The sequence below is a fragment of a genome, unplaced genomic scaffold, assembly GCF_019419815.1.
Source record: "Pyrus x bretschneideri cultivar Hongxiangsu unplaced genomic scaffold, Pyrus_bretschneideri_v1 Contig18, whole genome shotgun sequence".
Taxonomy (NCBI): domain Eukaryota; kingdom Viridiplantae; phylum Streptophyta; class Magnoliopsida; order Rosales; family Rosaceae; genus Pyrus; species Pyrus x bretschneideri.
Window position 1 is genome coordinate 2,600,520 of NW_025999479.1, and position 72,089 is coordinate 2,672,608.

Below are 72,089 nucleotides of genomic sequence, written 5' to 3' on the forward strand. Positions count from 1 at the left end.
GCTGCATCACTCGAAAGGTTTCTCGACATGATCGAGCCAACGCTTAGCTCCCTCAGACCCCTTATTTCTAAAGAAATCATTTAGCTTCAAGTAATATACAATCTCTAAGGGGGTCCTCCGGGGAGGATGAAGTGAGGACTGAATAGCATTAGCAATAGCTTCACCAAGTTGTCTAATATCTGGAAAATTAGACTCAGAGGAAATATGTGGCTCTCTACAAGGTGGCATGGTTCTGACATAAGAGATCAAAATGATTAGGACTAAAGCAAAAATACAGGACTGCCCAACCTAGGCTTTAATACCAAACTGACACACTTTAACCGGAGTCAAGACATGTTAGCCGTCACGTGAGAGTGACGTAGCCTAGTGCGCAACAGAAGTCATAATGATAAGAAAAATATGAATAAATAAAAACCAAAACTAAACTTATTTAACTAGAGATACTATGTAAGTGTGTGAAAGTACTCAAGTATATAATACACACATATCAGAGCATAGGTAAAACGGAAGTGCAGTCAAACTAACTAAGTACTAATTATACAAACAGGGAGAAGATCCCTGCTTATTTAGTAGAATGTCAGAACCGTCGAATAGTCCTCATGAGCTACCAAAGATAAACAACTACCTAGAACCTGGAAGGGAGCAAAATAGAAGGGTGAGTAGGCAAAAAAAACAAAATGTTTAAAAACACATTTATCTTTTCTGAACACAGTAACCCCTCTTCGTAAAACCCGTATAGTTTCCAGAAAATACTACTACGTATGCACGAAAAACCAATGCATAAGGCCAGCGAAAACTGAAGCATGCCATGTCATAATATTTCAGCACTAAAAGATGTAAGCCAGGTGTGAAACCAATATAAAGTAGTATACCAGTCGGAGTCACGTAACGTGACCTGTACGACTGGATCTATAACTCATCAACATATGTTTGCACACGAGTCGGAGTCACCTAATGTGACCTGTACAACAGGCTGGGTGTAAATAAGTACACTCAAGTGCTACAATCACGTGAAAGCTTTGCGATAAATCGTGAGTCACCTACGAGTCGGAACCACCTATTGTGGTCTATACGACAGGCTAGCACCAAAACTTAGATCCAAGGTGAGTGTGCGGTGTGGAAGGTGAACAATCAAGTGAAAGCTGTGCCCTGGCCTCGGGAGGGAGCACTAACATCGGGGTGCAGCATAAAAAGCTCTAAATGCACAAATGCATAACAATATGCAATGCAACAAGACCAATCACATGCTAACTCACCTGAAGCTTACCTGAGCCTCCGTAGCATCAAATAGTATAATTCATAATACTAATGCAACAATATAGTAATAAGCGATATAGACATGGCATACAAGGCATAAATTCATTTAAAAACGTTTTTTGGAAATTGTAAGGCATATATATATATATATATATATATATAGAAAGAAAATGCCCACTCACTGATAAGTAGTAGGATCATAGCCTCCTTGCTTCGCTTGTCCACGCTCATCCTAAGGGTACGTCTCACCTATATACGATGCAACTATTTTAACGTTAATTCAATAGCACATAAACAAAACCTAGGATTAATTCCTCATACGTTGCTCAAATGGGGTGTTTGAATATACCAATGTGATCTACTCAACAACACGAACACCCGCATATTTTGAGAAAATTTTTTGGACCTCGGACGCGCCACCACGTGCCGACCAAGGCACAGCTAGACGCGCGGCCAGTGCCTGATGGAATCCATAAATATTCCATCCAAACTGACGGAATATTTCGTGAATTTAACTGACAAAGTTAAGGGCATTACCTGACGCCGTCAGAATATTCCGTCAACTTTGACAAAATATTCGCTTTCTTCTCTGGCTACCCTTATCGTCCGCCGTCGCCGGCACTGCCGTCTAGTTCACCGGTTTCTGGAAAATTTTCAGATCTTCATAACTTTGTCATTTCTTAACCAAAATCCATGAAATTTGTATGGATTTAAATCCCTTGAGGAGTAGAACAAATTCGTACATCTTAAAAGTCTAAAATCAAACTAAAATCGACCTGAAAATACCTCGAAAGTTCCGGCCAAAACTGAAACTTCTCGAACTCAATTTTTTCGACATCAACTTCACTCCAAACTTACTCTAGGGTCTCCGTGGAGTTGCGTAGATGTTTTCTCGAGCCTTAAAGTCTTGTAACTCTGCCACGATCGCGATGACCCAAGAACCACCGAGTCGTCGTTCACGAGTGCTCGGGTTAAAACTCATCAAAACCACAAACAATTGGTACGGCTAGGTTCGTGAAGTCGCAAGAAAATTGATGGTGGGTTCTTAAAACTCAATTCGTGCGAATTTGATAATAGTTGGGTGTATGAGTGTAACAGTGCAAAAGGGAGAATGAGGGAGAAGGATCGAGAGAAAGTGAGAGAAAGAGAGAGAGAAAGAAAGAGAGAGAGAGAGAGAGAGAGAGAGAGAGAGAGAGAGAAGAGGGTGAGAGTACATATGTGTGTGTCTCTGATTGGGTTGCCGTGAGAAAGAGGGAGGGAGAGATAGGATTCTCAATTGGTCCAAGAGAGAAACCCAAAAATCTAATTGGGTTCAAGAACATTGGAACTTTTGTAATTGGTGAATATGTGATAGGTGTACTCAACCCTAAAATATTTCTACCCATTTACGTATTCAAATAATCGTAACATTTTCGTTACGAATCCAATTTGGCCATAACTCACGTCAACGCATTCGTGACGTCGAATATGATTTAATTACGACGGCGAAGAAATAATTTAAAACTACATATCTACATCCACGTCACTAAGCCAACGAGGGCAATATCATCATTTTACACACTAGGGGAGAAAATATATATATAATAATTTGGGACGGGTCATCACAAATATTCTTTGACTAAAACCTTGTTGGTTTTCAATTTTTTATCTAAGTCCCTGAAATTAATGTGATAATTTATTTCTATTTATGTTACTATATTTTTTAAATTAAAAATTAAAATTTATAGTTGTTTATGTTAATGAGATTTTAAATAAAAACCCATAATTTGTGGGATTAAAAATACTAAAATATAAATTATACTATTGTGTGTATGTGTGTGTGTGTGTGCAAACATGGGTACATTCATCAAAATTAACAAAAAAAAATTATTGTACCAAAACATGGGTACATTCTTCAAAACCACAAAAAAAAAAAAAAAAGGATATTAGGTTTAATAACATTAGTAAATTTCTTTGATAAAAACTTGACATGAATACATTTTCAAATCAAAGAAAAATAATGTACCCATATAAGTTTAAAAATGAATTAGAAAAAATTTGAATAGATTTTATATATAAAAAAAATGGTACATTTTACATATAACAAATTGGTATATTTAAGAATGGGTACATTTTAAGATTAAAAATTTGAAAAAAATTACATGAATAGGTACATATAAGATTAAAAAATTGAAAATGTTTTCTAAAATGCTAATGGGTACAAAGTTATTCTAATTTTTTATTTATTTTGGAAATGTTTTGGATTAAAAAATAGTTAGGAGTTTAATAAAGGTGTGAGTATTAAAATCCTAAATCAATTATTAATTTTTATTTTAAAAAATTATGTAACTGACATGTAAATTCATTATTGCTTTAATGCTAGGGACTTGGATCAAAATCTGAAAACTAATAACGTTTCAGTCAATAAACATTAGTAACTACGGACCGGATGCTAATTTTTCCTTATTTAAAATCACAATTGCATTTTGATTTTTTATTTACAGTACCAAGTAGAGGAAAATCGGGTGGCCTGTGTGCCATGTGGAAGGAGGAAGCTAACCTTTCACTTCGAACATATTCAAGCAACCATTTGGATTTTGAGGTGGGTGGTTTGGGTGACCCACGGCATTGGAGAGTTACTTTTTTCTATGGTCGTCCCGCGGAGAGTGATCGTCCTAAATCCTGGAGTTTACTGGAGAGGTTACATGCCAATTCGTCTTTGCCATGGTGCTGTGTCGGGGATTTTAATGAGGTTTTACGAGCAGATGAACAGGAAGGGGGTGATATTAGATGTGAGAGACAAATGGTGGGATTCAGAAACGCGTTAATGAATTGCCAGCTGCAAGGCATGGGGTTTGTGGGAAATAAGTTTACTTGGAAAACCACACGTGGAGGGGGCATTAGAGCGCGACTAGACCGCGCATTAGCTAATCAAGCGTGGCTTGATATGTTTCCACAATACCATGTTATTCATTTGAACCCTACGTTTTCTGATCACATCCCGGTTTTAATTGAATGGGCAGTCCAGAGAAGAACAAAGTCTAAGAGAAGTTTCAGATATGAAGATGGATGGGCGATGCATGAGGGGTGCATCGACGCAGTCAAGGCAGGGTGGGAGAGATCTTTTGCTGGATCCCCCATGTTCCAGGTGACAGAAAAAATAAAAGCTACAAGATGTCAGTTGCTCAGGCGGGTGAAAAGCGCGGCACGATCAATCCCGGGGGAAATTGTTGAGACGGAGGATAAATTAAACTCTTTATTTGGTCAACCATTCACTGAAACTGCCATTGCACAGAAGCAGGAGCTCTATAATCGGCTTCATTTTTTACTTTCTCAGGAGGAGGCCTATTGGCGCCAAAGGTCAAGGGAAAACTGGTTGCATTTGGGGGATCAGAATACTAGGTTTTTTCACCATAAAGCTCATAGAAGATAGAGAAAGAATGCTTTATGTGGTTTATTTGATGAAACCGGTGTTTGGCATGAGGATAAGACAGGTATGGAGAATATCATTGTGAAGTACTTCCAGAAATTGTTTGAATCCCATGGGCAAAATGAAGCGGCAATGATTCTTGAGCAGGTAGTGCCTAAAGTTACAGAAGATATGAACATGGATTTATTATTGCCGTTTACAAATGAAGAGATAAAGTTTGCACTCTTCCAAATGCACCCTACTAAGGCCCCGGGACCGGATGGAATGTCACCTGGTTTTTATCAGAAACATTGGGATATTGTGGGGCAGGATGTTTGCAATGGAGTTCGGTCTTTACTTACTTCGGGTGGTATGCTACGTAAAATCAATTTCACGCATGTCACCCTTATTCCGAAAACCAATGACCCCACGGTTATGTCCCAACTTCGACCTATTAGTCTTTGTAACGTCATCTACAAAATTGTTCCAAAGTTCTTACTAATAGGTTGAAGAATATTCTACCGGAGATTATTTCTCCTACTCAAAGTGCCTTTGTTCCCGGACGTTTAATTTCAGATAATAGTCTGGTGGCTTTTGAGATTGCCTTCCATATGCATACTAAGCGGAGTGGCTGGAATGGGGTGATGGCTTTGAAGCTCGATATCAGCAAAGCTTACGATCGTATTGAATGGAGTTTTCCGAAAGCAATGATGAGGAAGTTGGGTTTTGCCGAGGGGTGGATTTCTCTCGTAATGATGTGTGTCACCACTGTTTCGTATTCTTTTAAACTTAATGGAGAGCCTGTAGGTTATGTTCACCCACAGAGAGGTATACGGCAAGGGTACCCATTATCGCCGTTTTTATTTGTGCTTTGTGCTGAAGGTTTGTCAACATTGTTTGATGCTTGGGAGAGGCAAGGCAGAATAAAAGGGATTTCTGTTAGCAAGGGGGCGCCTAGCATCCATCATTTATTATTTGCTGATGACAGTTTCATTTTTGTCAGGAGTTCTCTACAAGAATGTTTAGAGGTTAAAAACTTGTCAAAGATTTATGAGAATGCTTCTGGGCAAGCGGTAAATTATCAGAAAAGCTGTGTGGCGTTAGTCACAATATCAATGCGTGCGATGGTCAACTGCTTGCGAACTATTTGGGGATAGCACGAGTTGAGTACCATGATCGGTACCTAGGACTACCAGTCTATGTGGGTAAGGCCAAGAAATGAACTTTTGCCTATTTGAAGGACCGATTGTGGAAGAAACTTAATGGGTGGCGAGGGCGTTTATTGAGTAATGCGGGGAAGGAAATTTTGATTAAAACTGTAGAGCAGGCAGTGCCGTTGTACACTATGCAAACGTTCTTGATCCCTAAGACTCTCTGTGATGATCTAAGTCAAATGGTAGCTGAATTTTGGTGGGGACGTGAGGGGGGCAAACGTCGAATCCATTGGATACGATGAAATAAAATGTGTAAGACTAAAAGTGAAGGGGGTTTAGGGTTTAAGGATCTTTATGCCTTTAACCTTGCATTACTTGCCAAGCAAGGTTGGCGGTTAATACAACAACCGGACTCGTTGGCTACTCGGGTTTTAAAGGCTAGGTATTTTTCGAAGATTGATTTTTTGCATGCCTCTGTGAAGTCCAATGCTTCGTTTGGTTGGAAGAGTTTGGCGAAGGCTCGTGAGGTAATTCGGCGAGGAGCTAGATGGAGGGTTGGTGTTGGTACGAATATTAAAATTTGGGGGGATAGTTGGCTACCTAGAGAGAATTTATTTTAAGGTTTTGAGCCCTATTTCTATGGGAGTGGACCACGGGACTATGGTGAATAGTTTAATGGTGGATGAGGGGTGTATTCGTTGGAATGAGGATTTAATTAATTCTCTCTGTGCCGAGGAGGCAAGGTTGATTTTTACATCCCTTTTAAGTTATTTCAAACCTCCTGATCACTTGATTTGGGTGGCGGAAAAGGATGGCCTGTTTTCAACTAAAAGTGCGTATTTGGTAGCAAGGTCGGGAGGAAATATACGTGGGGATGAAACGGCAAGTTCTGAAATGAATGGTGAGCTGAAACATATGTGGAAGACTTTGTGAGGAGCTAATGTACCAGAGAAGGTGAAAATCTGTGTATGACGGTGTTGTTTGAATGCTCTACCAACTAGAGAGAATCTCAGGAAAAGAAAGGTGACTGCAAATGCTTCATGTCCGTTTTGTGATGGTGAAAGGAGAGTGTTGAACATGCATTGTTGGAGTGCCCTAGGTCAGTGTCTATCTGGTTCTCTAGTCCTCTATGCTTGAAGATGGATAGGCGTTGTATTGGTGGTTTTCGTATGTGGCTGGTAGAGATGGCAGGATTACTTGCTCGTCAAAGTTTTGATTTAGTCTTGATTCTGATCTGGAGCATTTGGAAGGAACGCAACTCTTTTATTTGGAATGGGACGGCTCTGAATCAGATGGATATTATTTGCAAATCCTAGGCGTGGCTACAAGAGTTTCGAAAGTGGCATGTCACTCAAAAGGGCAGCAGGCAGGTTATCACGCAAAAATGGGAGAAACCTGGAGTGGGTTGGTTTAAATGTAATTTCGATGGTGCGTGGGACGAGCTAGGTGAAGTGGGAGGGGTTGGTGTGGTAGTCCATGATGATAATGGGGCTTTTGTTGTGACAACTGCTTTGAGTTTCAGAGGGGTAAGCTCGGCGATTCTGGCAGAGATTTTGGCTGCGCGGGCAGCTACTGCTTTTGCTCAGAGCCTGGGAGTATTGCAGGTGGAGATGCGAGGAGACGCACTGGTGGTTATCAAGGCATTGCAGAAGGACACAGCAGCACATGGGAATGGTCAGTTTGGCAATATTTTGCAGGATGCAAGGCATATGTTAGAGTCCTTTACGACTTGGAAGGCTACATTTGGGCACCGAGAGACAAATAAAGTTGCACATCGGCTCACGAGACTAGGTTTATCGCTAAACACTCAAGTTTTATGGTTTGAAGAACCTCCGGATGTAGTTTTTGATTTGCTTTCAGAGGATAGTATTGTTACTTAATTTAGTGGTGCGAGACGCTCTTTTTCCCTTAAACCGGGTTGAAAGCCTCAGTAAGATTTTTATCGAGGCTCATTGTATGCACCCTCTCAAAAAAAAAAAAAATAATAATAATAATAATACTAGGAGTGATAACTTTATATTTGTTTTACCTTACACCTTGCAAATTATTATGTATTGTACTCTTTCGTCGTAGGGTCCTTTCTGGGTTGATTAAAAGAATCCATGCAATAAATAAACTTGGTGGCTAAACTAGTTAGAATAATGGCTAATTGTATTACTTTGTGAAAGTTTTTTGGACTTGTGCATGGCTTCAATTTTTAAAGTAAAAGGAGGACTACGGTGATACAGGAGATCAACTTGCGAATGTAAGGATGGAGATTATGACTAATCAAATAAGGATCTATGCGGCTATTGCACATTCACATAAGGAATAGTTGATATGTCTCTGAAAAGATTTGTTGGATCCAGTTTTCTAGAAATGTACCACTATCGTGAAGCTTTATTATTAGTTTCGATATGCGAGATTAGTGGGAGTGTTCAAAGAACATGTAGCAAACATGGGTGTGCATGATAGTTTTGATTATGTAAGAATGTGGGACATGCTACTGCATGAATTATAACTATGTATTAGTATTGCTGCGAGTTTGTGTTTTGTTGTTTCATACAAGCTTATATTCAATTGACACTATGGTTATTGATTCAGACTTATTTAAAGCACTTAATGTGGCCAATGATTGTTCCAAAGAACATACTAGATAAGTTTGTTTTGTCCAGGAAGCTAGAAATCAACTCGATGTCCAGTGTTTAAGGATGAAAAGCTCTAAAGATAAGTCTGACTAAAGTGCACTGGACATATGAGTGTGGAAGGAAAATGTGTGATAATTGTAGTGATTACTGAAGTATGGATTGTACATAAATGGTGCGATTTTGAATATCGTGATTTCAGGGTGCATGCAGTATTGATACATGCATTGTATTCTGGAGTTCGATTTTCAAATGGTTACTGGTAGATGTGTGTAGGATATGGATTGCGTGAAACTCACGGTAATCACTTAGGAATGATTTATTATGAGCATGTTGTTTCAAACCACAACTAGTTAACGTCCAAGTGGGAGAATGTAAGAATCATAAATGGACTCAACTAGTAGTGATAAAAGTGTCTCAACATGTTTGAAATTATAAATCAGTTAGGGTTTTGTATACGTGTAAAACCATGTCCTATAATTGAGGAGTTACATCCATTGTGCTTTGCATTTTGAAGCCTGTATTAGAACTACTTCCTCCACTATTGGAACTGAAAGCAATAGCTCTATAACCAACCTCCACGGTAGATGGAAGGTGGGTAACCTTGCTTTATTTAAAAATGGATTCCCTGCTCACAAAGAAACTATTCTTCGTTTGGGACTATCACCATAAGACTATACATTCTCCAAGTGAGTAGAAGAGTCTCTTTGCATCGTGTTCATGGCCTCTTTAGGTAAGGTTTCACCAATCTTGATGCGTTGTATTATAGGGTTTACTGTTAGATTTTAGGGTTAATTCCAACAATTGTTTGATATGTCACTTATACACTAATTTTATTTTGTCACTTTAAAGAACACAGATATCACCTTGATTCAAAATCATGATTGGTTAACTCACTCTAATATTATAAGTTTGTCGTCCAATAATCACATGACTCATTTTTAGAAATAACTTGTATGATATTGTTCGATGGAAAACTTGACGTTTTAGAATGACATTCCAAGGTGAGAAGATGAATTATTGACGTGTTTACGTAAGGAAAATAGAAGGGAATGGGAATTGCACTACTTTCAAGGGATTCCGATGTTTACCAACACTGGGGGAATGAAGGGGTGGGTGGGACCCATCTAAAATGGGGAATCAGGTTACTGATTTCTAGGCCTAGCAATTATTAACACAACCCGATAATCCAACACGACACGACACGAAATTAACAGGTGTTCGGGTCGACACGATAATGAATCGGGTTGTTATTGGGTAACCCGATAAGCACCTGTTAAGATAAGGGGTTGGTTTGGGTATACACGTGGGTAACACGATACACGATAAGCAAAATATTAATTTTATAATTTTATAACCCTAAAAAAAATATTATAATAATTATATATATTAGTTTAACAATTTTATACCCCTAAAAACTACGATAATTATATATATATTAAATTAAATATTAAAAATTGGTGACCACTGGATTGGCTTAAATATACATATCATTCAATTGCTTAAGTGTTATATGTACAAAATAAATAAATTTAAATCTACTTAATAAATATATATATATATATATATAGACACCATTGAACTTGATGAGATACGAATTCTACGAAACTAATTTGAACAATCCAATCGTCAAACTTGTTTGTATATGCATCAAGATCGCATCGGCAAAAAATTGTAAAAAACAAACATTCAGATATCAAGTAACTGGACAAAACTTTTCAACGGTCATCAACGAAAAATCACGATTTAACGGTTATTTTAACTCCGATTTTGATGATTTTTTACAACTACACTCCTTGACCTTATATAAATACAATGAATGAACTCGATCTTCAATTTAAAATATTTACACTAGTGGATAACACAAAATTTTATGTTATACTTAATGAAAGTATGAATAAACTCTTAAGTATTAGTGAATCTATTTTTTTGGTGGGATACGCATTCTACGAAACTAGTTTCAATAATCCAACCGCCAAACTTGTTTGTATATACTTCAAGATCGCATACGCCAAAAATTGCAAAAAACAAACATTCAGATATCAAGTAACGGGATAAAACTTTTCGACGGTTATCAACGAAAAATCATGATTTAACGGTTATTTTAACTCCGATTTTGATGATTTTTAATAGCTACACTCCTTGACCCTAAATGAATACAATGAATGAACTTGATCTTCAATTTAAAATATTTACACTACTGGATATCACAAAATCTTATGTTATACTTAATGAAAGTATAAATAAACTCTTAAGTGTTAGTGAATCTATTGTTTTGTTGGGATATGTATTCTACGAAACTAGTTTCAACGATCCAACCGTCAAACATGTTTGTATATGTTTCGAGATCGCATATGCCAAAAATTGCAACAAATAAACATTCAGAGATCAAGTAAAAATTGCAACAAATAAACATTCAGAGATCAAGTAACGGGACAAAACTTTTCGACGGTTATCAACGAAAAATCACGATTTAACGGTTATTTTAACTTCGATTTTGATGATTTTTTATAGCTACACTCCTTGACTCTATATGAATACAATGAATGAACTCAATCTTCAATTTAAAATATTTACACTAGTGGATAATACAAAATCTTAGGTTATACTTAAATGAAAGTATGAATAAACGCTTTAGTGTTAGTGAATTTATTGTTTTGATGGGATACGCATTCTATGAAACTAGTTTCAATGATCCAACCGTCAAACATGTTTATATATGCTTTGAGATCGTATATGCAAAAAATTACAAAAAATAAACATTCAGAGATTAAGTAACAGGACAAAACTTTTCGACAGTTATCAATGAAAAATCACGATTTAACAATTATTTTAACTTCGATTTTGATGATTTTTTACAGTTACACTCCTTGACCCTATATAAATATAATGAATGAACTCGATCTTTAATTTAAAATATTTACACTAGTAGATATCACAAAATCTTACGTTATACTTAATCAAAGTATGAATAAACTCTCAAGTGTTAGTGAATTTATCATTTTGATAGGATACGCATTCTACGAAACTAATTTCAATAATCCAATCATTTTCGACGGTTTTCAACAAAAAATCACGATTTAACGGTTATTGTAACTCCGATTTTGATGATTTTTTACAGCTACACTCCTCGACCTTATGCGAATACAATGAATGAACTTGATCTTCAATTTAAAATATTTACACTAGTGGATACCACAAAATCTTATGTTATACTTAATGAAAGTATAAACAAACTCTTAAGTGTTAGTGAATCTATTGTTTTGATGAGATACACATTCTATAGACTTCGAGATCGCATATGCCAAAAATTCCAAAAAACAAGCATTCAGAGATCAAGTAACGAGACAAAACTTTTCAACGGTTATCAACAAAAAATCACGATTTAACGGTTATTTTAACTCTGATTTTGATTTTTTTACACTCCTTGACCCTATATGAATACAATGAATGAATTCGATCTTCAATTTAAAATACTTACACTAGTGGATACCACAAAATCTTATGTCATGATGATTGATGAAAATTGAGGATTTTGTAAAAGGAATAACATGCAAGCTTTGAGTTCTATTGGCAAGGTTTAAACTTTTGAGAAAGACTTTACAACCTTGAAAACAAAATCTCTTTCATTTCGCATATCCTTGCACATTTAATATTTTGTAATAGACTAGTAGTGTATGAATGTTTGTTTATTAGACTCTTATTTTCAAGTGTAGATATAGTACTTAAACGACAAATGTGTTTTAATGTTTTGAAGTAATATTTATGCGGCAATGTGTGATATCTGCAAATTTAAGAATAAAAATACATTTTTCTTAATGGATCATAGCGGGTCATAGCAGGTCGGGTCACTTTATCCAGGGTAAAGTGACCCGACCTGTTAAGGATATGTTAAGATAACGGGTGTGACACGACACGACCTGTTAAAATAACAGGTGGGTAAAGTGATCCGACCTGTCAAGATAGATAACAGGTGTGACACGACACGACACGTTAAGATAACAGGTGTTACACGAACACAACAAACACGACCCATTTACCAGGCCTACTGATTTCCCTAGAATTGAACTACCGAACAATAGGTGGTATTCGGACTCCCTCAGAAAGCATCCATCCGGAATCAACTTTTTCTGCCCAATAAACCCTTAACTCCTTCTTCCTTCAACCTCTGTCTTTGCTCTCTCTGTCAAAGGAAGATTTAGCAGGTTTCGTGGCCTGCGAGATTATGGTTTCATGACCAAAATCATAAGGGAAGAAGATGAGGATTTTGGAATTTCAATTTTGATCATTCGTTGGCTGCAGAGGAGACTCAATTGTGAGTGGAAAGGGGAGCGGCTGGTGGTGAGTGGAAAGGGGAGGCGGCCGCAGATGAAGAGATAGGGATTTGTAGGAGAGGGAGAGAGAGCAAAGGGAGGCGACTGGTGGTGACTGGAAAGGTACCTTTTCGCTGCCGCACCAGATCGTCGCGCCTCTGAGGAGACTCGACTGTGAAATTTGTTGGAAGGGACTGCTGCAAAACAAAGCGATGGAAGGAGACGGAGTGAGTTGTGAGACAAGCTGCGACCGAGTGGCTAGGTTTTTATATCTATTTTTATTTTAATTAATTGATTTTTCGGAGGTTCATTGAATTATCAATCCTATCCAAAATATATTGCTGCGTGACTAACCCTGGTTGTTATTATTATTTTTGTTTTTTATTTTAAACTTTTAATTTTTGATTGTCACTTTTTTTGGGTAATGGGGCAGGACAGAGGGTCTCAATAAAAAATGAAAAAAAGGATAAAAGTTTTACCGAAGAAAAAATATACTTTCTACTATAAAAAAAATAAAAATGTTTAACTAAAAATAATTAGCATATAAATTAGATTAGTTACAATAGGGGTATTTTAATAATTACGTTAATTTTTATTGTGATTCAAGTGAATTAGTAAACATTTTATATAAGTCGATGTCATTTCTACTCCGATTTCAAACAGTTTTAGTAAAGAATTCCAACAAAAATTTGATTTTGATTTCCCCACATTCTAATTTTTCCTCAACTCAATTCTCTTCAATCTGATTACAGATTAATAAACGAACCATATATATAATATCATATCGATTTTTTTTTTTCAATTTTCAAAATTTAAAAGGGAGGAGAGGGAGATGCCCCACTTATCAGTGGCGTTGGGCGACACTTAGCTGAAGTTTTCAAACTTAGGAGGGCGGGTCCGGGTCAGGCTGAAGCGACTCCCGCCTCAACAAATTTTGAGTTTTAGTTTTACTCTTCTTTAATTTAAAAACCGGCCCACACTTGTCCATTTCCAGATCCTCACTCAGATTTCTTCCATCTCAATCACCAAACATTTCCCAGATTACAGAAAGGTCAGTAATTTGTTTAATTACGTTTTCTAATTTCAATTTTGTTCTAGTGTTTAATCTCCAGTTGGGATTTCCTAATTTTATACGAATATGCAGCTTTTTCTTTTTCTTTCAAATTTATGGTGTTTCCGCTTTGTAATTGACTAATTTGCTTTTCGGATTTTCCATTTTTTTTTTTTAACCTTTGGATCAGAAGTTGGAGAATCCATTGTTTTTGGCGAGCCGCCGGAGAATTGGGGTTTTTAGGGTTTCAAGATTTTGAGGTTGAATGCTTAATTGGCTTGATTAGATTTCGATTTTGTTTATCCTTTTGCAATTCAATTGCATTATGAGTAGTGATAATTCAACCAATGGGTCTTGCAAATCCCGACGGGTTCTCGGTGATTTGACCAACCGGCCCATAAAAAGGGGGTTTTTGATGATTTCAGCTGGTTCGGGTGCTAAATCTCGAGATGAGTTCGGTAAAGATGTTGATTTGGAAAATAGGGGTTCGAAATTTGCAAAGCAATTGTCTTTAGGGGTTGAGGATTTAGTAGGAGAGAAAAGCAAGACCAAAACTGGAGCAAATTGTAACCCTGAAGCTTTGTCTTCGCCAAAGGGCACACAGGAATCAGTGTTTTCGCCTACTTATAGTGAAATTGATGATTCGTCGAATGACGACAGCGATTCTGTTACCTTGACTACGTCAAATGATATGGGGGAAAAGTCCAGTGACAGTGGAGCTAATGTGCGCAGTGCTCTAGAAGCCGGTGATGCATTGATGGATAATTGCTCGTCCATTGCTTCAATTTCAAAATGCTCAGGAATGTGTAAGAATGACTGTTGTGGTGATGGGGGGAAATGTCAATATGATAAACCCGGACACATTTCAGAAGTTAATCAAAGCGTTCCTCTATATGAAGGATTAGTCGCTGTTGTTTGCGGTAATAATGAAAAGGATATTGGAGTTGGTAAAGTGGCAACAACCAAATATGGTTCTAATGAGTGGTCGAGGTTGCCTAGGTCGCAAAGTTGCTCGAAATCCCACGAATTAAAAAAGTTGGAAAGATGCACGACTCTTAAAGGTGGTGGCAGTGCTGATTTGAATGTAGGTGAATACTTGCTCAAAGATTGCTCTTGTTCGTTTTGCTTGAAAGGTATGACAATTTACAACTCCTTTTTATGTTAGTTTTTATACCTGCTTGCTTGTGAGCTGGAAGTTCAAATGTTGACTGACATAAGTTTGGTTCTTTTGCAATCTGACAATCAGCTGCTCACGTCTTGTCGGATCTCCAATACCAGGATATCAAGGGTCGAATTGCTGGTGAGTTTGTGCAGAATGTGTAGGAAATGTTGCTATGGTGAAACATCTTAACTTGTTTTTTGACGTTGCTTTTTCTTTCCTTTCCGGAATACTTTTACTATTCATTAATTCGATTTTTGCCTTTCATTTGATGGTAAGTGTAGGTAGAGTAGACATTGTTTTTTTCATTTACTTTGAAATAGTTTATTGTTCGTTAATTTTACATTTTATCTTTAGCATTGAAGAGGAGTAAAAAAGAAGCGAGCATATTGGTTGAGAAATGTGTCAGGGGAAAGGAGATTAATACTAAGGGCCGACTACATCCAAACAAAGCGTCAAAAAGTGAATATGATCTCTCGAGTCAGTGGAGATCACTCTTTCTTAACATGGAGGATGTGCTTGTTCATGAAAGCAACCATCTTGTGAGTATAACGTTGTTTACTATGGCCTGGCTTGCACTTTCTTTGGGAAGAAACTTTCTTATCGTGTTTATTTTACCTATCTTGGAGAAATCTTTCACATTTGCCTCTATTTCAGTTTTATGTTAATGATCCATAGCCTTTTGATCAATGAACCTTAATTAATGAAACTTTAGTCTGTAACATGAAGTCCCACATCCTATTGCTGGCCATAAGGCAGTGGAGGAAAACCTAGATTCAACTAATTAACTTGTGGTATAGCAGTGTTAGTAGTCAGCCTAATTTTGTAAAATCTTTGCATTACAGATTAGATTTCTTTTGTTAACTAGTGACTTTTCCTTTTGGGGGTCTTAATGTGATTTATTGTCTCGTTTCTGTTTGGCAGGAAGACAGTTATGTCACACTAAAAAATTTGAGGGACAACTGCAAGACGGAACTTGAAATTACCAGTGGAATGCCCTCCGAGAAACAATAGTCTGTTTCCACTTTCCGGTGCTTGTGTTATTGTAAGATTGTTTGTCACTTTAGTTTGTCTACTTGTGCATGTGTACCCATGTATTCATGTAATGTTGTTTGAAGACTGTTTTCTTCCCCAATTTCAAAACCCAGGGAGCCTGTTTTCTTCGTCTTACCATATTTCTTAATAAGCTGTAAACGTTCATCAAATTCATGTAATATTCATTTGGCATCTGTCTACACTCAACCGTATTTGGCACAGAATTTTCATTTGAACAAGCCTTGGGGATGGATTGGAGGAATTTACAGGCGGTGAGTTTTCTTATTCGCTGGCTTTCATTTTTATTGATTGAAGTAACTCTTTCTTACTTGTGCTTATAAATGAGTCATTAGTTTATTTATGTTAAAAAAAAACCTGAAAGAATTCGAGCTATTCGAATATCTGTTACTGTTGACAACGTCAAATGGAATGGATGCTGCTATCGATTAGCAGCATTGCCTTGTCTGCTGCAATGAAATAAATGATGCTGCTAAGAAAAGCTGTGATAGTAGAAAGTTGTAGCCCTTCCAATGAAACTACGCCAATGCAGAATGCGGGTATAAAATCATAGAAACTCTTGTACCTCCTTCAAGTGAAGACGGAAACTACTGCAATGTCAACACTATCAATCATGGAGAACAAGCAGAACATATCACTTGCCTAATTCCCTGATCAAAAAATTCAACTTGCAATTGAAAAGAAAAGCAGCATTGAATCGCACAATATCGACGGCTAAAAATGATAAGAGGTTCTGGTTGAGGTTTGCTTGCTTGAATATTATGATAACGTTGACATGGCTTTGACGCCGAAATGTGAGGTATGTTTAGAATTGCGTTGTCTGAGAGACTTTGGGTGAAGCTTCAACTCCTCTACAACTACAACCCTGGCCAATGAATTGATATTTGGGTTGGCCGAACTTGACTTCATGCTGCTTACCATTTCAGGTTTTTCCCTTGAGCCCTACACAAATGCAGGTGTGACATTCGTAATTAAGGAACGCGATTCCTTCATAACCCGATTCCAGCTCATTTTAATTCTTCTGTACTTCGATTTCAAGTATTTTTTATTTTTTAATTTTGAGTACATTGATATATTTTACACTAATGACCTAATTTGGTATTGAATTCATTATTTATGAGTTTCGAACTTAAGACTTCTTATTTATAAATGAAGAAGAATATTATCAGACCGTTGTATTAAATAGTGATTTCAAGTATTTAAACATGCATATTTAAGATTTACATGTCCCACTCGAAAAGGTGTTGGGTTCTATTTCATCAAAATTGGGTCCTCTTCTAGGTGTTGAGAAAAAAGCCACAGGATCAAGTGTTTAGGTTGTGATAAAGTAAAAGTTGACAATCGTAATGTCAACTATCGTATGGTTAACTGTATTTTCTTTTGTATTTGGTGGCCTAATAATAGAAATTGGTTGAGATGAATGTTATCTATCATGCAACATGGAGATTTAAGCGTCGGGTCTACGGCCAACTGGTAACCATGCCGATATAGTGTCAGTTTAACACTTGCTAAAATTTAATCACATACACAGTTTAGTAAGTGTTTTTATTATAATAGCCCTCAGTGTTATTAATAGGGAAGCCATTTATTTATAAATAATAATATATTATGTTAAATTTTGAAAAAATTACACTTAAGAGTATACTTTCAATACTTAATTATATATTGAGACTACATTTTTTGAACATTTCAAGGAAAGACATTTTTTAAATGCGTGTAAGATGACATCATGTCCTGTTTTTCTATTAGAAATGGACTTATGTATTTGCCCTTCCTTTTTCTGTTAAACGTGATCGGCGGTGATTGACGGAATTTACTCTCTTCTATTTGAATCATTCAATTTTTATTTTGGTTTCTTTACTATTTTTCTTTCTCTCTAAAGTTTTTCTGTTCTGATTCATCTCTCGTCATCTCCCTCAATTATCTCTCACCATAATTTATATTCGAATCATTCAAGTTTTCTTCGAAGGTAAGCATATCTCTGAATTTTATTTGTTCTGATTTAGTTTTTTTGAAGTGTTGTGTTTTTGAATTTATTTTGGTTTAGATTTTGAAATAAGTTTTTGATTTTTGATTTTTTTATTGGTCGCATTGATTTTTATTTTATGTTATCGTTTTTGTTTTTTTACAGTCACATTTTTTTAGTTTTGAAGATTTTGATTCAGTTTTTATTTGATATAGTGTTTGGTGAAGGTAAATTTTCGTTGTACTGCTTTTGTTTTCATTGAAGTTCCTTTTGTTTTTTGGAATGTAGTATGAGTTAGTTTAGTATTTAGCGAAGGTTATTAATATTAATGTAGCATTAACTTATAGAATCGTGCAGAATCAGTTGTCATAAGTTTTGGGGGAGGGGAGATCCCCCCATAAACATTTAATATTTTTAAACGCAATATTTATACAACATCAGCTCATAGAATCTTATAGAATTAGTTGGCATAAGTTTTAGGGGTTGGGGAGGGGGAACCCCCCTCATAACTCCCCCCTCATAAATATTTAATAATTTTCAACGTAATACTTGTGTAGCATCAATTTTATATAATCACAAAGAATCGCTTTATGCAGTAGTTGTGCCACATCAGCTTATAGAATCTTGCATAATCAGTTGGCATAAGTTTTGGGGGTTTTGGGGGGGGGGGGGGGGGAGGGGGGTTGGGGAGGGGGAACCCTCCCATAAATATTTAATAATTTTCAATGTAATACTTGTGCAACATCAATTTTATATAATCACAAAGAATTGCTTGACATTGGTTTATTGAAAGGACAATTGATTAGCAACTAGTTAATGGATTATTTAATCATTTTTGGCATTTTTTGTAGCATGTGTTACAGATATTTGTGCAGTATCAATTTTTATACAATTTTTTTTTTTGTCATTTGTGCATCATCAATTTTTGCAGAATATTCTAAGAGTTTCATCATTTTTGAAAGGTTTTGTGTAGCATCAGTTTTTATTGATTATTATATTTATATTTTAAAATGCATATATATATATATCTAATTATTTCTGTGCAATATCAGTTTAACTTTTTTCTTTTTTTCTTTTTTTTGTGTGTGTAGATTATGTTCGTTGTTAAAGTGTTGAAGTGTGTATATGAAAATTATGCAGTAGTTGTGCTGCTTTATCTACATACTAGTTATGAGGATTTCTATGGGCAATTAACTTTTAGGTTTCCAAGTTTGTCATCAGGAGGTTTTTTGTTGAAATACTCATTATACGGAGGTAAACCAAACTGTTTATTAGAGTGCAATGAAGATATTTAGATCCTTCTATTAGTGAATAAATTGATTTCAAATTCAGTTGTTGATGTTTATGTTCATGCTAAGAAGGAGATGTCTATTGTCTTTACTAGTACTGTCTTCTTGTTGCCTAAGTGAATCTAATAGTATTGGAGATGAGAACTAATATTTGGTAAGTATGGCTGTTGTGGACCTCACCATTATGCAATAAATGAGTGACATAATTATATTTCTTATGAGGGTCAAAGTTATAAAGATGGTGCAGTTGAGTTTCGTAAAAAAACTTATACAATACTCTATTGAGGTTGGTTTTGATTTCAAGATCATTAGAATGATTGGAAGCGTTTTACTGATATTTACTCAAAGAAATCGTCGGAGGGTGTCAATGGTGTTTATGCTATTGTGTAAGAGCCTAGTGGTTGTTTTATCATTAAAAAATTAAATAATATTCATACTTGCACTGGACGTGTTCGTCAAAAAGAGAATAAAAGATTTGGCCCTTCTGTTTTGTCCTCTTTGTTGGCTGCTAAGGTTTGTTCAAATCTATCTATTAAGGCAAAGGATGTTATGAGAGAAATGAAGGTGAGTTATGGTCTTAATGTTAAATACCATGCAGCTTGGTGTGACAAAGAGATTGCATATAATGAGGTTAATGGTGATGAGACTCTCTCTTTTTGATATTTGCTTTGGTACCTTGATGAGTTTGTGCGTGCCAATGATGAATTCTTTTGTGTACTAGAACTTGATAATGATAGTAATCGGTTTGAAAGGTTATTCATATCTTTTGGAGCTTGTGTTAAAAGATTCTGATGGTGTAGACCAATGTTGTTCATTGATGATACATTTTTGAAGGGAAGATATACCGGTACTCTTCTTGGTTGTTGTGCTAAAATTGCAAATAATAGTAAGTTTTTTTTTAATTGTTATAAATTACAGATTTGTGATATCATTTTGAATTTCAATATTTATATATTTTGGAGAATCATGCTATTCTTTTTGTGTAGATTTATTTATTAAAGTGCAACATCTGTTTATTAATGTGGAGTGGATTGGGAAGTAGTATATGTTTTATGAATCAAGTTATGGGTAAGGGTTGGCCCCCCTCCCACCAATATACATCTAACAATTTGAACTTTTGATTAACATCCGTGCAGCATTAGTTTTTACAAATTGATTAATGACTCAATTTATTCTTTCTATGCACCATTTGATATAATTATTAATATTTTTTTTTTCTATCCAAAGATTTTTCTTGTGTATTATGGTATTGTTGACATAGAAAATGAAGACAATTGGACATGTTTTGTTGAATATTTGGCTCGGATATTAAATTATCAAAGAAGGAAGATCACGTTTATTACTGACCAACATTATGGTCTTTTGAATGCTATTCGAAAGTACTTCTTTACTGCTTCTCATGGTTTCTGCATTATACATTTGAGGCAAAATTTAGAGAGGTGATGTGCTGATAATAAGTTTTTGAATGATAAGTTGTGTGAGTATTTCAAAAATTGTGCATTTGCATGTAGTGTTGAAGATTTTGATAGGAATATTGAGAAAATGAGAAGTAAACATTTTCAATTCATTTTTAGATGATCTTCCAAAAGAGCATTATTCTATTATACATTTTCGGGAAAATCGGTGGGGTGAAATAAGTAATGCAACTGCAGAATCATTTAACGCAATGATTTTTAAAGAGCGTCGCATGCCTATTCTTGATTTGATTGAATCGATTAGGGGGAGGCTGATGGTCATGATGTCCGACGGGAGGCGTGTTTCAGAAAAGTGGTTTTCTTTGTTATGTCCGAAAAAAGAAGACGATCTTAAAGGTTTTGTTTAAGAAGGTAGTCATTGGATTGTTAGTAGCTCATTTGATGATGTGTTTGAGGTTCGGGGGGATAAGAACTCTTTTGTTGTTATGTTAGATCAACACCAGTGTTCATGTGTTCAATGGAAGCATATAGGATTTCCTAGTGCTTATACTTTGCAAGTTATTCTGCATGATCATCGTGATATTAAGGATTTTGTGAATGATTACTGGAAAGTTTCTTCATATAAACTAAGCTATCGGTTTCCTATTATTTCAGTTTTTGGCTTGAACAAGTCCACTTTTGATCTACTAAATGCTCTTGTTAAGCCCCCTCTTACAAGGAGACAAGGTGGTCGACCACGTATTTATCGTTACAAGTCTAAAAATGAGACAAGAGTTGTAAGATGTAGTCATTGTCATTAGACTTCTCACCACAACAAGCAGACATGTCAACCTTTATTTTTATTTTTTGAGTTTTGGATTTTTTGCATTCGAGAGTTTGTTATCATATCAATTTTTTGTTATTTTTCGTGTAGAATAAGTTTTTGATTTTATGCAAAATCATGTTATGCATTTTGTATGCAGCATCAGTTTTTGTACTTTGCAATTTTTGGTCCCCCAATTTATGAAGAATCAATTTTTAGCAATTGAGTTCATGCTTTTTTTATAACTAACAAGTTGGGATAAGTTTGCTATTCCCAATTTTGCAAATTTTCTATCATGGAGAAAATGAATAAACAGATTGAAAAAGCTATGTAACATTTGAAATGGAAAAAGAAATGTAACATTCGAAAAACATATGTAATTTTTTCTTTTGCAAAAGTGAGTTATAACAATACATTAAAGTTCATAACAATTAAAATGTTAGAAGACCAATTTTATATATATATATTATTTTTTTTCGGTTCAAGAAGATTTTTGTTTGTCATTTACTTCAGCTGCTTATTTTTTCTCCTTAAACTTCATGCTCTAGCTCAATCTATGATGTATTAATTGAGATGCAATATCACAGCGTAGACAGTTGACTTCCCGCTTGGTTAAGGATTTTTTCATTTTTTTTCGCCTTTTGCTATTGTTCAGATGTAGTACAGCACAAAAACACCACAATCATCTCTGTAAAATAAGTTTGCATTACAAGAATTGATTCTTGGATTGAAGTACTTTGAGGCTCTTTTTGCACTGCCACTTCTTACACTATAGAGAGCCAAGATTATGTATACACTAGCTAGATGTAGGGTTATTTTCTACCAATAAATGCATGGAGCTACAAACGTCTGAAACTTTCAACTTGGGTTCAAACTCTTACTAATGCATATTTTAAAGCCACTAATTTCTGATTTGGCGTACCGTTTTTATTAAGGGCTGGTTTAGCATTGTTGAAATTATTTTAAAAGTAGTTTTTTAAAAAAGTTAGGGCTAAAATTGTGTTTGGTAAATGAAAAAAGAAGAAGTGATTTTTGTCAAAATCATGGGTAAAAAACAACAGAAAGCAGAAGCAGCTCTACCCCTGCTTCTAAAAATAGCAGTTTTTTTTCACAACACAACAACCTCAAGCTACCCCTAAATTGTGTTTGGTAAATAGCAGAAAGAGGCCAAAAAAACGTTGCCTCATGTAGTATTAGGACTGTAAAAAAAAAAAGATTAATTAATTTATCATCAATGGAAGGTGAAATGCCCCTACATTTGCATGGTGAATGGTGAATTGAAGTAGAGGGGCAGGTTGGAAATTCCAACTTGGAATGGCTCATTGCTTTGCGTGATGAAGCCAAATTGGCCTTTGGGCAACTCCAAGAATCCAAATTCCACTCCACACACCTATCCATCTCTCTCTTGCTTTCCTTGTAATATATCATCATATGCATGAACCCTGCGCCGCAATTGGTGATATGTTGTCCCTCTCGAACTGTCGTCACTCCTTACATAATTATTGATTGCGCCCTCCAACCAATCCAATTCGATATGGTCCAATCTAGTCCAATCTAATCCAAACCCAATCAACCATAAAGCCAAATGCAAACAACTGAGCTATATCACTAATCTCATTTCTCCGCACCAACTTAAAAGCTTATCCACATGTTATTAATTATGAATAATCCTAATTAAAATATACATACATACATACATATACATATATATATATATATATATATATATGGTATATAAACCCTAAGGTGGGGCTGATGGGAACATGTCATCACCTTGAATATATCATGTTGGAAGTTATTTGAATGAAAAAAAATTCTAAAGTTTAAAAGAGAAATCTCTCAGAGCGCTAGTAGAGTTTGGTTAATAAGACGGTATAATAAATTGTACACCAAACAATCAACTGATTTTCTGAAAGTTTTGCGAGTTTGGGTTAATCGTCTTATGTGTAATTGACCTAAAATAAATATGCGAAACGGAGTAAGGATATCAAGAATTGGACTTTACTACTGCAAATTCAGCAGCAACAGTTGTTTACATCCAATCCTGGCTGAACACGTGTCCAAGTTTTGATTTTTTAATCAAAACTTAGACACGTATTCAATTGGAATTAGATGTAAGCAGCAGTTGCTGCTGAATTCTTCAGCAGCGATGTTAAATCCGGATATCAAAATCCTTTATATAAATGTCTATCAATCGTTCGTTCTAATGGTGTAGAACACCAAATGTGAAAGTAGCCCAGCACCAACACTGCTCAATCCCATGGAGGTGGCAGTGAAACGGCAAGTCGTACAGATTCAATAACAAAGCGCAGAAAAATCCAAATATTGCCTGATGGAAGTTTACATAACAGTCAACTTAATGTAACAAATACGAAGCAAACACGTGTAGATCCATTAAACATAACGGATGTAAACGTGTTATGATATGATCGGACTCTCATGTCGAACAAAGGCATCTTTGAAGTTGACGAGGCAGAAATGATTAATTAAGGAAGATAAATGTAGTTAGAGAGAGAAAACCAGAGGCTTTAGAGAGAGAAACTCGTTGGCTTTGAGGCTTATATAAGACAGAGAGCAGCTCGCCAACGAAATACAAGAGAGCCAAACACCAGAGAGAGAGAGAGAGAGAGCAAACCCAGAAGGGTATTTCTGAAAGCAGGTAATTCAGATTAGAGATCCAGGATTTTCTCGCTGTTTTTAGCTTATAAAGTTCTAAGCTTTTTTCTTGCTTTTTTTTGGTCCTCGCTGTTTATTTAAGCCTTTATTTCTTTAAACAACCTTGTATATTTTTTTCTGGGGTTTTTTTTTTCCTTGTTGATTTGTAGAATTAATCTGCCTGGTCTGTGATTTTGGTAAGAAACAGGTTGGGTTTTTCAGAATTTTTTATCTTTTGTGACTAAATCTAAATGGCAACATCCATAGATCTTTACAGCAGCAGCACAATGACATCAGATTTATCAGATCCCTTGAGGGAAGATCAGCTCATGAAAGCACTTATGCCTTTTATGAAAAGTGCTTCTTCAACATCTCCTTCCACTTCTTACACTTACCCTCCTCAGAACAACCAAAACTTCAACTTGTACCCTGACTTCTGCTCAGCGCCTATGATTTCACAGGCAGGTGCTATAGGGCTTAACCAACTTACCCCATCTCAAATTCTTCAAATCCAATCCCAAATGATCCTCCAACAACACCAGCAAAAACAACAGATTTCTGCCTTTGCTTCCTCACCTGCTCACACCCTTAAGCTGCTTCATCCAAAAGCAGTTCCAATGAAGCAAGCTGGCACTCCCTCCAAACCCACAAAGCTCTACAGAGGAGTGAGGCAGAGGCATTGGGGCAAATGGGTTGCTGAGATTAGACTTCCCAGGAACCGAACCCGGCTTTGGCTTGGTACATTTGACACCGCCGAAGAAGCTGCTTTGGCTTATGATAAAGCTGCTTTTAAGCTTAGGGGAGACTTTGCTCGCCTCAATTTCCCCCATCTCAGGCACCAGGGAGCCCTTGTCTGCGGCGACTTTGGCCACTACAAGCCCCTGCATTCCTCTGTCGATGCGAAGCTCCAGGCAATATGCCAGAGCTTGGCTGCTAATTCGAAGAAACAGGGGAATACAGGGGAGCCCTGTCCTGTGGCAGAGAGAAAGCCAGTGGTATCAGCTCCTTTAGAGGCTAAGATGGATGATTCAGTCAAAAGTGAATTGAAAAGCGAATGGGAGGCCTTTCCTTCGTCGTCATATTCGCCTTCTCCGTCTGATGAGTCATCTTCACCGGAATCCGACATTACCTTCTTAGATTTCTCGGATTCTCAGTGGGACGAGGCTGAGAATTTTGGATTGGAGAAGTACCCTTCAGTGGAGATTGATTGGTCTGCTATCTAAAGGCGTGGTGATGCTGTAATATTTGTGTTTAGTTTGAGTTTTAGCGTTATAGGTCAAGTTGGGTGCGCAGCTTCTGCAATGAATTTTTGATATTGGCAGAGGATTTGCTCACTCATAGTAATTATTCCTTAGGATTATGAGTCTGTAGTATGTCATGATTTCTCTATTTCGGTCTGCTGGTAATATTTTTTCCTTGCACGACCCAGGAGATTTCTGGTTATGTGTGTAATTAATCAGTTTCTTGGAAGCTATATTTAGTTGTACTTTTTCTATGTTGTGTGTATGTAACATGGTGATCATGTGGAAGTATTTTCAAAATAACTAAAAATACTTTCAAAATAAGTTTTGGAAGCACTTACTGTTTTTTGTTAATATTTTGAATCTATTTCTAATAGAAGCCCTTCTATTGAAAATATTTTTAAGCAAAAGTGCAATTTTAAGAAGCGGTTCTAAATAAGTACTGAAATGCTCTTTATCTGAAACGTAGGTTTTCTTTCTCTTGTTAACGGGTGCAGCCTCGATACTCGAAAGGATATGTTTCTTCAAATTTCACCTATTTATTTCACGTTGGTGTTGTCCTTTTTTCGCTTTTTAACAATACAATCATGCATACAATATTTGTTTTTTAAAATGGAATAGTGAATGAGGAGAAAAGAGAAAAAATTACGGATGATGCTGAGCAAAAATTATGGAACTATGAGAGTGCAACGAGGAGAAAAAGACCAAGGAAATCATTTTTCCGTTTACGACTTTCCATTGTTAGATGTACTCCGTTGGGCAAATTGACACCGCAAACGATAGCCGCCCAAAAAAGCGTTGAAAACTTCATGGTGATCATGCTAGAGAGAATTTTTAGTGTATTCAGTTGGGCATCATTTCCCGTTCGTATAAAAAAGGGTTGAGGGTGTTTTGTGAGATCTCGATTGTTATAAACCACTATTTTTAAGATATGTTGAAGAAAGAATTGCCAACTTAGAAGTAAGGGATGAATTTTTCGAGAAGAAAACTTATTCATTCCAATTCTCCACGAAATGGTTTGAAGGGAGAAGTTTTTTCATGTCTAATCCCCTTCTAATCCTCTCATAGTAAAAAATTATTCTCCTGTACGTTCAATCCTTTATACCAAATGAGACCTAACTGTAGCCACTCAACTTATACTTTTGTAACTCAAAATATTTGTCAAGCTTATTTTCGTAAAGCGATGCCCTACGAAATCAAACTAAACTAGAAATTATAAAGATGAATTTGTATGATAATTCAATTCAGGTTTTTATGAAGATGGCTGTGGCAGCTTCAGCAAATTTAGAACACAAAAGGAGGAGGGTATAAAGGGAGCATCTTGGATCACCCCTCCACTTTAGGGGAATCTTATAATCCTCTTATTTGCATTAGCCTTGAATGAGATCGACAAGTGGGAATGGCCATACCATGGCTTGCTGCTGCTACTGCTCAGCCCACTTTACTGCCTTATACATTATCTTCTTATCGTTTCATGCCTCAGATAAGATTTGAGGCCACCATATCCCAAGGATTAAAGATTAAAAAGAAGAGGGTGAGAAATGTGTATGCCTTAGCTTAATATTCTCTTCTCTCTCTCAGCATGCAAATGCAAAGTTCACACAGCCAAACGTATGGATAAGGAAAGAGACTTCTTAAAAGCCTTGAGAGAGTAACTTACATAACGCGAATATACAATTATTAAGAAGTTCCGTGACAATGATACAAAGTTTTATGGTAAAATTTTTATACATATCCTTGAATAATTGACATAGAGAGACACGGAGATAAATAAATCTATGTCATTTATCTCCGTGTCCCTTCTCAAGCCATGAAAATCCTTCCTTTCTTCAAATATTGACCTTAAATTTTGTCCAAAGCATCCAAAACTAAGCTAAAAAGATGTGTGAATGGGAATGAAACTTGCATGTTAAAGCAATAGAAGATATTAAAGGGATTCATTCGAGGGTGGAAAAAGGTGATGGCTCACGTTGGTTATTCCACTTTACAGGTTCTAATGATGTGGCATTTTTGAGGTTCCTTCAACTGTAACGTAAGCTATGATTCTAATTGTCCTTAATCTAGAATATGTAGAGATACCTTTTGAAGTTTCTAAGGTCTATGTTTAGAGAGAGAGACTTTTAACATTCATGCCAATTGCCAAATGGAAGGCCGTCGTTTTCAATTGCGCAAACAAGAAGGAAGCTAATCATATATCTGTCCAAAAGGAAAATAATAGAGTGGTAGCAAAAGAAAGGTGACCGAAAAAAGATAAAAGGGTTATGCGATCATAGGTTTTTTCTTTAAAGATTATTACTCTTATTGTGAATTTATTTGATGTCTTAGAAACGTCTTTGATGCATGCTTGAAATTTATATAATGAATGTCGTTTCTTACAAATATGTATAACATCTTTTTCTACCATCTCTCTACTTCTTTTAGATACAAGAACCAACTACCCTAATCCACACTGTGATGACTTACAATGGAGGTTGGATGGATAATAAGACAACTCCGTCTAGTTCTATTTTTTTTATTTTTATTTTGCGTGACAACTTCGAAATGAAGTTCGAAGTTGGAGAATCGATGATAGCGGGGTTGCATATCTTGTTATACAAGTCATTATCTTTCAATAGTAGCTTTTGATGTTTTACAGTAGATCTTGGCATAATATTCATGATGTTGTAGATTGATGAGTCTATTTTATATTTTATATTTATTCTATTTTTAATATTCTTTGATAATTATTGTGGTGAAATCTTGATGCTTTGATTTATATTTTCAATGTAGGACATGCGACTTCCTCTTGTGGAAAAAAAAAGTGATCAAATGGACGAATTTTGGAGTGATTTCAATTGAAGGATGTTTGTGTGTCTTTTAGATAGTTCATATCAAAGATTCAGATTCTTCTACCGAGTGGATAATTTATATCGACGAAATAAAGGAGCAGCATGTAGTGCTGCTGAAATGACGTTTTGGGCTTAACTGGGTTTCTTAGTGTCCTAAGTGGTGTCTTTTGGGTTCAAGGCCTTCTGGAAATATGTTCAAGACATCTCAAACTTTAAAAAGAGTCATTTTGGGCCTGATTTGGAGCCTTGATGGTCCAGAAACGTGGGGAATTACCAGCTGGGCAGATTTCCTTTGTTGAATTGGATCTTGATTTTTACTTATCATTTCGTTATTTTGTTTCCTAGTTTTTTAAAGACCTTTTCAAGGAAGGCTTTTATTATGTAGTAGTATAAATAAGGCTAATTAGCCATTAGGGTTCTTGAACACTACTTTGGAGAACTCGGCTTAGAGAGCTTTTGATGGTTCAAGTTTATTTACAAGGTGTTTTCTGTCCATGTTCTTAATAATATTTTTCTCTATGATTCTGCATAACTAATCCATTTTTGTTAGGGCAAGGCCACGAGCCTTAGCAATAATACGTAGTTTCTTTTCAATTTACTTATGATATTATGCACGTAGGTTTTGAATTATTAATCACCGTGTTTAAACTATTTAAGTGTTTTAATACTTAGCTACCATTAGGATATTTAGAAAAGTAATTTGATGCAATTTTGGTTAGAGGGTTGTCCCTGAAATTGACGAAGGCTTCTTGTGATTAATAATTGTAACACTTGGGATGAATACCATGTTTTAAGGGTTCATGGTTTTGCAAAAGGTTTTTATAAAGCTTAATGAGTCTTGCATGTTTAGATTTGATCTGAATACTACAGACAGGTTGCATGTTTGATATACGTTCTATATTGGGGGTCCAAGTAGAGCATACTTTAGTAAAACATAACCTTCAAAATATGCATGTATAAGTTATAAGTAATTGTAATAACTATGTTGGATTGTTAAGGTAACAGCGTGTTGACCCTAAAAATTACAAAAACCTACGTGGCGTGCAGGCTGAGTAATTAATAAGCTAACTACGTCCTTCGGTTGAATACGGGGCGTGCCAACTCGTTGGCCGAGCTCGGCTGAGGAGTAAAATTTGCTGATGTTGCATTGAGCGCGTTGCTGACTTCTTTTATCTTGCGACTACGGCCGAGGAAGGAACAAATCTCGGCCTTCAGATTCTCGAGCCTGAAGACAAGTCTGCTAGTTCTGCGAAGTTCACAAATCGTTGGCACCCGATTCGGTCACAGTGATTATATTCGTAAGAGTATAAGCACATCGAATCGATACCAGACTATACGGACAAAAGTATTCAAAGGTGATGTATGTCTTGATGGTGAATGTGGTTTAGCCGTCAGAATGCCGAACTCTGAAACTCACTTATGAGTATCCAATCATAAAACCACTCGGCGTCCAGTATGCCGAATGTCGTAACTGGTAACACCTTACTTCGCTGAGAAGGCTAATAAGATGACCTCTGCCAAAAAGGATTCGAAAACCCTTCTTGACCGAGACTTGGATAGGTAACCAAGCGACCTCGACACAGTACTGTTTCTCCAAACTAAAGGTGCTTCTTGGTCGGCTGATTTTACGGCAACAGTGTTGTTTATCCAAACTGAAAGTGTTTGCTGGTTGTCTTCACAGTGCTGTTTATTCAAACTGAAGATGTGTTGACGAGAAAAAGAAAATAAAAAATCTTAAGATGTTTGAGAGTTTTTGCGCAGGGCAATTGTGTGTTGAATTGAAGGTCCTCAATTGTTGCATGACGTCTTGTATTTATAGCACCAACTTTTTCTTGAGATTGAATTAAACTCTTATCTGGACCGGGATTCTTCGTTTTGTTCCAACTTTGCTTCGAACAACCCTACTCCCACTAGGACTTTGAACTCACCCCTTTTTAGGGCTTTATTCATTGTTGGTCGAGAATCCTAATTACACTAGGACTTCCTCGACCTCTTTTCTCATCTGAACTACTCCTTCTTGTGATAGGACTCGACCATCCTTGCTGAATGGCCCGGAATCACCAGACAGCCCATAGTACTTTTGACACGGTTTTGGGCCGAGCACAAACAAACACTTGGCCAAACAATATTATTTTGGGCCCAAACATTGCCCCTTTGCTTTTGAGGTCGTCGACTGCCAACTTTTGGTCGGATCTCAACCTTGAAGAAGCGAAAGCATCTTTTGCCTTTAGACTTAACTGTTCTCGATAACCACTACCATGCGCATTTATGGAATATGATTGCACGATCCTTGTTACTCCCGACGTACTGCCACGTGTCGATTCTCCGATAAACCTAATAACTCTCAATCATGGCCCTCGAAAATGTGTGCCCGTCGAAACGTCTCTTCCTCATTAATGCATTAAAACCACCGCCGCACGCAATCGTGCGTCCCAAATCCCTAAAAACCTCGATCTTATCTTTGAAGATTCCCAAGATATCCAAAATGATTGGCCATTTCCCGGTTGATTTTCCCTCAAATTCAAAAATCTAGCGCTTCCGAATACTAAATGTTTGATCTTCCTTCTGAAATGATTATAAATACCCAAATTTCTTTCATTTGCATCCTACGCCTTCAGAAACTTTGAAACTTCATTTCGCCATTCTTGCTTGCTTAAACCACAAAACCTCAAGCTCATCTCTCACAAACCCCCTTTTTAACCTACGCGAACCTTTGAATCCTTACCAATGGCCTCCTGCATCTCAAAGTTTTCCGACGAGTGCAACAAATGCAAAGATTTCATCGACCGGAGCGCTATCAAAACGCTACGCTTCGAAAACAACCTAGCCACCACTCATCAAATTCTGGGGCCACTATTCAAAGATGCAGTGCCATCGTGCATCACCAACCTCCTCAAGGAACAGTGCCTAACACCCTTGCTGCAAGGGTTTGACTGGTCGAAATGGTGCTTGGCATGGCCCCAAGGAGCTTGGCTCTCGACCACTGCAGCCTGGGTAGCCTGGGTCGACCGAATGGGAACATTCTTCGGCAAAGAATGGGAAGCTCTCGGCATTTATGACGCTATCAAGCTCTCGACCATGGAGATCACCATGGATAAAGAGCTGCTCATGGCGGCCCTGAGTTTGTGGTGTTTGGCCACCAACACCATGATCCTTCCTTTCGGACCTCTCAGCTCCACCGTCCTTAATATTTCAGCTATCCTTGGGACTTCCCCATCTGGTTTTCCAATAGATGCTGCCCTTTTCGGGTGCCCGTCGAACCTCGACCTAAAAGCGCTGTTCGACGAACGAGCCGTCGAGACACTCTGCCGAGGAGATTGAGAGCCTTCGAAAGAAGAAGTTCAGAAGCTACACAAGAACTTCTTCAACTACAACACCCTCATCCTCTACTTCGCTGGCCGAGGCGAGGAGAGTCTTAGGAAGGGAGAACATGAAGCCTTCCTATTCTACTGGTATAACAAATTCATCTGTTGTACCCGGTCGAACAAGTGTTTGGTTGAGAGCATGCCGGTGGCTCAAGCCCTGGCTAGCGGTCACTCCTTGGCGCTCATTCCGGCCATCCTCGCCAATTTCTTCCATTGTTTGGCCGAAACAACCATCAACAAAATCGACCTGCACCAGAATGGACCCCTCTAGGTATTCCAAATCTGGTTGTAGGTTTATTTCTCCACTCTTCGGCCTGAAGTCCCTATTTGTCCTTAACTGGCCTCTCGACCGACGCCTCATCACCAGGCTAACGAAGTCCTTAAACACTTCTTCGGCCTGGACGTCATTTCTGACGACGAGTTCTTAGTATGTCGGCGTTAGGAATACCCCGCCTTGATCAAGCTTCCGAAGACGGCATGGGATGAGACCAAAGATGCCGATCTTCGTCAACACTAGGGTTCATTCGTATTAATACGCGACCTTCCCCTCGGTTGCAACGCTCGCCGAGCCATTTGGGAGGTTTATCATCCCCATTTTGTTGTTCGGCAGCTCGGCTACCTCTAGGGTTGCCCAGTACCCCTACTTGCTTTTCGCTCCCTTCTCAATCGAGGACGCCTTTCTGGTTCATCTGAGAGAGAGTGTAAAACGACAGAACAAGAGTTTCAGGACAAGTGTAAAAAATTTCGGCTCCAATCGACCGTTCCTGAATCTCTGGGTACTGACACATTTGGTGACTGGTGGGAAAAGTACACCCGCGACTTCTTTGGCGTCTTGGTCGAAGACGTGGTCACCAAAATCTTCGGCGACTGACCCAAACACGCTTCTGCAGCCCAATCCAAAGAAACGACCCAAGGTATATTGTCGGTTCTCCCTTTGTACTTCAACTACTTGCGCAATATTATTGACTCGACTTTGCTCTCTCAGGTGGTTGTGTATTGAAATGAGCGGATGTGGTCACCGTGGCGGTGGCCAAGAAAAATTTGGTCCCCTTCTCGAAGAAAACCACAACTACCGGTCATACTTCACCTACCAAGCGGCCTCATCCGGACGCTGAGACAGGAGATGACACTCCTCGACTTTCGAAACGTGTCAAGAAATTGGCGAAAAAGGGGAACGGAAGATTCACGTCATCTACAGCCAGTCCATGGAAACGACCGCTCCTATCGTCTCTCCTCCCGTCCCGGTTGTCCAGGCCTCGGTGGACCAACTGCCATTGCCCTCTGATCACTCAGCCTTACCGACAACTGGGGTTATGACCGAACAGACTGCTGCTCCAACTGTGGCTTCGGAGCCTGTTATTACGCTTGTCTTGGAGGAGACGGTCGCACCCGTCGAGGCCTCCCCCATCCAACGACCGACGGTCATTCTGGAAGAGGTATGATTCCATTGCTAATGACCTTCGTTTATCTGATTTTCCAGTCGTAACAACTTTTTACTTCAGGACGATGAGAGCGACGAGAGTGACGAGATCCCGCTGGAGCGTCGCCCTCGACCAGCCAACCTTTCTCCTGTCAATCCTCCCTCTGTGGTCGAGGCAGCTGTCCAACCGGATCCTCCTATGGCCGATTGTGGGAAGAGACCCCTGGTCGAGCCTAAGGCGACGACCGAAACGCCTCTCCATCCACAAGATGAAGACCTCAACATTCCTCCACAAGAAGTTACCTCAGCCTTTGTAAGGCTCACTCTTCTTTCTTTATTAATTTTATCATGACGCATCTGAACTCAGAAAAATATTAAATGTCAGGTGCCTGAACGTTCATTGCACCGACAATTTTATGTGCCGAAGGGTGTTGTCTATATTTCCTGGCCACCTCAGTGGCTATCAAATGTAGATAACCTCCATCGGCCGCGTGAATTGAGAAGCGGTCTTAGGCACTGGGCTCAGCCATTAAGTTCTCTAGGTTCGAGCAATGAACCAGAAGGCATAGCCGAAGTTTCCTCCCGGCAGGTCTAGAAACACATTCCATTTGTTATGCATTCCATATAACTTTCCTTCTGCTGACATTTTCCTTTCCTGTGCAGCCTTCATGGCAGGTCGAGCTCGACGCCTTGATTACGACTACTTCGAGGGCGGCTGGCTCTTTAGCGCCCGTAACAAAAACTTCCGCGTCAACGGCCGAACCAAATGACCTCATCAAGCTGCAGGAATTGCTATCTGTTTCGGCGTCACAAATCCTTGAGTGCCAAGGCCTCAACGCCGTAAGGACATATCTAAACGATTTTGCGGTTGATGGCCAGTTAAGCAACGAAGCCATTACTTGAGCTTCTTCTGCTCTTGAACGAATTCGAGAGTATTTTGGTATTTTCGAGAGAGTTCTTCGGGCCGAAGATGACTTGAAAGCCGTGATGGTCGTTTAAGAAGCTTTGCGTCCACGGGTCGATATGCTGAAGTTGAAAAAAGATGCGTTGGCCGACCTTGATCGTCAAATTGCAGAACTTCAAAAATGTAGGTCAACAGTTGCTTCCGAGCTAACAAGAGATTTCGAGTCGGGCGGCAAATCCTGCATGATCGAATATGAGGCATGTCGAGCAATTGAAGATGGATAAGAGGAATCGGCAGGCTGAGGTTATGATAGGTGAAGTGAGGTGGTTAGAATTGAAGGCTGTTCTCGAAACTCTCATTCCCTCCTCACCTTAAGGGTATCTAGCTATAAATAAGTCGATCATATGTACTTGTATACTCGTTTTTATGAGCTTGTTAATGAAACAGACTATTCTTGTATTTCCCATGTGACCGGATAATACTTCTTTAAGAACTTCCCATTGATTGGTAATTTATGAATTATCCCGGTCCGGTCTCTAAGATGATATGCCCCCTTACCGAGAACCTTGTGGACGATGAATGGTTGTTCCCAATTTGGCAACCATTTGCCGAACCTGGGGTCTTTAATTCCTACAGGCAACACCGTTTGCCAAACCAATTCTCCTTCGTCGAACTTTTTTTTTCTGACGCGTTAATTATAAGCTCGCTCGGCAATTTTCTTCTGTGTTATTAATAAATTATCCGTGTTGATCCAATTTTCTTCTAAGTCTTCGACACTAAACAAACTTGACTATATTCGACACTAAACAAACTACTCTGCTCGATCACTCGTAATGAGTTTATACTTAGCTTGACTGGTAACATAACGTCGTGTCCGTAATTAACGCGTAAGGAGTTGTTTCGGTGGCGGACCGGGGTGAAGTTCGGTATGCCCATAATGCTTCGTTTAACTTTAAATGCCACATCCCAGGCCTCTTTCTTACCATTTTTTCAAGAATGCCGATTAATACCTTATTGCTTGCTTCGGCCTGCCCATTCGCTTGTGGGTAATACGGCGTAGACTGCTCAAGTCGGATATTCAGATTTTTCGTGTATTCCCTAAACTTGTTGGTCGTGAAGATTATGCCATTGTCGGTTATGATCGTTTCTGGCACGCCGAATCTAGTCACAATATTTTCCTCTACAAAACTGCAAACTTCTTTGGTTGTTAATTCGGCGTATGATTTTGCCTCGACCCACTTAGTGAAGTAATTGGTTGCTACTATTATCCACGTGTGTTTGCTGCTCCCGACGATGGTGTGATTTTGTAGATTATGTCCATTGCCCATCCCCTGAACGGCCATGGTTTAGTAACTGAGTGGAGTAATTCGGTCGGGGATCTCTGCACTGGTCCATGAATCTAGCACGGTATACATCCCTGTGCGTATTCGATGCAATCCTTTAATATACTTGGCCAGAAGTAATCGTGTCATCAGAGCAGCCAGTGCATTTTGCGTCCTGATTGGTGAGCTCCACAAATTCTTTCATGTATTTCGACCATTGCTTGGACAGCCTCCTGTGGGTCGAGGCACAGTAATAGTAACCCATCCTCACCCTTTTGGTATAATTCGTTTTGGTATGATACGTAATTTGTGGCGTGGACCCTCGTTCTCCGGTCGTGTTTCCCGTTAGGCTTATTGAGATATTGTAGAATCGTCTTTCTCCAATCATCTGGTAGTGTCTCGATGACACATACTTCTACGGGGTCTCTCCGCTCTAGTAACGATGGTAACAACATCACCCTCGTGCATATCACGTGATTGAGCTGGAGAATTTGCTGATTGACCAAGGCTGGGTATGATCGCAGAACTGTGGGTATTACCTGGCCTAGCTTGCCCCTCGTGAGTTGTGCTCCGGAGGCGATTTAGGCGAGTTCGTCGGCGTCAATGTTTTGAATATGCGAAATGTACTAAAATGTAATCCGTTCAAACGACTCGGCCAAATAGGTGGTGACCATGTGATAAGGTGCCAAAGTACAACTCATGCAACGAAAAACACCGTTGAGTTGGTTAATCACCAGTTCAGAATCACCAAAGACAAGAACCTGGGTTGCTCTTAAATCGTGTAGAACGTGGAGGCCAATGATAAGAGCTTCATACTCGGCTTGATTATTCGTACAGCCGAAATTTAACTTGAGAGAAAAATACCAGCGATAGTGGTCGAGCGATTAAATGGCAATACCAACACCAGCCGAGGTCGAGGTACTGGAACCATCAAAATGCATCGTCCAGTGGCTGCCGCCTGTTGTGATTAAGCCGATGTCGACGTCGCTGCCTCCAAAGCCATAATGAGAAGGGTGTTGGGCCAAAAAATCAGCGAGAGCTTGGCCTTTGACGGCCTTTTGGGGTACGTACTGCAAACTGAATTCTGATAAAGCCATTGTCCATTTCCCAATTCGGCCTTTGACGATAGGCTGAGTGAGCATGTAACGAATAACATTTGTTTGGGCAATGACCTGCGTGACTGATGGAAGCATGTAGTGCCGAAGTTTTGATGCGGCAAAGAACAGAGCTAAACAAAGTTTTTCGATGGGTGAATAATTGAGCTTCGGCGAATTCAGATTACGGCTAATATAAAAGATAGCTTGTTCAAGCCCAGCATCGTTATCTTGCGCGAGGAGACAACTGATGGATTCAGCGGCTGCCGAAATGTATAGTTTGAGAGGTTTACCGTGACAAGGTGGAACTAGTACTGGTGGCGTGGAAAGAGACACCTTGATTTGCGTAAAAGCCGTTTGGTGTTCTTCGCGCCACTCAAACTTGTCGGAATCCTTAAGTTGGAGGAGCGTAGAGAATGCTTTCATTTTGCCTGCCGAATTAGCGATGAAACGGCGGAGAAAATTTATCTTCCTGAGCAATGATTGGAGTTGCTTCTTGGTTGTCGGGGGTGGAGCACTAATGATTGCGCGAGCTTTATTTTTGTCTACTTCAATGCTGCGATGGTGCACCAAAAACCCTAAAAAATTACCGGCCTATACTCCGAAGGTGCATTTGGCCGGGTTCATTTTGAGATTATGTTGGCGCATGTGGAGGAATGCTTGTTGAAGATCATCCAGGTGTGTTCGGCGGCTTTTCGATTTCACTACCACATCATCGATGTAAACTTCTATGACTGTACCGATCAAGTCATGGAATATCGTATTCATGGCTTGCTGGTATGTGGTGCCGGCGTTCTTGAGGTCGAATGGCATGACAACCTATTTGTAGGTACTGAGTGCCCCCGGGCAACGGAAGGCGGTCTTGTGGACGTCAGCCTCAGCGATAAAGATCTGGTTGTAACTGGCATGGCCATTCATGAAAGACAGCATTTCATGATTGGCTGCGACATTAATTAGTAAATCCGAGATTGGCATTGTGTATTCATCCTTGAGAGTGGCCAGATTTAAGTTACGGAAGTCGATGCAAATGTGGAGGGCTCCACTTTTCTTTAACATCGGGACGATATTGGACAACCATTCGACGTACCGGGTGGTTCGAATAAACCCGGCTTTCAGAAGCTGAACTAATTCATCCTTTATGCCGAGTTGTACTTTGGTCGAGAACCGGCGTGGGGGTTGTTGGAAAGGCTTACACCCTTCTTTGATGCGTAACTCATGTTCGATGAGGTTTCGATCAAGGCCTAGCATCTCATGATAACTCCATGCGAAACAATCTTTAAACTTATGAAGCAATTTACAAAGCTCGATCTTTATAGAAGGTGGTAATAACGCACTGATAAATAATGGTCGAGGCTCATCGGTTGTGCCAACATTGATTTCTTCCAATGGGTCCTTAACCTGGGGCCGATTGTCTTCGAGTTCGGTTGGTGCGGCCTGAACTTTGTCGAAAGATAGAACGAGGCCGGTATCCGCTTTGGCCAAAAATTCGATTAAGTTGATGCCTGAATGTGGTTGCTTGGCAATGGCGTACCAATGGGCCAGCAGACGTTCCATGGTCGATGAAACCGCGACCCGACACCTTTCTTATTTGGTGGCGTTAATCATCGGTATTGATAATTAGATCTACCAAGCCGAGTTTCGCCGAATCCTGTTGTACAGTCTTGGTGCCTACTTCGATAGCTTTCTGAACCGAAATTCTGGTCGGTCATCCATCCTTGTTAAAACCCTGGAGGGTGATGTAGCCGACGTGATCGTAATAATAGCGAGCATGAATCATGTTGGTCTCAAATGGCTGATTATCGGCTGGGTGCACTACGACCGATTTGCCGTCCCAAAAGATGAGAACTTGGTATAGTGATGAAGGAATGCAACTGGTTTGGTGGATCCAATTGCGGCCGAGCAATGCCTTATAGTCAGTTTTTGAGTCAATTATAAAAAATGCGGTCATGTGATGACGACCGGCAACGCTGACTTCTAACGGGAGCACTCCTTTGGTTTGAAACTTGTCGCCGATGAAGCTGTTCATCGTTATCCCTGATGGGATAAGCTCGTCATTAGAACGATGTAATGCCTTCATGATGGAGATCGGCATAATGTTGACTATGGCTCCACAATCGACAAACACCTTAGAAATGGGATATCCTTCAATATGAGTCGTGACGTATAACAGCTTTAGATGTTGGAGATTAACAGAGGGGGAACGGGGAAATAATTCGGCCAGGCCTACCTTAAGGTTGTCGCCTTTACTGACTTCCCCATTGTCGTCAGTAGCGACGAAATCCACTTGTGTTGCTTCTTTGGCAACGACGTCCCCGTCTAAGAAATTTGACTGATGGGTGCTTGGTTGGAACTCAGCCGGTAGGACATGGACCATACTGATCTCCATATGTTCGAGGATTGAGGGACCAATCGGGTCTTGGTCGTCGTCTTCCAGAGTAGTAGACGTAGTATCAATCGTTGGAACGTCTTCAATTGGACTATTTAGTGCTTCAGTATGAACTTGCTCCTGAGGCATATAGACTGAATCTATCCTATTCTGGTTATCTTCCTCGAGCGCGTTTACTGCCAAAGACTTATTTCGTTCTTATAGTACTTTACGGGCTTGTTCTTTGTAGGTGATGTGGGCATTCCTTGTGTCCAGGTATGCGTCTAAACGCGCCACATGATTTTCCTCATTGGCCGTAAGGCCGAAAAGAGATACGGCCGAGAAAACTTCGAAATGATATCGCAAATGCTGAAGGTCTTCGAGTGAAAAGGGTAATTCGGCGATGTCGATATCTGTGTATGGGTCGACCGCAAAGCCGAGGACCTGAGCCTCACGTATATGCTAGAACCTAGCTTTCATTGCTGGATTGGAAGTTTTTTGGGTAATTTGCTCGGTATCAGGGTAAGTTAGTGCTAGGTCGAGGGCTTCCTGACATGCCTTGGGTAGTCTGTATAAGTCATTGGCGGAATATTTCTTATGAAATTCCCGTATGTACTCCAAGGATTCACTGAAGAATGAAAGGTGTAGATTGCACCGTACTTTGACTAACGGTTCCGGCGGTGGTAGCAAAGAAAATTTCCTTTCGGCCTCTTGTCTAAAATGCTCGAGATGAGCTCTCATCTCCCCAGGCCGAAGAAGGAGCTTGATGCGTTTCTCGGATTCTTCAATGGTGGTTTCAAAGTCGTGAGCAGCTGCCTTTTTTCCCTCAAGTAATTCGGTCATGATAGTTGGTCGGCCGATTGTCACCACTTCCTACTGCCTCTTTTGGCTGCCACCGGGTAGCCGAGTTGGTCTGTGCTTCTTGTTGTCGAGCCATACAATCTATCCGTTGACGACGACGATTTTGAGACTTAGATAACGCTGTATATAGGCCAGTTGGAGAATTGTAACTGTACCAACGTTGGTTTCGTGGCCTGGGCGGTTTGAAGGTTTTTCGATCGACTGACGAACCCGAACTGCTGGAGTTGCATGAGAAATAATCCTCATTATAGAATGGTGCGTCAAAGTCAAGACGCCGTCTGGCTGAGGCCGGGTCTTTTGCTTGTACCTGTGGGCCGAGTCTCTCAAACACTTGGCGTCGTGGATTGGCACTGAGTTCCTTTGGCAGCTTTGTAGCGATCGTGGATGGTGGGCCTGAAGTTGGTGTCGAATATGCTCTCTTTTTAGGTTCAACTCATGTTTTACAGTGGTTGCACAAAACCATTGATTCATGAGTTTCTTCGGAACTAGAACCTGACATGGGTTCATCCATGGGCGGCCTGAGGGCTCCGTAGGTAGTGCATTTGAAAATAAATCAATCTTCAGTCTTGGTTGACCATTCTGCTTATGGACATGTTGCACCGGAACGTATTCGCCCTTCCTTTTTCCTTTGTTTTTAGGGAGATGAGCATCCACCATACCAATTGTTGTTGAGGGGAAGGTATTGACGTCGACCGCCATCTGTTTCTCCGGGAATTTTAGCTTATCCTTCTTGATCCAATTTTGAATCGTGTCTCGGAACACAACATAATTATTGGTAACATGCTTGTTTGAATTATGGTACTTGCAATATGTTTTTCCCTTCAGTTCTTCGGCGTTAGGGATGTTGTGTTCTGGCCGAAGTTTGATGATCTTTGCTTCCAACAACTGGTCAAAAATTGCATCAGCTTTGGTGATATCGAAAGTGTAAACTTTCGATGTTTTACTTATCTCCTCGGCGACCGAGCAGGTCTTGGCATCTTTGGGACTTACTTGAGCTAACACCTTGCAAATGTATGGTTTATCTATCACTATTTCAGCCGCGTCCACATTGGCATACTGGGGGTCATCGCTTTCGGCCAATGCGTAGCTAACCATGAGATTCTTATATAATGTTCCCCGGGATGGGGACTTCGATAATTTTTCCTCTCGGAGCAAATAATCATACTGCTCAACGTGTTGAGCAAGCTCGTACATATCTCGAATATTTGCCCCCAGAAACTTCTTTTTATATTCCACGTCTAGGCCATTTAGGGCAATTCTGACGAATTCAACTTCAGGAAGAGATACTCGGCACCAATTCCTGGCTGACTTAAACCTTGTTAAGTATTCCATTGGGGATTCGTTGGACGCCTGAGCCATCCTAGCCAAAGATGAAACGGACATTTCCATCCCTGGTCAATAGAATTGTTCATGGAATTTCTCGACCAATTCCTCCCAACTCTAGACGGAGTTTGGTGGGAGATTAATGTATGATAGGAGCATATTTAGGCAACTTAGTTGGCTTGTTCTTATGCATTTACGTTGTTATTTCTTAGTTCTTTAAGTCTTTTAAGTTATTTTCGTATGTTTTCAGGTTCTAAGGGCTAAAGGAGCAAAGAAGTGCATTTTGGAGCCTTTTGGAGCACTTTTGGGCTAAGGATGGATAGCTTATGCTTGGAGCCAAAGTGTTGGACGAAATTGAAGGCCTTGCATGCACTTTAGGACATAAAACAAAGGGCCTAGCGCATTCTAACACCATTGCCGTAGCCTTCCCCCTCCATTCTCACCAATTCCAGCCATCTTCCCACCATTCCCCACTCCATTCCAACATTATTCCATCTCAGCCACATTCTCTCCCTTTGAGCCGTACCCACCAATCCCATTCACTCTTCATGATTGCAGCCACATGCTTTCCCATTCTATCATTTCAGCCACATGCACTCTTCATCATTAAGCCACATTCACTCTCATTTCTCTCCCATTAATCCTTTCAGCCGCAACTCCCATCAACATTCTCCCATAAAACAATCAGCCACACTTCCACATGCATTCCCTCTTTAATCATTCACTCCCTAGCTGTCATTCCATTCATTCCCTCTTTAATCATTCAGCCACACTCTCTCCCATTCATCCTTTAAGCTGTCACACTTCACTCCCATCATCATTGAGCCATATATTCTCCCATAAACCATCAGCCACATGCTCTCCCTTTGTGCCGTGCATTCCCCTTCCATTTCCAGCTTTCCCCCTTCATCATTGCAGCACATTCTCTTCCATATTCCCTCTTTAAACATTAAATCCCTAGCTGTCACTCACATGCTCTCCCATTCATTCACTCCCATTATAAAAGCCACATTAATCACCCAAGCCACATGAAGCCATCAACCCGTGCATAACATTCCATTTTCCAGCATTTCCCCCATCCTGGCAGCAGCACTCCAACCATTCCTCACTCCATTCCACACATCCACATACCTTTCCACCACCTTCCAACCATCAAACACTCATCCACACCCAACCTACACCCCTTGCCGTGCCTCTACACCCCCCAAAACCCATTCTACATCATCAAAACAGCCCAGAAACCATCACTATCCAATCTGCCGCAAGCAAGGGAAAGGAGACAGTTTCACACAATTGTTTGGCTCTTCATTCTGAGTGTTGAACAATTTTAGGTGTATTCTATCTTATATTTCAATGTCTAATTCATGTAATCTTTGTTTTGCCTTGAGAATGATTGGCTAAATTCGTTTTGGCTAAGGGTGTATTCGAAACCATGATTATATATGTGAAATAAGTTGATTACTTCCAGTTATCGTTGCATAAGTCGTGAATACAATTTGCTTAACCGTTTGATTTAGAACTTATTCTTGTATGTTGATTGAGAGTGCACGCTTAATTTGCATGCTTGAATTTGGTGCTAGGATATAAGTTTGTTTCACCTAATCGTTATGAATTTATATTCACAAGTAGTGAAGGTCGCTAGTCACGATCATGTTAAGTAGATTCCTGGCAAGAGTTTCATGCTTTTCATAGTTAAAAATGCCTTGTCGATGCTTATGATTTCCAAAGAACGTAATGATTCTAACTTGTATCTTTATCATGCTGTTCATATAGAGAACTTGTTAGGAATAATTTGTTTGCGATGCATTTTCATCCAATTCAATAATTCTAGGGAAATTTGAAGGTTAATTTAAGCGGACCTAATTAACTTGGAGTGTCGAGGTTCATAACTTATTGAATTGATAACTGGAAATTGATTTACGTTGCATATATTTCATGTGTGGAGAAGAACCCCTTAGCTATTCCATCATCCATTGGTCTATCACAATTTGTCTTACAATCTGTTTTCTTTACAATCTGTCCATTCAATTTAATTTCGTCCAAACACAATCTCCCCATATTTTTTTAAGTCTTAGTCATTACAATCTATCTTATTTTGTGTTTTTAAGTATTTGGAGTCTTGTGGACTTGTTTTGAGTTTTTGTTAAGTGAGTTAAGTGTTTTAAAGGTTAGTTTTATTTATTTGAGTCAGTTTAAAGTGTTTAGCACCCCTAGTTAATCCCCGGTTAGAACGTTCCCTACTTACATCATTACTACAATTGTCACAAATAGGGTTTAATTTGTGTGTCACATTCGTAATGCATCAAATTTTGGCGCCGTTGCCGGGGATTAGCAAAGTTGCTAATCCTTTGTCTTGAGTCTTGTTTAAATTGTTTGGTTTTTGTTTTGTTTTAATTTTTGCACCGTGTGTATGTGTTTTGTTTTTGTGCCGTGTGTGGCAACTTATTTTCTTACTTGTGCCGAGTCTATTAAGTTGGTTACTTATCTTGTTTGCTCTTGTGTGTAGGTACTAGTTGATGACCCGTAGCTCACAACCTGTTCGTGAGCATATCTCTGACTTTGACGGTGATTTCGAGAGGACTTTGAGAAGGAACAAGAAATTGCAAGAGTCTAATCCTCCTAGTCCCGAACCTGAAGTAGAAAAGCAAGAAGTTGAGGTTGAAGAGGAGGCCACGGCAAGGTTTGAAGAGGAAGTACCAACCATGGCAGCGGACAATCAAACCATCAAGGAGCTTTCTGCCTCGGGTTTGGCCAATGCAGCCCCTCTTTGCATCCAATACCCTAGGGCAGCCCCTGAGAAGACCGATGAGTTTGAGTTGAAGTCCAGTTTGCTACATCATATACCCAAGTTCCATGGGTTATCAATGGAGGACCCCAATAAGCATTTAAAGGAGTTCGAAGTAGTATGCTCAAGTATGACACCGGTGAATGTGGACAGCAACATATTGAAGATGAAGGCTTTTCCTTTTTCTTTGTTGGAGAAGGCCAAGGATTGGTTGTATGAGTTGGCTCCCGGAACTGTCACATCATGGGAGAGTATGAAGCGAGCCTTCTTGGAGAAGTTCTTTCCAACATCACGAGTCATTCTTCTTCGCAAGAAGATTAGTGGAATTCAACAAAGCCAAGGTGCATCTTTTCCAACTTATTATGAATGTTTTAAAACTCTTGTTGCTTCATGTCCACAGCACCAAATGAAGGAGGAGCTACTTCTTCAATATTTTTACGAAGGTCTTTTACCACTTGAACGGCAAATGTTGGATGCATCCGCGGGAGGAGCTCTAGTGGACAAGACACCCAGGGATGCCAAAACTCTCATTGCTAATCGAGCACTCAATGCACAACAATATGAAGGTGTTGGGCAGAGAGACACCCTACGGCCACATCATGTAAATGAGGTAAGTTCTATTTCTGAGTTACAATCCCAAATGGCTAACCTTACGTCTATGTTGTCGCAGTTTGTTGAAGGCCCCAAAGCGCAAAGAGCTACAATCTGTGGTGTATGCTCCATTCAAGGACACCAATCTGATTAATGCCCTCAATTAATTGAGAATGGAGCGTGGGAATCTGCCAATGCCGTGGGTTATGGGAATCAAAACCAACCAAGGGGTGATCCTTTCTCCAATACTTACAATCAAGGATGGCGTGACCACCCAAATTTCAGATGGAGAGATGCACAACAACCTGCCCAACAAAGTGGATTCCGACAACCCCCGGGTTTCTTTCCAAGGCCAATGGCACCACAACCACCTCCTCAAGCACAATCATCCCAAACCAACTCAGGTACGTCTATGAATGATGATAAAACATATCAATTATTAACCACAATGGCACAGGGAATGCAGAACCAAGCAAAGGAGGTTAATGAGCTAAAGAAGCAAATGGGACAAATGGCCGAATTTTTGGGACAATTTCGTGAAAATGGTAAGTTACCAAGCACTACGGTGGTCAATCCAAAGGGTGGTTTCGAATCTGCAAAAGCTATCACCCTAAGAAGTGGAAAAGAAGTGGGAAGCAAAGCACATGAATCTGCCCAAAACAAGGAAGATGAGAAGATACAAATTGAAGAAGATGAGCAATCCTACCCCACGGCAAGTGTAGCACCACCCAAGCCGCAACCATCTAAGCCTTCCCATCCGTCCATCTCAGGTAATGTTGTCCCAAATGTTGTGATTTCGAACACTAATCTGCCCAATGTTCCTTTCCCTCGCAGATTTGCACAATCGAAGAAGGAAGAAAGCGAAAAGGACATTTTGGATACCTTTCGAAAAGTCCAAGTAAACATTCCTTTACTTGATGCCATTAAGCAAGTGCCCAGGTATGCAAAGTTTTTAAAAGAGTTATGCACAACTAGGAAAAGAATTTCAAACAAAGAAGTTGTGAAAGTAAGTGAAAATGTATCCGCAGTTTTGCAACGAAAGTTACCTCCAAAGTGTAAGGATCCAGGGAGCTTTACTATTCCATGCATAATTGGAAACACTAGATTTGAACAATGCATGTTAGATTTAGGTGCTTCTATTAATGTCATGCCATATTCCATTTATGCATCTATGAACCTTGGTGAGTTAAAACAAGATGGCGTTATAATTCAATTGGCCGATCGTTCTAACGCTTATCCCAAGGGAGTCCTTGAGGATGTTTTAGTGCAGGTCAATCATCTTATTTTTCCTGCAGATTTTTATGTCTTAGAAATGGAGGATTCGAGCCATGCTCCATCATTGCCAATCTTGCTAGGCCGTCCATTCATGAAAACAGCGAGAACAAAGATAGACGTGTTTACGGGAACATTAACCATGGAGTTTGATGGGGACATTATTAATTTTAATCTTTCTGAAACCATTAAATATCCAATTGAGGACCATTCTTGTTTTGCTATTGACATTGTGGATTCGTTGGCACAGGTGCATTTGGATCAAATGAACGAAGATGCACTCGAGGTAGCCTTAGTGCACGGCATAGGAGCAAGAAATGAGGGTGGGGGAATTCTTGCAACCCACGGCATGCAATCTAACCATATTGCCGTGCCCGCTTGTGGTGAAGTGATTGAAATGGTTGCTGCCCTCGAGTCATTGCCCTCACACTCTGGTAAGTCTCCACTCTCAATTTTGGATTCGGTTTTGACTAACAAGTTACTTCCATCAATTGTGCAGCCACCTACACTTGAGTTAAAAATTTTACCTAGTCACTTGAAGTATGTTTTCTTGGGAGAAGATCAAACACTACCCGTCATCATATCAAGCTCACTCACGGCCCAAGAAGAAGACAAGTTGATAAGGGTGTTAAAGGAGCACAAATCTGCCATTGGATTGACCTTGGTGGATATCAAAGGCATTAGTCCCACCACGTGCATGCATCGCATCCTTTTGGAGGAGGGAGCCAAGCCATCTCGTGAAGCTCAACGTCGCCTTAATCCACCCATGTTGGAAGTAGTGAAAAAGGAGGTTATAAAATTGCTTGATTGTGGTGTTATATATCCTATTTCTAATAGTCGTTGGGTGTCACCCGTGCAGGTTGTTCCAAAGAAGTCCGGAGTCACGGTGGTGAAGAATGAAGAACAAGAGCTTATACCCACTCGTGTTGTGACCGGTTGGCGTGTTTGTATTGATTACAGGAAGTTAAATGCCATGACAAGGAAGGATCACTTTCCATTGCCATTCCTTGACCAAATGCTAGAAAGGTTAGTTGGTTATAAATTTTATTGCTTTCTTGATGGATATTTCGGATATAACCAAATTGTGATAGCTCCGGAGGACCAAGAGAAGACAACCTTCACGTGCCCCTTCGGCACCTTTACATATAGGCGCATGCCCTTTGGTTTGTGTAATGCCCCTGCGACATTTCAACGATGCATGGTGAGTATATTTTCTGATTATGTGGAGAAAATTATTGAGATATTTATGGATGACTTTAGCGTGTTTGGTAATTCATTCGATCATTGCTTGAATAATCTGACCTTAATTTTGAGACGTTGTGTTGAAACGAATCTTGTGCTTAATTGGGAAAAATGTCACTTCATGGTTAAGCAAGGTATTGTTCTAGGACATATTATTTCTGAAAAAGGCATTGAAGTGGATAAATCTAAGGTAAACCTTGTCCGTCACTTACCCTCTCCAACTTCGGTTAGAGAGGTTCGTTCGTTTCTTGGTCACGCAGGTTTTTATAGGCGTTTCATAAAGGATTTCTCCAAGATTACGCAACCACTATGCCGATTGCTTCAAAAAGAGGTGGTTTTCGAGTTTGATGATGCATGCTCCACGGCATTCAAGCACTTAAAAGAGGCTCTCACTTCGGCTCCCATTATCACACCTCCAGATTGGAGCCTTCCATTCGAGTTGATGTGCGATGCTTCGGACTATGCAATTGGTGCTGTTTTGGGGCAGCGAAAGAACAAACAACCTCATGTTATTTATTATGCATCTAGGACACTAAATGATGCTCAATTAAATTACTCAACCACTGAAAAAGAATTACTTGCTGTGGTATTTGCATTAGATAAGTTCCGATCCTACTTACTTGGTACTAAAGTTATTATTTTTACTGATCATGCAGCTCTCAAGTATTTGCTCACGAAAAAAGAGGCCAAGCCTAGACTAATTCGATGGATGTTGCTTCTACAAGAGTTTGACATTGAGATTCGGGATAAGAAGGGCGTGGAGAATGTGGTGGCTGACCACCTAAGTCGAATGGTGCATGAGGAAGCATCGCCAATTTCTGAAACCTTCCCCGATGAGCAATTAATGTCTATCCAGGTAAGTGAGCCTTGGTATGCAGATTTGGTGAACTTTTTAGTGTCTAAACATACCCCTAGCACACTTAATAGGAATCAACGTGATAAGCTTAAAAAGGATGCTAGGTTTTATGTTTGGGATGACCCATACCTTTGGAAATTTTGTCCCGATCAGATTGTAAGACGTTGTGTGAATGAATCTGAGTTTCAATCTATTTTAACATTCTGTCATTCATATGCATGTGGGGGACATGTTGGCACCCAACGCACTGCCCTGAAAGTCTTAGAATGTGGGTTTTATTGGCCAACCATTTTTAGGGATGCTAGGACATTTTGCCTTACATGTGATCATTGTCAACGAATGGGTAATATAAGTGTTAAGGATCAAATGCCACAAAACCCTATACTTTCTGTTGAAATATTTGATGTGTGGGGAATTGATTTTATGGGTCCTTTTCCTTCATCACATGGTTTTCTGTATATCTTGTTGGCGGTGGATTATGTTTCCAAATGGGTGGAAGCAAAAGCCACCCGGACTAACGATTCCAAAGTGGTTGCAGATTTTGTGAAGTCTAACATTTTTGCTAGGTTTGGAATGCCTCGAGTCCTTATAAGTGATGGAGGTTCACATTTTTGTAATCGCACGATCAAGGCACTGCTCAAGAAGTACAACGTTACACATAGGGTTTCGACACCCTATCATCCTCGAGGTGTCGAATCGGAAGATAAAACAGATTCTTGAGAAGACGGTTGGGCCAACAAGAAAAGATTGGAGCTTGAGGTTAGAGGATGCATTGTGGGCGTATAGGACCGCCTACAAAACACCCATAGGAATGTCCCCCTTTCGGCTTGTTTATGGCAAACCATGTCACTTACCTGTGGAGTTGGAGCACAAGGCTCATTGGGCCGTGAGGAAGTTCAACATGGATGTAGATGAGGCGGGAATTCATCGTAAGCTTCAATTGAATGAACTTGAGAAAATACGGAATGAAGCTTACGAGAATGCCCGCATTTACAAGGAAAAGACAAAGGCCTTTCATGATAAGATGATTCGCACCAAGTCATTCTCTGTTGGACAGAAAGTGTTGTTGTTTAATTCTCGTCTTCGTCTATTTCTGGGTAAGTTACGTTCACGTTGGATTGGACCCTTTGTTATTACTAATGTTTTTCCTCATGGTGCAGTCCAAGTTCGTAGTTTCAAAAAAGGTCAAGAGTTCAAGGTGAATGGGCATCGATTGAAGCCTTACTACGAGAGCTTTGTGGAACATAATGTGGAGGAGACAACCCACTATGCCGTGGGTTCCCATGAAGGTTGAATTATGTGGCATCGTCCGGTTGCAAGACGTAAAAGAAAGCGCTACTTGGGAGGCAACCCAATACACTGAATAAAATAAAGCATGTCCATTGATCTCCAAGAAATTACAAGTGGACACAAAAAAAAAAAAAAAAAAAAAAAAAAAAAAAAAAAGAAAGATGGAGCTTTCACAAAGGTTGTTCACGTGAAGCCCCACAACTTGGTAAAACTCCAGGAGCGGGAGCCATCGAAGATAGATCATTCGAGGCCTCAATACTTGGTGGAATGCTAGATGACGAAGGAAAAAGGTGACTCTGGAAGAAAGCCGCAAGCCTTTGACGGTCACTTTGAATTCGACCTTCAGATTCTTGCAGCTGATCAAGCTTCCTCTCCATGCTTGTCGAATAATTATTTGCAAGCACGTGCAAACCTCTATTCTCGCGCTTAAGCTGTTTGATCTCTTGCTTAAGATTTTCCACCTCTGCCATCAATGATTCAACTTGACGGGATCGAGCAAGTAGGCGTTGGCCCATGTTGGACACAGAGCCCGCACACTGAACACTGAGAGCTAGGGACTCTTGAACGGCCAACTCATCGGACCGTCCTGAAAGCAGCCTACTATCTTTAGGAGTGAGGAGGTTCCTAGCTACTATCGTAGCTGTTGTTGCATCCGTCATCACGGAGTCTTCACCCGTAAGAGGGCCATTAGAGATAAGAAAGACGGGCACCATACATTACCCTGACGCGGTGCACCTGTATCACTGCCGAGACTCAAATCTAAGAAAATGTTAGATGGGTTAGCCATTTTCAAAGATGTTAAAAGAGAAGGGTTGGATGGAGTAAAATCTCAAAGGGCCGGAGACGATTTTCACGAATGGGCAATCTTCAAAGTGTGCATGTTAGAGGTGATCGATACCTCTATAAAAGGAGAGGTGACACAACCACCGATTCAAAAAAATTGAAGAAACACCACTCTTCAAATCTTAAAAGCCGGATTTTCCTGCGTAAAGTTCATCAACACTCTTCAGACACAATCTCGGCTTTTTAGATAACGCGTGCAACTTTGTCAAAAGATCTCTGACAAAGTTGAAAACGCGTGGAGGTCATTATCCCAACTACCACACTTTTGCTGACAAGCGTGGGTGACAAAGCCGCATCCGCACTACTACTTGCCATTAAAATTCCTATATACGTCAACATTCATGGCAAGGCATACATCCAAAAACGCATGACTTTTCTTCTCGGCCGAGAATGTAACTGCAACCAAACCTCTCAACATGCTCAGTTTTCTTCTTCCCTTGAGAACACCTATTCAACCATTGATGTACCCCCAAAGAAGATACCAGATGCCTGGAGTACAGATGAGGCAGGAGGAAACGGTAGATCGAAGCATGTGGAGACAAGCGCAACAAATATATGTGCTGATTCATTCGCTGCTTCTTCAAAAGCAAAAGTATCTCATATCATCAAGGGCGAAAGCAAAGGTATCTCATATCATGCTCTTTCCCTGTCTTTTCCTTTGTCCTTGTTCTTACTCGCATGGTAAAGAGAAAGAGAGCAATCAGCCGGCACTTGGAGTCAGTCTTCCAATCTGGAACCGACTACCTGGAATCTATTCCCTGGTTGCTTACCTAGCGTTGCTCTCGAGTAGTCATCTTCAACGGTTGATACACTTCCAGAGAAGGGACCACATCTGCTTGGAGAACAGCTAAGACGAGTGACAATGAAACATCAATCTTGTGGATCGTCAGCAAACGCAACAACTGCATATGCTGAGTTATCCTCTAACTCTCTTCAATACGAATTGGAAAGATTGAACAAAGAAACAGGTCATCACCTCCACCTCGTGCTTGCCTGCCATGTGTCTGAATTTTGAAACCGCCAATGCAATTACCAAGGAGAAGATGGAATTTACACTCCATAACCAGATTTGCGTCCCTAAACTCTTCTCTTTGTTATTTACATTCTGCCATGTTTAGTATGTTTAGTTGCTGTTTATGTGTTTACTTTTGTTTGGTGTGATTTTAGGCTTAAAACATTGAGGACAATGTTTGATTGAAGTGTGGGGGGGTAACTAAGTATGTTGATGCAAATTCGTGGGATTTTATCACCCATAACTTCCAATGTTGTTCCTTGCTGTTTTTAAGTGTTTTTAAGCTATTTTAGAAATCCGAAAATCCGAAAATACCATAAAAATTTGAAAATTTGTTTTGAAAAACCCAAAAAGAGTTGTTTTTGTGTGTTTGTTTGTGTCGTAGGTCACCTTCCAACACAATGATGAGAATTTGGTTTTTAATTGCATGATGGTTAAAGAAAGTTACAAACATGGATGGACGTTTGATATACTCTTTGGTTTATGCTTGTTTGTAGTTATAGTTTACGAATTCACATGTAATCACAAAGAAAAAATTAGTTTTTGTAACATGCTTGAAGGAATGAACTCAAACTAACGCTACATCCCGGTGAGACTCGAGCCTAAACGTTATTTGGAGAGTTAAAATCTGTGCATTAATGTTTTCTAAAGTCGTTGCATGATCTCATTATTCATTGCTTGGTTACTACTTAGAAGGCGTTTCATCACTTAGTTCCAAATGCTAGAACTCATGCCCATTTCATTTAAAGCATGTTATTGATTTGCATAACACATATTCAAGATGAAGTTGTGTAGTGACCACCATCAAAGCCAAAATGCCATGTGCCCTTAACTCATTTTGTGTTTAAGTTTAACCCCATTGAGCCGTGTTAGCCCATGTTCTTTGTTAACCCACATTATCCTCACCTAGCCTAGAATAGGACCATCCTTACCCTTGTTCTTAAAGCATAGTAAGCAATGAATTCCTTTTGATTAAGGTGTTGCAGAAAATAAGTGTGGGGGAAAGAGTATTTATGTGAGTTGATGTGCCATAGGCACGGCTAAAAAAAAAAAAAAAAAAAAAAAGAAAGAGAGAAAGAAAAGAAAAATGAAAAAAGAGTTGAAAAGTATTGTTTGTTGAAGTAAGGGCCCAAAACAATGAATTAGGCCCTAAGAGTTGTTGAATCTCCCCCTTATGTCTAAAAGTTGATTTCTGCATGCCAAGTGAATTCTAAGTCTTAATTTCATTACTTTGCTTGCTATTGTTTAAATAACTTTTGTTTATCCCTACCTTTCCTCGTGAGCCAATACCCCAAGCCCCGTTACAACCCTTGACTTCTATCTTGAGTGTTGTGCATTTCAATTGTGGAGTTTGAATTTGGTATGAGCATATGGTGTCACTGGTTTTCGCATCTAAGTAGTAGCATTCCATTCATGAGATCATATCTAAACACGTTTAATTACTCCAGAAATTGCGTTCCTTGTTATAACATATGTGAGTACTAGTCTTTCATGTTTACATCAATCTTCTCACATATAACTATTGTAGGGTGTGTAGTCAGAAAATCTGAGTGAAAATAGAGTGCATAACTAGTGAGGAATTGAGGGAATTCTCTAAGGCATGTTACTACATTCAAAATGTGTTTTAATTGATTAAATGCGAACTAGTGAATGGTGACTATGATTAAGTATGTGCTTGAGGGGAAGGAAGACTAAAAGCTATGTGAGTAATGATCTTTGACATGTCATGTTTCATTGGAAATCCCTGAGGCAAACGTTGGAAGGTTTAGGTTATGTTTTGTTTGTTTTGTTTCGTCTTGTTTACTTTAGTTGTTTTGTTTTGCTCGAGGACTAGCAAAAGTTAAGTGTGGGGGAATTTGATAGGAGCATATTTAGGCAACTTAGTTGGCTTGTTCTTGTGCATTTACGTTGTTATTTCTTAGTTCTTTAAGTCTTTTAAGTTATTTTCGTATGTTTTCAGGTTCTAAGGGCTAAAGGAGCAAAGAAGTGCATTTTGGAGCCTTTTGGAGCACTTTTGGGCTAAGGATGGATAGCTTATGCTTGGAGCCAAAGTGTTGGACGAAATTAAAGGCCTTGTATGCACTTTAGGACATAAAACAAAGGGCCTAGCCCATTCTAACACCATTGCCGTAGCCTTCCCCCTCCATTCTCACCAATTCCAGCCATCTTCCCACCATTCCCCACTCCATTCCAACATTATTCCATCTCAGCCACATTCTCTCCCTTTGAGCCGTACCCACCAATCCCATTTACTCTTCATGATTGCAGCCACATGCTTTCCCATTCTATCATTTCAGCCACATGCACTCTTCATCATTAAGCCACATTCACTCTCATTTCTCTCCCATTAATCCTTTCAGCCGCAACTCCCATCAACATTCTCCCATAAAACAATCAGCCACACTTCCACATGCATTCCCTCTTTAATCATTCACTCCCTAGCTGTCATTCCATTCATTCCCTCTTTAATCATTCAGCCACACTCTCTCCCATTCATCCTTTAAGCTGTCACACTTCACTCCCATCATCATTGAGCCATATATTCTCCCATAAACCATCAGCCACATGCTCTCCCTTTGTGCCGTGCATTCCCCTTCCATTTCCAGCTTTCTCCCTTCATCATTGCAGCACATTCTCTTCCATATTCCCTCTTTAAACATTAAATCCCTAGCTGTCACTCACATGCTCTCCCATTCATTCACTCCCATTATAAAAGCCACATTAATCACCCAAGCCACATGAAGCCATCAACCCGTGCATAACATTCCATTTTCCAGCATTTCCCCCATCCTGGCAGCAGCACTCCAACCATTCCTCACTCCATTCCACACATCCACATACCTTTCCACCACCTTCCAACCATCAAACACTCATCCACACCCAACCTACACCCCTTGCCGTGCCTCTACACCCCCCAAAACCCATTCTACATCATCAAAACAGCCCAGAAACCATCACTATCCAATCTGCCGCAAGCAAGGGAAAGGAGACAGTTTCACACAATTGTTTGGCTCTTCATTCTGAGTTGTTGAACAATTTTAGGTGTATTCTATCTTATATTTCAATGTCTAATTCATGTAATCTTTGTTTTGCCTTGAGAATGATTGGCTAAATTCGTTTTGGCTAAGGGTGTATTCGAAACCATGATTATATATGTGAAATAAGTTGATTACTTCCAGTTATCGTTGCATAAGTCGTGAATACAATTTGCTTAACCGTTTGATTTAGAACTTATTCTTGTATGTTGATTGAGAGTGCACGCTTAATTTGCATGCTTGAATTTGGTGCTAGGATATAAGTTTGTTTCACCTAATCGTTATGAATTTATATTCACAAGTAGTGAAGGTCGCTAGTCACGATCATGTTAAGTAGATTCCTGGCAAGAGTTTCATGCTTTTCATAGTTAAAAATGCCTTGTCGATGCTTATGATTTCCAAAGAACGTAATGATTCTAACTTGTATCTTTATCATGCTGTTCATATAGAGAACTTGTTAGGAATAATTTGTTTGCGATGCATTTTCATCCAATTCAATAATTCTAGGGAAATTTGAAGGTTAATTTAAGCGGACCTAATTAACTTGGAGTGTCGAGGTTCATAACTTATTGAATTGATAACTGGAAATTGATTTACGTTGCATATATTTCATGTGTGGAGAAGAACCCCTTAGCTATTCCATCATCCATTGGTCTATCACAATTTGTCTTACAATCTGTTTTCTTTACAATCTGTCCATTTAATTTAATTTCGTCCAAACACAATCCCCCCATATTTTGTTAAGTCTTAGTCATTACAATCTATCTTATTTTGTGTTTTTAAGTATTTGGAGTCTTGTGGACTTGTTTTGAGTTTTTGTTAAGTGAGTTAAGTGTTTTAAAGGTTAGTTTTATTTATTTGAGTCAGTTTAATGTGTTTAGCACCCCTAGTTAATCCCCGGTTAGAACGATCCCTACTTACATCATTACTACAATTGTCACAAATAGGGTTTAATTTGTGTGTCACATTCGTAACGCATCAATGTACCAAGCGAAAGCTGACCCTGTTAGTGAAAAGTTTAATAGTCGTAGTGTATGGAAGTCACTATTGACGTCTCCACATTGCATCGTGAACCGAGCCACATGTTCTAACGAGGATAAGGACGATTCTCCGGCGAACAAACTGAAATTGGGGATCTTGAAGCCTTTAGGGTATTCGAACTTTTCTACATAAGCTGGGTACGGGTGGATGAACTTTGGGAACTTCGGCCCTTTTTTTAGGGCCAAGTTGATCATTCTTTGGACCTCGATCATATTGACGGATGCTGCTTCTTCTCCCTGGTTCAGTCTGTCAGATCTATTGTCTGATCCACCTTTCTTCTATAAGTTAATTGGTTATAGCCGAGCGAATCCTTTCTCGACTTGTAATGGAACATTTGTAAAAAAAGGTTACCGAGGTTGGCCGACATGGTCATCTCTGAAGGCTTTACTGACCAACAGTTCAAGCATCCTGGTCTGTGTATCACTATTGCTACATATTGCCTCTAGTAAATCATTCATTTTCTGGCCAATCGATTGCTTGACTTGTTGATATTGTTCATCGAGTTGTCTTTGAAGAAACGACCTAGTTGGAGGATCAGAACCCTCCTCTCCATCTTCATTACAATTTTCCACTATTCCTTCAGGTATCGTTTGGTATGCAGACGGGACGGGACGGAACGGAATGGGACGGGACGGGACGGGACAGGACGGAACGGAACGGAGCGGGAGCAAAGATGCCCTCGGATGGAAACAAGGAGGAAGAAGATGGAGATGGAGAGGTTATAATTTTGTGTTCCACGGATGTGGAACGAGTCGTTCCAGGGGGTGAGGTGGAACGAAAATTCACCCAAAACTCGTCCCATGGAACAGCTCGTTCCACCCGTTTTAGGCGCACCAAACATGGGACGGAACGCCTTGTCCCACTCTGTTCCGTCCCGTCCCACGTACCAAACGGTACCTCAACGAAAATGCCTGCCGTTTGGTTGGGAACTTCTAGGTTACGAGGCTATCCACCGAGACAGATTTCATTATCTCGGCGTGTCGCACTTGTAGCCTCGGGCAACGCAACAATGATCGTATTTTTCGCCTGAGGTAAATCCTGCCCAAGGCCTTGCACTGGTAAGTCAGTTTTTTACTTTCCCATGATTGTTTTCTTCTTTACGTACTGTGTCTCAATGGTCATGAACTCCAAAGGTCTAGCACAATGTCTCACTGGGTGTGCCAAAATGTTGACCTTAAAAATTACAAAAACCTACGTGGTGCGCAGGCCAAGTAATTAATAAGCTAACTACGTCATTCGGTTGAATACGGGGCGTGCTAACTCGTCGGCCGAGCTCGGCCATGGAGTAAAATTTGCTGATGTTACGTTGAGCGCGTTGCTGACTTCTTTATCTTGCGACTGCGGCCGAGGAAGGAACAAATCTCGGCCTTCAGATTCTCGAGCTTGAAGACAAGGCTGCTAGTTCTACGAAGTTCACAAATCGTTGGCGCCTGATTCGGTCACAGTGATTATATTCGTAAGAGTATAAGCACGTCGAATCGACACCAAACTATACGGACACAAGTATTCAAAGGTGATGTATGTCTTGATGGTGAATACGGTTCGGCCGTCAGAATGCCGAACTCTGAAACTCACTTGTGCGTATCCAATCATAAAACCACTCGGCGTCCAGTACGCTGAATGTTGTAACTGATAACACCTTACTTCGCCGAGAAGGCTAATAAGATGACCTTTGCCAAAAAGGATTCGAAAACCCTTCTCGACTGAGACTTGGATAGGTAACCAGTCGACCTCGACGCAGTACTGTTTATCCAACCTGAAGGTGTTCGCCGGTTGCCTTCATAGTGCTGTTTATCCAAACTAAAGATGTGTCGGCGAGAAAAAGAAAATAAAAAAAATCTCAAGATGTCTAAGAGGTTTTGCGCAGGCCAATTGTGTGTTGAATCGAAGGTCCTCAATTGTTGCATGACGTCTTGTATTTATAGCACCAACTTCTTCTTGAGATTGAATTAAACTCTTATTTGGACTGGGATTCCTTGTTTTGTTCCAACTTTGCTTCGAACAACCCTACTCCCACTAGAACTTTGAACTCACCCCTTTTTAGGGCTTTATTCATTGTTGGTCGAGAATCCTAATTACACTAAGACTTCCTCGACCCCTTTTCTCATCTGAACTACTCCTTCTTGTGATAAGACTCGACCATCCCTGCTAAATGGCCCGGAATCACCAGACAACCCATAGTACTTTTGACACGGCTTTGGGCCGAGCACAAACAAACACTCGGCCCAACAATATTATTTTGGGCCCAAACACAGCGGAACTCTAGTGCTTTTACAATTTAAGTTTGAATAAATCATTTTCTTTTATTTACTTTCTTTTGCCAATTTACTTTATGCTTTTATTTAAATTCGTTTTTATTATTTAAATTCACAAAATCAACTTTTTTCTAAGTTTTGTTTCAAATTTTAATTAATTAAGATTTAATTCTTACACAAATTAATTAAGATTTGGTTATTCCATTCTACAGGTTCAAATGATGTGGCATTTATGAGGTGCCTTAAATTGTAACGTAAGCTACGATTCCAATTGTCCTTAATCTAGAATACGTAGAGATACCTCATGAAGTTTCTAAGGTGTATGTTAAGAGAGAGACTTTTAACATCCATGCCAATTGCCAAATGGAAGGCCATCATTTTCAATTGCGCAAACACGATTGGAAGCTAATCATATATGTGGATGCAAATTTTCGCCTTCTTCTTCTTTGACGAAAATGCTCCTTCAAAATAATAACACCTAAGATCAAGGGCAAAAGCCTCATGTGCCTACGATGAATTGGGGGGGGGGGGGGGGGGAGGGAGGAGGGGGCTTTGGCCGAAGAATCTCCGATGTCGAAGTTAAAATTTGAGAGAGAAAGTGTTTAGGGAATTTTAGGGAGAGAATGAACTTGCATTTTGATGTGAAGATTGGGCTATATATAGGGGTGTGGCCGGCCTTATTTGGAGAAATAGGGACCAGCCAATTGGGGGGGAGGGGTGGGGGGAGGGAGGAGGGGGCTTTGGCCGAAGAATCTCCGATGTCGAAGTTAAAATTTGAGAGAGAAAGTGTTTAGGGAATTTTAGGGAGAGAATGAACTTGCATTTTGATGTGAAGATTGGGCTATATATAGGGGTGTGGCCGGCCCTATTTGGAGAAATAGGGACCAGTCACTTAGGGTGGTATTTTGAATATAATTGCAAGATATTATGTCAAATAATATCTTGCAATTAATTTGATAATTAATCCCAATTTTAAAAAAAACAATTGGGATTTATGAGGAGTGATGAGAGGGTTTTGAATAAATATCATTTTGATCACCTTCTTGATTGAACAATTATTGTCTGTTGCATACGCGTGGGAATCCCAATGTGCCTCAAGGGTAATTTTATCTTTTTCACCCAAAAGTCCACGTGTCGCCTCCATAATTTTCTTGATCATTTTTGGCTCCACAAATGCCCCCACACCTTTTAGGCTGCTCACAGGAAAGGGCAGTAGGTGTAGAGATGTTCTCTTGTTTTAGGAAACATAATTGGAAATTAGATCCTTCTAGGAAAGGGAAATAAATTACTTTTAAAGTCTATTTAAGTCTACCTTAAGTAGATGATTAAATTAACTTCAGAGAGCAATTCATTCTACCATACAAGAGAGAGAAAGCTAGAGGATATTTGCTCTCCCTCTCTTAGCAATCTTTTACACTTGCTCGTGCAAAGGACTGTCCTTTGTTGCTTTCTTCATCTTCACATCGCACCAAGGTAAGAAAAAGTTAATTTTCCTTGTCTTTTTAATTTTTGAGAGCCTTGGGGCTTGAAATTTGGCTCAACGGGGGCCAAAAAGGTGTGGAAAACGATTGGGGAAGCACGACATGGCTACAGTTGTGGGGCTACTTGGTGCGCCGGCAGTTCGACACAGGTCGAGGTCTGGGTGTTGCAGCGTGAGACCATGGAAGACATGGGGTGCCTGCCCCCTTCCTACTAATTTAGGTCGTGGGGCCTAGCATGGTTGTTGGGCTTTTGAGGTCTTGGGCCATGGTGCTCGCTACATTTTTCCTTTTTTTTTTTCTCCATAGCCGTTTAACAAACTTTCCTCGTGTCTTTGAAGAATTTCTTCGAGCATGCCTTCTTCAAGCCACAAGGGTGATGATGGTGTACTGTCGTTGTATCGTTAAGGTGGGTCTTTGAGTAAGGTGGGTCACTTCTGTTGGAAATGTGCCCTAAAACCAATCATATGATGATACTTTATGGACATTTCACATGTTAAACTAATCTAGTTTAATATTAAGGGCAAACATTATTGTTTGAGCCGTCTCATATAAATGTTATATGCTTAAACGATAAGTCCAAGGAATATGTGATTGGGAGAATACGATCTAAAGAAGTTAGATTCATGAGACCATTCTTTCGTAGACACATCCTAAACGTTCCTGATCATAGGATTGCCAATTGGGCATTGACAATCCGTTAAGATCAGTACGTGCTGTGTCTTTTCTCAGGGAGAGTGACTAGTCTCGAGTCATTGGTGTGAGTGACACCAAGACAAGCATGTAGGTGCTCAATAGAGAATGAGTTCACTGAACACGATCAACGAGGAGTTCTCATATTCATGTCACATGAGAACTCATGGTTGGGATAATGCAAAGTAGTCCTTTGACCTGAGGCATCACAGTTGTCTTGTGGTTAGGTACTTGATCTTTGATTATGTCAAAGTCACTCTATCAGGGTGTCCACGGCATCGTCGGAGTTAAGCCACTTAGCCATGGAGGCAAGTGAATGCGCAACAAGGGATCTCTAACCTTCAAACTGTTTGAGGGAGAATACTCTATGATATGATTTAGAATCTCTGGCCAGAGTATGAATGAGATGTTGGAATGCGTTCCAGATCACATTCAAGGTAATCATATAAGTACAAGATTCACATTGGATAGTAGACATGAATAAACTATCAAACCAAACAATGTGGTCAAGAGTATTGTATTAGAGAAAGACCGTATTTCATTTGTAATCCTAAAACTGAATAGGTTCTCCACCTCTTCTGATTAGCTTGGGTAACCATGACATGCTGCTAGGCGTTAACCATGGTTTGTGGAAGCCCTAAACGTGTATAATCACTAACGGGAGAATTGAAAGTAAGTTTCAATTCACAATCGATTAGAAAGAGTTTTTAATCGCCCACTGCCTCGCTAAAAGGAACCTAATGGATCGTTCACCGAGTAAGGTAGAGTTTGAAGAAACAACGGAGATGAGTAAGAATAATTAAATGGTTTAATTATTTATCTAAGGCTAGGATTAATTAATATGTTAATTAATCAAACGAATAAGTTCGTTAAAGACCTCGGGTTAGTTTTGGGCCGCAAGGCCCAATGGGATTTGAATGTCAAGCCCATTAACTCAAGTTGTATGACAACTTGAATAAACAAAGGGCTTGAAAGCCCAATGAAACCTATAGGCCGGCCATGTTAGAAGAATAGGGCTTTTGGTCCATTAGGTCACTTATTTGAAGGGACTATATAAAGGACTTTATAGCCTAAAATTGACATATGGTAATTTTTGGGGAAAGGATGAGAACACAAGCTCTCATTTCTCTCTAAAATTTCGGCCACCTTGGAGGGATCATCTAGCAATCAAACTCCTCCAAGGTCACTCATTTCTTCTTCATTATGCCTTGGTGATGAATCATTAGAGGTTCTCAATTTTGGGAACTTGGAGAAACCTTTTCATCCATCCAAATCCATGGATCTAAGATGCAAGGAATGAAGGCCCTCTCTTTGGGTGATTAGCCTTTGCTTATGCAAAGAGGAATCTACAAAGGTATTGATTTCTCAACTCACTTTGTTTTGAGTTGAGTCTTGGTTCACCTATCTACTAGGCTTTGAAGTTCATGGGTTAAGTTTTGTTTTTGAGTGCATATAAACATGATTCCGCCTTTTAATTGTTAATTGCATGTTGTTGATGTTGCTCAAATGAACTTGTTTTTCACAAATCTTCCTTCAAGTGGTATCAAGAGCCTAAGTCTAGTAGTTGGTGAATCCTTTTGGGTTTTGTAGTTCATAGTTTGTGATTTGAATGTTGTAATTGTTACAAGCTTTATTCTTGCTTCTTTGAATGTAAATTTTGTTAGAAAATTTGCCATCTCAAATGTTGTAGATGTAGTTCATATGAGCATGAATTTTGGAGCTAAAATTTGGTGCCATGTTTTTGGGGAAATTCGGCCAAATCCAAAGGGTGGATTTTTGGGTTCTTGTCTGACTTGTTAAAAGTGTTTTAAAGTGACTTTTGGAACCCCTATGTACCCTAGTATGGTTGTATGTTATTTCCCTTAAGTTTGAGTGGTTTTGGTATGTTTTTGGGTGAAGAATGTTCATGGAGCTCTTATGGGTTTTCATGGATGTTCTTCATTGTTCTTGATATGTTCTTGCCAAGAACAAAAGGTTTGGTGTTTTGATTCAAAGATTTGATTTATTTCATAAAGTTTTTGTTTTGAAATATTTCTTATGTTTAAATATATTAGATATTTATTTTGAAAAATTAAAGAAATTTTAGTGGGTAGGTGTGTAATGATTTATTTCATTTCACACACCCCACTTACAAAAACTTTGAAATTTTTTTTAATACTTTGCTTCAATGGCCGGCCACCCTACTCAATTAGGGTCCTTGTGGGGCTTTTATGCAATTACATAAAGTTTTGATACTTTTGTGTATTTGTACTTTGATCCAAAAGTTTACGTTTTTACGTAAAGGTCCAAAATCACTAAAAGGACAAATTGTTTTGCTCCTTTAATAAAGTTTTAGCTTTTGTGGAAATTTTTGGGTTCTAGTTGTAATTACATGAAGTAGTGGACTTTTGTGTTTTTACAAAGTGACCCCAAAAGTTTAAGTTTTGCAAAATGGCCCAAAAGTTGAGGTCATAGCACTTTGGCCCAAATTAGGTAGAGAACAAAATTGTTTTGTCTCTTTAAATGAGAATTGGATTTTCATTTCATTTAGCTCCATTTAAATCAATTCTATGGATACAAAAACCAAATGAAAATGTTGCATTCAAGTTTAATTAGTTAAAGTGTTAATTAATTAAAGAAAGGGTGATTATGAACCTTAGCCTACGATAATTGAGCTATGTGAATGGCCGTTTCAAATTTGTTTGAACCATGGGAATGAGTAGATTAAATTTTGGTTGTAATTTGATATGATCAATTGTTGTAAAAGAGCATAAGCTCTTATTTACTTTAAAGTAATTTGATTTGATCAATTGTTGTAAAAGAGCATAAGCTCTTATTTACTTTGAAGTACTCCTTTCTTGTTTTATTCGATAAGCATGAAATTGGAGTAGTTGGGTCCAACGCCCAATAAGACAACACGCCTTAATGTGATTAAACGCGTAACTAAAATCAATCACCATCCCTAGACCGAGATTCAACACTAGGCTCGTGTTGAATCGAATCAAAGGTTCATAGTCATCCTAAGGCCCTAAGGCAACTATATAGTCCATCAATGAATGCAAACCTTATGTTAGTAGTATCATATACTCTTGCTTTAAAAACCGTTTTAAAGCTTAGTGGGAGTATTATATACAACTAAATCAATCAAATGGACCAATAGTTGTAATAGGACCAAAATGTTTTAATTGGATTAAAATGTATGTTTATATGTGATGAGACCTAAAACCCTCAACAAACCATTATTAAGTTGATAAGCGAGAGATGCTTTGAATATCTCTTCGTAGGCCTTCCACCGTGGTGGGCTCCAATCGTTTGTGACTCATGCACCGGCTTCACCCTATAATGGGGAAGTACAAAGTATGTGCTTACATCCAGGAGGAGTCCATAAACATATGATGAGGTGAGTGTAGACAACGAGTATGACCAACATGATATAATTCTGAGGTTGTGCTTGAACCTCTACATAAACTAAGCATGGTGGGAATAACTTAACTAAGTGCAATGGTGCCAACATGATATAATTCTGAGGCATTCATTCTCTAGAGGCCAAACTAGATGGGTAATTACAAGAGTTGTAAATGACTAAAGTGTTATTCTCTCATCATTATTTTTGCTAACCAAAATGATATAATTCTGAGGTGGGCTTGGTAATGGTGAGTCTCCCATACCCTGCTAAGAGTTCAACAAAACTCTCGAATTCCGATGAGGGATATGGAATTTGCCAAAAATAGTGGGTGGTGCTATTTGATTTAAAGACCCGAATCAAATGGCTTAAAAAAATCAATCAATTTATATTCGTTATGTATTTGTTTACCAATATATTTGCAAACGCTATCCAAAACTTGACAAAGAAAAGCCGAATGCTTTAATTTCCGGACTTAGTTCTACAATCCCATAGATTGTCTTTAATGGCTTGTAGATGTAACTAAGTAGTCTCATCCTCACAATCTTCCTATTGATAATGTATCATTGGAAGAATATGTTAGATAAGTCTAACATGAGAAGGACAACACTTTTAATGTCATAATTCTTCAAATACAAATTGTTGTATGAAGAAATAAGAGTTGCTTTGAACAACCCTTAATCAACACAAAATTTAGTGCTTGTCTCTTTGTTACACGAACAAGGAACTTGAGAAGTAAGCACAAGGGCATGGACACTTTATGTGCCATGATTCTTCACTTACAAATTGTTGTATGAAGAAATGAGAGTTGCCTTGAACAACTCTTGAAAGTTTGTTATTATGTTTAGAACATAATGGTTGGTTGACAAAAATAGTCCATTTATATGGACTTATGATGATTTTGAATCATTGAGTGTTGAAGTGTTAAACCACTTAACAAGACGGAAACTAGGCAAGGACTTCACCTTTGTGTCCCTATCCTAATGGTTCACTAAGTTTATTGTAAACTATATAGTGAACAATAACCGCACGCTCTCCAAATCGTTTGATGTGTATAACACATTTGAAATAAGTTTCAAGAGAGATAGTGGGAGTTTAGGGACCATGACTATTGTAGTCAAAAGGGAAGTCAAATGAAGAAGGCAAAATAACTCCAAGGGAACAAACTTTCTTTATGAAAGGATGGACATTGGAAGGGGTATTTGCAAGAAATGTCTTGCAAGTGTCAAGAACACACCTTTTGAAGGTGTTGTAAAATGTTCTTGAAAAGTTCATAACAGTTGGTTCTTCTACTTGAATGCATGATTCTGTATTAGTAACTATGTTTTACAATTGTTGTAAAAGTGTGCTAATAAGAAGTAGAAGATTAATGAGAGAAGAGAAAGTACTTCACATTCCAAACGTGAATCGAATATAGATCTCTGCAAAAGCGGATTGTACTTACTTCCTCATATGAACTACCAAAGAAATTGGAAAATACTAAAGATTGTCTTTACATTCCAATTTTAAGGAACTTAAATCCGTCACTATAGTAGAGATGGATAAATGTTTTGTTTGACAAAACATTGTTCTTTATTAATCAATAATTAGATTATTGTAATTTAATTGGTTGTCTCTATAGTAGAGATGATGTGGTAGTTTAACTGTTTAGAATACGATGATGCTTAAAACCCAAAAGGTTGAAAGGGAGTGACTAATCCCAACTGAGTTGTGACACCTCTAAAACATAAATTACGAGTTGGTAATAGATGGATGCTTTGGATCGTTAGATCCGGATCCAATGCCTTCTTGTTAAAATTGTATAGAGGCGAAATGTTCGAATCTTTATTCTTTTTGGAAAGAAGAAAGAATCACAAAGTTGTTGAGATTAATTCACTTAGATGTTAGTGGCTCTTATCCACAACATAATACTACTCATGTTGTATGAAATTCACCGAAGATCACTCTCGGTCGGACTATAGTTTATTTTGAATAAACACAAGTCCGAATACTTTGCAAAAGGTTTCAAAGAATTCAAGAAATGTGAGTTGATGAGTAAGACGTCTAAAGTATTTACCTCCTTGGATTTGATCCAAGGAAAGATAACACTTTAGATGAGTTTCCTTGAAAGATATCAAGGAAAATAGCATCATATGATAATGAATTTCTCCATTAGGAGAAGAACGAACTTGAATAAAATTTAGTTCGTTGGATGTTATCTATTACCCATATATAGGATATATATACTTCTAAAAACAATATGATTGTCAATTAGAAGATCTTCCAAAATTTTCATAACTCCATAAGATGTAGTTGGAAAGAAAGACAAATCTTAAACATGTTAAGATTTGGGGTTGTGTGCTAATAAGAAATATTTGTTTGATATGATCAACAAAAATAACAACCTAGTTCCTACACCACAAGCTCCAAGGTAGTCGAGAAGGATTTATAAATCGTCTCAGTTGAATGGTTTGAACTTTATGACTATGTCATAGAGTTACACCTCTTAATTCGAAAGAAATAAGAATGAAAATCCTTATGACTACACTGAGTGTATATATATGATATATACTCAAGGAAATGGTAAAGTACCATTTGAATCGAAATAATGAAACCTTAATAGCTAATCGGTAGCTTAAGGTGACTACACTCAAAGAAAATGGTTGACTTTGAAGAAACCGTCTTTGACATAGTCTTAGTTTCAATTAATTCGAAGATTGCAAGAAACAACTAAATGGTGATTCAATGTTTGGACATAATATGGGTTTCCGAAACCATTATCAAGATAGTCTTGATAATATATGTCTAAAACTAAGAATCACAAGACATATAAGTTGTAGAGATCCATCCATCATGAATCTCAGCAAGTTAGTGGGAGCTATAAGCATCTTATGAGAAAAAGGATCAAATCGTTTGATTTCTCATAAAGATGTAAATGAATCTTTTGTTTACTAGGTTTACAAAAGATTAGTGGGAGTTAATCATATTCCTAAATTTGAATATATATACATGATATATATTAATTTCGAAAAGAATTCTTCATCGTTAAAGTTATGACTTTAAACATTCTATAATGATAGAATGTATATGGGAGACATAGTCTATATACATGGGATGGAAATCTATAATGATAGATTTCAAGATATAATTGGATTATATCAATCCCTAAAATAGACAAGAGATGCTAGGAAGTTTCTCATATGATGATAAACTTCAATTAGAATGACAATTCTAGTGAGACTAGGCAGTTGTTCTTCTCAAAGGGAATGTACCCTTTGACTCCCAAAGAAATAATGCGTAAATAGAATCCTTTATGCATACGCAGAAAGGTGATTTATGTATTTCATATTGTATGAAAACATTGATATAAGTTGTACCTAGAACGGTACAAGATGATATCAGTGCAAGCCCAGGATCAGAACCATGGCAACTGTCAAGTGAATCCTTAGGTATTTAAGAAATACTAAGGATGGATTCCTCAAGAATTAGAGTAACGTAATGGAAGCGTAAATGTATTAGATTATGAATCTAATCCATCATAGAATATCTCTTCATTATGAATGAAGTGATAATAAGATATCTCTTTATTATGACTAAAGAGATATTTGGGTGGAAACGTTAAAAGTAATGACTTTAATGTGTTCCATCATGTATGCAAAATATATTGCCATATAGAAGCTTACAACATTGTTGTTTGGATGGGAAAGTTCATTTATGAACTCTCCATTCGGTTCCAACCAGAAAGTGTATGACACTAATGGGGCGATAGCTCAAGCCAGGGAATCAAGGTCTCATCAAGGTCCGAACTCAAATGAGAGACTGAACCACATGATTGAGAATCATGTATAATGGTGACGTCGTTATTCTCAAGGTTGCTTCTATGGATAACATATAGATATCCATTGTCTAGGCCTACTACTCAGCCATTTATGAAATGACTACAGAAGAGGTATCATCACTGATGACTAAGCTGATTGGCTCTAGTGCAAGTGGGAGATTGTTGGAAATGTGCCCTAAAACCAATCATATGATGATACTTTATGGACATTTCACATGTTAAACTAATCTAGTTTAATATTAAGGGCAAACATTATTGTTTGAGCCGTCTCATATAAATGTTATATGCTTAAACGATAAGTCCAAGGAATATGTGATTGGGAGAATGCGATCTAAAGAAGTTAGATTCATGAGACCATTCTTTCGTAGACACATCCTAAACGTTCCTGATCATAGGATTGCCAATTGGGCATTGACAGTCCGTTAAGATCAGTACGTGTTGTGTCTTCTCTTAGGGAGAGTGACTAGTCTCGAGTCATTGGTGTGAGTGACACCAAGACAAGCATGTAGGTGCTCAATAGAGAATGAGTTCACTGAACACGATCAACGAGGAGTTCTCATATTCATGTCACATGAGAACTCATGGTTGGGATAATGCAAAGTAGTCCTTTGACCTGAGGCATCACAGCTGTCTTGTGGTTAGGTACTTGATCTTTGATTATGTCCAAGTCACTCTATCAGGGTGTCCACGGCATCGTCGGGGTTAAGCCACTTAGCCATGGAGGCAAGTGAATGCGCAACAAGGGATCTCTAACCTTCAAACTGTTTGAGGGAGAATACCCTATGATATGATTTAGAATCTCTGGCCAGAGTATGAATGAGATGTTGGAATGCGTTCCAGATCACATTCAAGGTAATCATATAAGTACAAGATTCACATTGGATAGTAGACATGAATAAACTATCAAACCAAACAATGTGGTCAAGAGTATTGTATTAGAGAAAGACCGTATTGCATTTGTAATCCTAAAACTGCTCTTCTGATTAGCTTGGGTAACCATGACATGCTGCTAGGCGTCAACCATGGTTTGTGGAAGCCCTAAACGTGTATAATCACTAACGGGAGAATTGAAAGTAAGTTTCAATTCACAATCGATTAGAAAGAGTTTTTAATCGCCCACTGCCTCGCTAAAAGGAACCTAATGGATCGTTCACCGAGTAAGGTAGAGTTTGAAGAAACAACGGAGATGAGTAAGAATAATTAAATGGTTTAATTATTTATCTAAGGCTAGGATTAATTAATATGTTAATTAATCAAACGAATAAGTTCGTTAAAGACCTCGGGTTAGTTTTGGGCCGCAAGGCCCAATGGGATTTGAATGTCAAGCCCATTAACTCAAGTTGTATGACAACTTGAATAAACAAAGGGCTTGAAAGCCCAATGAAACCTATAGGCCGGCCATGTTAGAAGAATAGGGCTTTTGGTCCATTAGGTCACTTATTTGAAGGGACTATATAAAGGACTTTATAGCCTAAAATTGACATATGGTAATTTTTGGGGAAAGGATGAGAACACAAGCTCTCATTTCTCTCTAAAATTTCGGCCACCTTGGAGGGATCATCTAGCAATCAAACTCCTCCAAGGTCACTCATTTCTTCTTCATTATGCCTTGGTGATGAATCATTAGAGGTTCTCAATTTTGGGAACTTGGAGAAACCTTTTCATCCATCCAAATCCATGGATCTAAGATGCAAGGAATGAAGGCCCTCTCTTTGGGTGATTAGCCTTTGCTTATGAAAAGAGGAATCTACAAAGGTATTGATTTCTCAACTCACTTTGTTTTGAGTTGAGTCTTGGTTCACCTATCTACTAGGCTTTGAAGTTCATGGGTTAAGTTTTGTTTTTGAGTGCATATAAACATGATTCCGCCTTTTAATTGTTAATTGCATGTTGTTGATGTTGCTCAAATGAACTTGTTTTTCACAAATCTTCCTTCAACTTCAAGGCTGGTCATTTCAAAATTAGCTCCAATGACTCGTTTAGAGACCTTCTTGAGGCATATAAGCACGCCATTCAGTCGGGGGTGGGTGTGAAGCGTGTCAAGGAAGGTAGTAGTTCTGAGCCATATAATGGGGCTCGGAGAGCCATTAAGTTTCACCCCTATTACTTCGTGTTGGGATTTACATTTCATATGCCGCGTTTCTTCCAAGAAGTGCTTTGCTCCATGGAGTGTGCCCCACTCAACGTTCTCTCAATGCGGTTCGAGTGATGGTGGGATTCCTTAATCTAAGTCAATTCTTCAACTTGGATTTGACCGTCAATGAATTTTGGTACTTCTTTGACATATACCACATTGAAGGAGTCGGGTAGCTGCGATCTCGCCATTGGCTTGTTGAACATTCAAGCAAGGGAGATCATAACCGGGCCAAGGAGACTTTGGAGATAAGTGGAGAGTGGGAGTCTGATTCTTCCCCTAAGCTATGTGTTCCCACAATTTTCATTTCTGGTAAGTTTGTACTTTTGCTGAGTAGCTTTTTGATTTTCTGATTGTCCTTCTTTGCTCTTGTAGATTCGAAATTCGGCTCAACTCTTAAGACTTCTTTAGATATGAAGAAGGTGCATGTTGCACTAGGTATCCCTTCTAAGTATCGTGAGTAGCGTTGGCTGCTTAGTCTTCTTCGTCGGGAAAAAGATGGTCTGCCCTCGAGAGAGGAGATAAAGCGAATCAAGACAGAGGCATTGGCTCGTTTGATTGCCGTCGTGGAGCTTACTGCGAATGAAGGTGGAAAAAATAGATATTCCCTACATGTTCAAGAGATGCCGGCTGAGAAAAAGCTGAAGACTTCCTCCACTACTTGTGAGGGTCTGCCTGCTGCTGATAAGCTTGTAATTGACTTGACTTCGTCTAAAGGGAAGAAAGATGACGTTGCTAGATTTGAGCCAGTGATGCCTATCGTACCAAAGGTGGCTAGTACGATTACTGATAGGATTGCTCAACGTAGAGGTTCCGTCAGCCTTTAGTGCCGAAATTTATGCGAAAATGCCTGTCGGAAGCTAAGTTTGGTTCACCTTCAGAGACGTTTGCCACTATAAAGGGTAATAAGGTGGACTCTGCTGCTAGAATGGCACCAAAACCCATTTCCCTCACTGCTGAGACTGAGAAGACTGCTCGCGTGGGCAGTTATGAGAAACCCAGCAAGCTTGTTTTTGGGGAAGCTGCTGAGATTTGTGTGCTCTTGAAACCAAATCTTCTTGAAGACATGGACGCATGTGCCAAGTTTGTTGATGGTGTTAAATGGGTTGTCTGCCCAAGTTCTTTTGCGAAGCATACGATCGAATATAGGAAAACTGCTATGCTTGCTATGATGCAGAAAATGGTGATTCTGGCTGCTGAGTCTATTCTTCTTGACCAAGAAGATACCAAGGCTGCTAAGGAGGTGGCAAAGACTATGGCAGCCAAAGCTTATTCCTCAACCGAGAAAATCAAGAGGTTGAAGTCTGAGTTCCACTAGTAGAAAAAAATTCATCTACCATGATGAATGCCCGCGATAGTTTGCAATCCACCAAGGGCACTGCGTCCGTTAGTAATCTGGATGTGATAAAAAGTCTCATTTTCTACCACGAGCTATGCCCGTTGTCAAATGTGATATAACCACGGATTGTGACCATGGTAAATTAGGATCTAAAACCACGTGCACTATGGCCGTTGTGGATTACAAATTGACCACGTCTAAAGCCCGTTATACAAAATTTCCAAAAATAAAAAAAATATAAAATCATTTACTATATATATATTATTTATACACAAAATTGCACATTTACTACGATTTAATAATTTTATTAAAAATCATGATTCAAATATTACAAACTATACGCTAAAGCTAACAACAAAATCAATACGTTATACTAAGAAAAACCAAACTACCCACAAAGTATCAAATACGCCTCTAATAACAAGAACATTATCTCTTGAAGACTTCACATTTCTTTGGACTTCTCCAAACAAAGGACCTTCAGAGTGAACTATTGCCCCTAATGCTTGAGCCTCAACAATTGTTGCCTCTCGCTATCTGCATGGACATAAGCATATAGATCTACATGTGGGAATATATATTTTCTCTCAATCAAGAAAAGTGAATAGATATACAAAACTTGAAGCCAAAAGTTAACCAGTAAAGACTTGAACAAATGTACGAGTCTCCAACAATCCATACAAGCCAAAAATTAACCAATAAAGACCCAAACAAATATACAGAACAACTTTGACAAGAGCATGAGTGTCAAATTAACATTGCATATACAATGAATGGAGTAAATACAGAACTTAGGGTTCGAATAGTGTATGCAAACAGATGAGTAGAGGTTCGTAGAGAAATAGAGCGGTAGTACCTGAGAGAGCTCTCAGAAAGCAGTGAAGTGAAAGAGTTGGCGTCGTTGTGTTAATTGTATAATCTTCATGGCACTTGTGCCATTTTTACCTACATTTCACACAATGATGTCAAGTCACAAGAATATAAAAATTGTTCTTTAAAAAAAAATGAAACTACATAATAAATCTAAATCCAATTCTATCAGGCCACACTCAAAAGGAACAATAACATATCAAATTCAAGCTAAGCACCTCAGAATTTCCCTAATTCATACCTCCTTCAGCAAGAATAAATCCGACATTTCCCTTCTCTGCATAACCCAGCCAATTGCAAAAGCATCTATACTGGCAGCATAAGCCAAATTTCAACCCGTTTTTCCTTCTTTTCTACTTCTATTAGTCACATAATAGCGGTTCCTTTACAAAATGGCAAAAAAATTAGGGAAACAAAAATATAGCATCGTTGAGTCTTCAAGGACATCAAAATTGAAAATGAAAGCAGGACTACCTGAGGGAGATCTTTCCCATAACAGGGCCGCACATTGCATCTAGTTCCCGATGGTCGGCGTGAACTTTGGCATTGCGAAGACGGAAGCATGATGCGACGACTGCTAGGGTTTGCTTAGACCTCATTGGTTAAGATTCATCTCGAAAAAACTTCAGGCCTTACATCTAAACCAAACACGAGACTATATCAAACAAAATCAGACCGCAAAGTATAATCAAAATCCTTAAAATCAGTTTACCCAACCCTAAATCTAATTTTAAGAAATGCTATAGCACCAATTGAGAGAGGAATTGCGATAATACCTAAAGATCGAAGAGAGATGAAAGTAAGAGCGTTTCCTCTGTTGGGGGCTCTGAAAGAGAATTACAGGAAAAACTCATGGATTTATGCATCAGAAACCTGAATTAAAATTGACAATTAAAAAGGGAATAAAAAAAAACCTTTTTGAGGGCTTTGATTTTGACGACGGTTTCGATTTCCACTAGAAGGACGCTGTTGGTCTGTTTATTTGCAGCGAGGGAAGTAGCTTCTCGCGTCTGTTTTTTAATGGTGTGAAATTTGAAAGATTTCAAATTTTGGGAAATTTTCAAAAAATTTCTACTCCCGCCTTCTAATTTTTATTTATTTTTTAAAGTAAAGTGCATAATTGCATCACAATTAATGTCCGTGGTAAATAAAAAAATTTGGTGTGATTACTAACAATATTGACCACGGTTAATACATGTGGTGGTTTAATATTTCACAACATACTGATTAAGATCGTGGTAGTAAATTATTTTATTATAACGGGTCATTACTTACCTGTTGTAAAACATTGTTATCCACAACATG

The 72,089-nt window shown here is 39.0% G+C and overlaps 2 protein-coding genes and 1 long non-coding RNA gene across 5 annotated transcripts; 2 read left to right on the top strand and 1 right to left on the bottom strand.

Annotated features, from left to right (window-relative positions):
• Nucleotides 1–12,477: 12,477 nt before the first annotated feature.
• Nucleotides 12,478–16,286, top strand: LOC103956152. 2 transcript variants are annotated; one of them, XM_009368089.3, is made up of 5 exons: nt 12,478–13,787; nt 13,978–14,920; nt 15,034–15,087; nt 15,304–15,488; nt 15,871–16,286. In XM_009368089.3, the coding sequence occupies exons 2-5, from the start codon at nt 14,113–14,115 to the stop codon at nt 15,958–15,960; spliced, it is 1,137 nt and encodes a 378-aa protein (XP_009366364.1). In that variant the 5' UTR covers nt 12,478–13,787; nt 13,978–14,112; the 3' UTR covers nt 15,961–16,286. The 2 variants fall into 2 exon arrangements, with proteins under 2 accessions (XP_009366364.1, XP_009366365.1); XM_009368090.3 differs by having other exon boundaries at nt 13,981–14,920.
• A 7,837-nt stretch (nt 16,287–24,123) lies between these two features.
• On the top strand, nt 24,124–25,621 carry LOC103956153 (ethylene-responsive transcription factor ERF060). Its single transcript, XM_048581934.1, has one exon. It carries the CDS (start codon nt 24,378–24,380, stop codon nt 25,347–25,349), a length of 972 nt encoding a protein of 323 aa, XP_048437891.1. The 5' UTR covers nt 24,124–24,377; the 3' UTR covers nt 25,350–25,621.
• Nucleotides 25,622–70,198: 44,577 nt separating this feature from the next.
• Nucleotides 70,199–71,836, bottom strand: LOC103956154. Of its 2 annotated transcripts, XR_007257545.1 has the most exons (5): nt 71,699–71,836; nt 71,561–71,610; nt 71,259–71,422; nt 71,026–71,167; nt 70,199–70,859 (listed from the first exon to the last, which is right to left on the bottom strand). It is a non-coding gene; the product is annotated as an uncharacterized LOC103956154 (long non-coding RNA). The 2 variants fall into 2 exon arrangements; XR_007257546.1 differs by lacking the exon at nt 71,026–71,167.
• Nucleotides 71,837–72,089: the final 253 nt, after the last annotated feature.

Excerpts from the sequence above, each read along its gene's own strand:
- LOC103956153 (XM_048581934.1), top strand. The coding sequence starts at position 24,378 with ATGGCAACATCCATAGATCTTTACAGCAGCAGCACAATGACATCAGAT.
- LOC103956152 (XM_009368089.3), top strand. The coding sequence starts at position 14,113 with ATGAGTAGTGATAATTCAACCAATGGGTCTTGCAAATCCCGACGGGTT. Across the intron at positions 14,921-15,033 it reads TTGTTCGTTTTGCTTGAAAG|CTGCTCACGTCTTGTCGGAT; the intron begins GTATGACAATTT and ends TCTGACAATCAG. Across the intron at positions 15,489-15,870 it reads TTCATGAAAGCAACCATCTT|GAAGACAGTTATGTCACACT; the intron begins GTGAGTATAACG and ends TCTGTTTGGCAG.